General features: G+C 41.0%; 1 protein-coding gene across 1 annotated transcript; it reads left to right on the top strand.

Annotated features, from left to right (window-relative positions):
- The first annotated feature begins 15,111 nt into the window (after positions 1-15,111).
- Positions 15,112-69,767, top strand: BASP1 (brain abundant membrane attached signal protein 1). Its single transcript, XM_060007100.1, has 2 exons — positions 15,112-15,345; positions 68,182-69,767. The coding sequence occupies exon 2, from the start codon at positions 68,191-68,193 to the stop codon at positions 68,875-68,877; it is 687 nt and encodes a 228-aa protein (XP_059863083.1). The 5' UTR covers positions 15,112-15,345; positions 68,182-68,190; the 3' UTR covers positions 68,878-69,767.
- The last annotated feature ends 2,322 nt before the right edge of the window (positions 69,768-72,089 follow it).

Raw genomic sequence — 72,089 nt, 5'->3', positions numbered from 1 at the left:
GCTCAGTTATATAGTCATAACTATGTATGTATGTGAAAATAATTTCATACATTGTGCTTGGCACTCAGTGTGCCTTTTTTATTTGGAGACTTGTGATCCTCAGTTTTGGGGAAAATTTTTCTATAAACTCTTCGACAATTTCTTCCTTTCTGTTCTTTTTCTGGAATTTCAGAAATGTTGGACCTCTTGTTCCATACCTATCTTCCTTTTCTTTCCTAGTTTCTATTGCTTAATATTTTTGTTTTACTTTCTAGAATTTGCTCCATATTATATTTTAATCTTCTATTAAAATTTATATCTTGGGGGCTTCCCTGGTGGCGCAGTGGTTGAGAGTCCGCCTGCCAATGCAGGGGACGCAGGTTCTTGCCCCCCACATGCCGCGGAGCGGCTGGGCCCGTGAGCCATGGCCGCTGAGCCTGCATGCCCGGAGCCTGTGCTCCGCAACGGGAGAGGCCACAACAGTGAGAGGCCCGCGTACCACAAAAGAAAAAAAAAATTATATCTTGGCTATAATTTTTTTTTAATTCTCAGGAAATCTTTCTTGCTCTTTGATGCTTGTTTCATATCTTCCTGTTCTTATTTTATGAACAAACTCTGTTCTCTAATAGCTCTGATGGGGGAATTCCCTGGCAGTCCAGTGATTAGGTCACTTTCACTGCAGGGTGCCTGGGTTCAATCCCTGGTCTGGGAACTAAGATCCTGCAAGTTGTGCAGCGTGGCCAAGAACGAACAAACAAACAAACAAACAAACAAAAACAGCTCTGATGGTATACACACACACGCACACGCACACACACGCACATGCACACACACACGTACACGTGCACGTGCGCACACACATCTGTTTCCTGCATCATCTCTATTTCCCTTGGAGTCCTTCCTATCACTCTCCTCTAAGTTGTGTTACAAATTTTCTTAAATACCCGGTAATCCTTGGTTGTCCTTTTGTAATTTAGACTAAGAGACTTGAAAGCAATTTACAGCTCTCTGTGTGGGCAGAGCTGTGGGCAAGCGGCCTCATAATGGTGTCAAACTAAAATTTTGGCTAGAGAGCCTACTGGCCTTCTCATTAGGGAGCCATTTCTCCAGAGAAGACTCCTATCTCCTACTGAAGGGTATTTTATGGCTGCAGGAAAAGACAGGTAACACGTTCTGGAAAACGTTTCTGGCATCAGGTTGTGGGAAATGGGCTGGGTATTCTACTATCATTGGGCCGACTCTCAGCTAATTCCCCCATTTCAGGCCTGTTGCCTCATCCTCCTTCTGTGCTCATCAGTAACCACTAGGCTGGTGCTTCTTGGAGTCAGTTTCTCTAGAGCATGTTTCCAGTCCAGGCTCGGGGCAGGGAGCTTGGAGGTTGTTGCCTCTGTTGAATGCTTGGGAGGGAAGCTGGGGCTGCATTTGTTCTACGCAGAGACTGTCAACCACCCCCCTGCACTTCCCGTCTGCCTTTGGGTATCTCCCACCTCGAAGTTGTGGCTCTTTGAAGGTTCTATAAGGTAAGCTGGCTTTCCAATACTTCTGGAAAAGAATTACAGTGTAAACAACTTTCTTTTTCATTAAAGGGACCAGCTGAAGAATTATTGTTATGAATTGTGTGACGGGGTGGAATTGGTGATGCTTGATCTGGGCTGAAAGAATCAGCAGGAGCTGCAGGTCAGAATCTACATGACTCAGCAAGCTGGCTGTTAACAGGCACGCATTAAAAGCTGTATTAAGAACACTAAGTTGTCACCAGGTGGAAAGTACATTTGTATTCTTTGGGACATTAGAATGCATTCTTGCAGAAACATCAAGGGGATGTAAAAATAATTTTAATTTGGCACCAGACAGACATTGCTTTGTTACTGTGCCCCAGGACCAGTAGGGGAGTATGTACTTTCCCTTCCTTGATGCCGAGAACATAAGTGAAGAGCACAAAATTATTTAACGGAATGGCATTTTAAAATCAGAGTATCTCAGGTTAAGTAATTTGGTTTCATTGAAGGCACTTAGCAGTCAAAGAAATGTGCGCCTTCTGACTGACAGGCTGTAAAGGCAGAGTAGCAGCATCAAGGAGATTAACACTAGCTGTTCGAGAAATGACTCTCGAGCATGTGCGTCCCATGGACGGCACTTAACCATACTTTCCATCGCTCTCCGTGTAAAAGATGCCTTAGTCTCTTTATGAGACTCTAAATCTCATTTTAAACCTCTCTATGATGCTAACACTTTCTAATGCAAATTAGATAAAGCCTAAGTATGTTTTTATCATGAATACGGTAGGTAAAGTGGATGAATGGGAACGATCAATGATACTAATAACTTAACATTTATTCATTGCTTAATATACACCACACTTGAGGCTAAGCGTTTTATAGGTATTTGTTCACTTATTCTTACAACCACCATATAAGATATTGTGTCAGTCAATTTAGATTAAGTTATGCTGCAGTAGAAAAGAGCCCTCAGATCTCAGAGGATTATGACAACACTCGCTTATTTTTTATTCACATGACATGTCCATTGTGACATGTGCATCACTAGGGACCCAGAGATTAGAGCAGCATCTGGGTGGGTGTTGGTAGTCTCAGGTGATGAGAGAGGAGAGATGGTAAACCATGAGCTGGTTCTTAAAACTTCTATTCAGAAGCGATACATGTCACTTCTCCCCTCCATTCAATGGCCAAAGCGAGTCACGTGGTCACTCCTGACCTCTGTGTCAGGGAGGTTTTATTCTATTTCATGGAGACACAACTCAAATCACGTGGCCATGCCTGCTATCAGTGGGTAGGGAAGTCCAATCCCCCATCAGGAAGAGCAGCCCATATTTTGAGGAATACACCCTACCATAGACAAAACAAAACCAGCAAAACAAAACAAGAACACAATATCGAGGGCTTAATAATGCAGAAATGTTAGAATCAAACCCTGTATGCTACTTTTTTAAAAAGAGAAAGATTAAATTTCTCCCGTATGTTATTATTCTAGGAGGTAGTTGGGAAAGAAAAAGAAAATATTAAGATATTATCTATGAGGAATAACACCAAGAGCGTTCTTTACAAAAGGGCCAATCTAATGTTATTTCTACAAATTAAATTCAGGTTCTAAAACCTGCATTTCAGACAGCTTAGGTGGTCTCAAAGAGGATCCTGTTTCACCCTGGAGATTCTGTAGTGTTTTACATTCATCACGTGACTCTGAAACTTGCCAAATTTGAGAAATAGCTGAGGCAGTTCAGTGTTATTGTTTTAAAGGGAAATAATTTTATTTTATTTATTTATTTTTGTTTTAAAGGGAAAATGATTTTCAAAGGAAATAATTTCACATTGTCAGAAGCATATCTTAAACTCTTGGGTACCTAGCCAATCTTTGCCTTTTATTTCCTTTCTCGTGGTTACATAAAGTCTTATCTGTCAAGTGAGTGCTTTTCAAGACCAATAAGTTCATACACATCCCAATACTAGAAATTGTTTTCTAGTTTATTTGAATGTTCATTAAAAAGTCACCATTTCTCTGCGTTTAGCATTTATCACACCATAGCAATTAGCTAACCAGGTGACAGTGTTTTCTTGGTACGAGCCTGCCACCTTGTGGTCATTTGGAAAACCAGAGTTGGCAAAACAAGTGCTCTGCAGTACTTTTCCTTCAATAAGTATTTTTTTAACCTCCTAATGTGTACCAAGTGATGTCCTAGATACTCAGCTTGTGACAGTGAATGAAATGGACAAGAATCTCCACCCTCCTGGAGTTTATGTTTTGAAGCACAAAGATTTGCGTATATAAGTTAAAATTTGGAAATGTGACCCTCTTTCATAACCTGCTAACCTGATATCCTACCGGCATGTGTGCCCATCTTCTCTACGATTCTTCCTGCTGTATGTGAGCAAAATATCCCTATTGCTGTAAAGGTCAGCTCGTCCCCTTTTTATTCTCTGGATCCAAATACTTCTTGCCCTCCCAAGGACTCAAGGACTTTACATCTGTAATCAACCCCTTGTTCTCTTACTTTCTCAGTTTTCCTCCTTTCTACATTTCCCTCAACATACACATGCCCCAAAAACTGCCATTAAAAAAAAACCTTTCCCGAACTGCAAATTCTCTCTAGCTAATGCTGCATTTCTCTGCTTCCTATCTTAATAAAACTTCTCAAAATTTTGTTTCTATCTCTTGTGCCTGCAAGAACCTCACCCGCCTTGTTTATTGCTGAATTCTCAGCACTCTGGCAGAGCTCCTGGCATTTAGTAGTTTCTTGATAAGTGTTCAGTTTGCATATGAATTCATATTTCAAGAATGGCGACTCCACCTGACCCTGGTCTCTGGGTAATCTGGTATATGGAAAATAGAAGTAGAAAAGGCATTGAATTGATGAAGATCTTGCTTAGCACTTGGGAAGATGCTTTAACCTTATGGCTTCCCAATTTGTAAAATGAGGGACTGTAATACATTGCCGATGACAATTACATATCAGCCTTGGGTATGATCTAATTGGCAGTGGGATCTTGGGTATAGTATTGCAACGGATTTTTTGGCCAGGAAAAGAATGCTGTGATTCACTGATATTGATTGGTTAGCGATGCCCACCTGGACGCGGAAGGCGGTGTTGGCTGTGCATTCCTGGGGCACATGGTTTCCTTCAGCTCTAAAGGAAACCACGTGATTTTAAAAGACAGATTGTCAAAACATTGTTGTTTTAACTGCATTTTAGATCTGAACTAGACTTAAACCTTTGAGCAGTTCTCAACTTTTAATGATAGGGTAAGAATTCAATTCAGATGCAAAATGATAAACTACAATCTCCAGGAATAAATCTAAGATGAATGGAAAGGGATCTGCATCTATTTATTTAACCAGTGTTCATCTGATATCCTATATCTCGAAAGAAAAGCACTTTATTGTATATTAAAAATGTTCCTTTCAGAAAAATGTCCCACACTGTCTGGTATTTATTATGCCTATTATTTTATTTCCCCAGATGTGTTATCTTTTCTTCTATTTGGCTGGCTTCATTTGCTTTCTTTTCTTCCATTTTGCTTCTTTACAAGGAGATAATTCCAGATTAGACTGACAAATATTTCAAGCTATATTTCAATTATGCGAACAATAAATGTGAAATTAATGAGATTAAGATAAAATAAACCTTAGAAGGGAGTGTAACCCCCCTTTTAATGAAAATCAGGATTAAATGCAAATTTTCATCACTTTATAGGTCACTCAGGCAGTCATAAATGTTTTGAGTGGATGATAAAAACACCTGAATGGACATGGAGACTTAAAAGAATCTGTAGAGTTTATCTCAGTGAAAAGAAAATACAGTGACTGGTGATTTTAGCAGGAGGAAATTACTAATGATCTAGAGCAGGGGTGGGCAAACTGTAGCCCTTGTGTCAAAGCTGAGCTGCCAATGTGTTTTTTATTTTATTTTATTTTTTCAATAAATGGCTTACACGTCTCTTTTTTTATTTAATAAATTTACTTATTTAATTTTTAGCTGCATTGGGTCTTTGTTGCTGTGCACAGGCTTTCTTTAGTTGCGGCGAGTGGCGGCTACTCTTCCTTGCGGTGCGCAGGCTTCTCATTGTGGTGGTTTCTCTTGCTGCGGAGCATGGGCTCTAGGCGCACAGGCTCAGTAGTTGTGGCTCGCGGGCTCTAGAGCGCAGGCTCAGTAGTTGTGCCGCAGGGGCTTAGTTGCTCCGTGGCATGTGGGGTCTTCCTGGCCCAGGGCTCGAACCCGTGTCCCCTGCATTGTCAATGTGTTTTTGTAAATAAAGTTTTATTGAGACACAGCCATGTCCATTTGTCGTTATGGTCTATGTGGCTGCTTTGCTGTGAAATGGCAGAGTCCCAGTGGCAGACAGAAATCTCATGGCTTGCAAAACCTAAAGTATTTACTACCTGGCCCTTTCTAGATTATAAGCTTCTCCATTAGATTGTATATTTTTGAAGGCAGGGATTCTAGGTTTAACTTCAGTTTGTAATTTCTCTTTAAAAAAGTATCAATCCCTTTAAGATTATCAGTTAATACCAACTTTAAGAAACAGAGTATAAAATGCAAATTTATGCAGTGGGTGGTATTTTGTATCAGTAATTACTCTTGTCCTTTAGGCCAATTCTGATTTTTTTCAGCCATCAGAGAAAGGCTTGTGCCCTCTGCTTCTCCGCCCTCAGCTGGGTTTGTAGCAAGCCCCACCCGGAAGGGCGTTCTGCAGAGCAGGATATCAGGGCCGTCACCCTCCAGCCTGGATCTGCTCCCAACATTCCCCAGGAGCCACTTATGGCATCTTTGAGGCCATCCAGCTGGTTGGCAGGAAACAACTGCCCTAAAAAGTCTTCCCGGCCCAGGCCGCCTCTTCCATCCTCAGGCTTTCAGCCTCTGGAGCAATTTTCAGGCCCTTGAGCAGATTTTAAGCAGCTGGTAGCAAGATGTGGGGTGTCCATTGCCAGACTCCCATGGCACCCCTTCCGGCAGACATCGGGGAACTCTCTACCTGTGCCAAAATACAAGCTAGGGGCTTAAGTTGAAAAGAAGAAAAAGAAAACCTTAAAATACAGATATTTTCTTATTATTTTTCTGCCAAAACAATACTTGAGAAGTCAATTTTTGCACTGCAGTGTTTGCTTAAATTTCACATGAAAATACCTAGTAAGCACTTGGTAAGAAGAAGCTAAGGGAGAGGGGTGAAGAGTTTCCTGATGGCCACCCCTAAGTCCCTGGGGAGTCTGGAGTCCCAGGTTGAAAACTTCTGCCTGAGACTCAAGGGGAGAGGTGGCATCAGAGCCTGGGGGTGAGGGAGGACACATATCTTGAGTAGACCTTGCTCCCGCAATGGACATTCTGCCCAGTCCAACGAGAGGCTCCCTGTTTCCTCCCTGTACCCTCCATCCACATGGAGAATCTGTCTATGTGCTCCAACACAGAGTTGCTGGTCTGGACCACATAATGTTTACTCTTTTCATAAAAATGCTTTAGCAGAATTATACTGAGATAGTTTCTGCAGTTTGCAGGTGGATATAATAAATGGCCTTATGAGAAAATTGCCGCATCTCCAGTAAAAGTCATTATCGAAAAGTTGTCCTTTGTGAAATTCAGCATCTTTTTTTTTTTTTTTTTGGTACGCGGGCCTCTCACTGTTGTGGCCTCTCCCATTGCGGAGCACAGGCTCCGGACGCGCAGGCTCAGCGGCCATGGCCGCTCCGCAGCATGTGGGATCTTCCCCGACCAGGGCACGAACCCGTGTGCCCTGCATCGGCAGGCGGACTCTCAACCGCTGCACCACCAGGGAAGCCCAAATTCAGCATCTTTTACAGAAAGGGATAGAGTGATACATTCTTCTTAAAGTTGATTGCTAGGAAGAGTTGTCCCTTCTGACACACTTGAAATGTTTTCCCGTTTTAGAAAAATTAATAGCTTATAACATTTTGATTTTTTTCTCTTGGCTTCCAGGAAGCTTAGAGCTAAATTCTTTATGGAAACATAACGACATACTTCAGGTTTTCCGTTATAGCTATCTGAGCCCTCCCATCTTCCCTGATTCAGTACTTAACTCTTGTTATTTTATCCCTTCCTTGATGGTCCTGTTGGTGGTGCTGTAAAATTAGCTTCTTTAGGATACATTTTGTGAGTGTGTTTTATGAGTTGGCTAAGGGCTTTAAATCCATTTTCTTATATGATTTTCAGAACAACCCAATGAAGCTGGTAATTTTCCCATTTTTCAGATGAAAAGAGTAAGGCTAAAAGACAGGAAGGATTGTGTTCAAACTCATAAAGCTAGAAAGTGAAGGCAAAGTTAGGATTTGATACCATTATCATCTAAAAGCCAACCCTGTCAACCACTGAGATGGACAATCTCCCCTAGTCATACTCCAGTGGATTTCAACAGATGTCAAAGAGAATGGCTCTATAAAAATGGAATCAATTTTCCCATTGAACAATGATTAAAAGGATGAACAGTTGGAAGACTTTTATCCATAGAATTGATAGTAACATTTTCATAGGAGACTGTTACACCGAACGAAATGTAAGCAGTGAATCAACACTGGAAAAACAGAGTCTAATCTTGTCAGTAATTAAATATTGATATGTGCAGCTTAAAACCATTTTGCACCTATGAAAAGTTGTAAAAAGTTTTGGCATTGAATCTCTGGGGGGACGGGTTCTCTTAGGTTCTTTTGGTTGCACCAAATTTGTTTAATCTTATTGGAGAGCAAAAGTCAGAAAAATCAGCATAGCGTTGATTTATGGGTCCCATTTCCAGAAGCTGAAACTGAGGAAATATTTTATAAGATGAGGACTATGTGTTCAAAGCTGTCACAGCAGCATTATTAGGAGTAAAAAGAAAGAAAGGAGATAATTGATCTTCAATAGAAGGTAAAATGCTTAAGTGATGTTTGATTCAGCAGCAATGCTGTGTACTAGAAGTTCGCTGATATACTGAGGAAAACGTGAAGAGCAATGCTACATAGAAAACAGAACTTTGTGTTGATTATGAGTCCATCAATGCAAAAATTAAGTCAATACGAGGATGGAGTAGCAGGGCTGACTGTAGACTAAAACCTTCTTGTTCCTGCAATCACCTGAGAAGCTGGGGATGGGAGGCAGTCTTCTGCATTAGAAGTGGACTGGATTAGGGTACCCCAGAGACCCAGGCCCACAGCCAAAAGGGGAGTGACAGGGCTGTGGCCACATTCTTCATCCAAACTGAGCTACTCGTTCAGAGGTGAAGAAGCAGAGAGATGCAAGAAGCAGAAGTACGGTGTTAAAAGACAGAGTGTCAGGAAAGCTGATGAGAAAGCAGTTTCCAAGTAGTGATTTCTCAGCCTAGGTCTCCTGAGCAACGTACAAAATTATATATTCTGATTCTCAAAGTAATGAGCGTTCATTGCAGAAACATTCATTCAACATAGAACACAGTACTAGAAAGCTGAGCAACCCTCCGTCCCACCTCTGAAATGGCACCAATTCCCAGCGAGAGCTACGATTAACAGTTTGGGCTAAAATCCTGCAGATGCTTCCCATGTATTGATATTTATTTATAGCATAATATAGGGACAATAATACTCTCTATATTGTGCAGAAACTTCCTTTAGGCACCTAAGAAGTTGTTTTTGACATCTTTCCTTGTGTTTGATTTTGATCAGATGAATATTTTAATTACTACAATGAGATTGATTTTCTTTTTTGTCCCATGTCCTCCAGAAATGCTGATGCTTTAAGACGGGAACCATAATTTTCTTGTTGTGTCCAATACCCTGGTCCATCATTCATTTTCACAGATGGCTTTTGGGTGCCCTTAAAACTACTGACACAATAACTCTTTTCGTGGTTGGTTGGTTTGTTTCTGGATATCCTCAACTATTTATGCCAGCTCTTTCCTTACTACATTTTAAGTCTGGCTGTCTCATTTCTCACTATTTCATTTTTTTTTTTTGTTTGGGGAGAAATCATTCTTTCTGACATTGAGTTGAACTTAGCTGAGTAGGAGATTCCTGGGCTTGAGAAGCAAGAGGGTTAGGGCATCTGTTCAGGAGTCTTAGGGAGTGTATCCAAAGAGCAGAGTTAGGGAGATGTTGGAATTTGACAATATTTACACTTGGAGAAGCAGGCAAAGCAGCATCGTTTTATTAATTTACAGCAAAAAGTGCATCCTCTGCATTCTGTTTGGCAATGTGCTTTTGCAATTACCAATTGATTTTGGGTACCATTTCTTGCATTGGAGTTAAAGTAAAAATATTTTCATTACCAGTAGGGGCTGATCTGAGAGAGAAGCAGGTGGTAACAAGAAATGGGGCTAGACCTAAGGTTCACATATTTAACGTTGGAACCCCTGCAGTCTCATTTACTCAAAAAGGAAGCCATGTGAAAAAGTGTTCTACAACATTCTACATGCCATTGGAAAGTCACTTGTTACTTGAAGGGTTTAACTGGTGATTATGGGGGAAGGGAAGCCAAAGAATTAAGGACTATTCTCCCAAGACGAAGGTCTCCCTGTTCTAACCCTCTGCCCTGTGTCTGTAGAAACAGGTAAGCACTGCCTGAAAAAAAAGCCCTCCCTGGTTAGTGAGGCAAACACCCTTTGATCACTGGTTTTTTGTATTTTCTTTTATTTATTTATTTATTTATACTGAAGTATAGTTGATATACAATACTGTGTTAGTTTCAAGTATACAGCACAGTGATTCAGTCACACACACACACACATGCACACACATACGTATATATACATATATATATATATATATATTCTTTTTCAGTCTTTTCCTGTATAGGTTATTACAAAATATTGAGTATAATTCCCTGTGCTCTACAGTAGGTCCTTGTTGTTTATCTGTTTTATATATAGTAGTGTGTATCTGTTAACCCCAACCTCATAATTTATCCCTTCCCCCTTTTCCCCTTTGGTAACCATACGTTTGTTTTCCATGTCTAGTTGTATGTATTTCCTTAACAGAAAATGCTGGTGAGTAGAAACAGTGCTTTGGAATTGAAAGGATAGGTGGGGAAATTCTGGTCTATGAAAGGGAGGAGTTGGGAATGAGAACTATTCAGGTGGAGGATAAGATTATTTTTTATCCACCTTTTATCTTGGGCAAAAATGTTCCCAATGTGGTACCAAGGCCAGGTTGCTCCTTGCATTTCAAGTCCAATGCTTCGTGGTAAGCACACGTTGGCTCTGGTTTCCAACTATCCTCTTACAGGACATAAAGAGGAGTGTGAAAAAGGGGACCAGGTAAGCTGTTTTCTTCCAGTTACTCAGCGTATAGTAACAGAGTGGAATTCATAATCCCGGATGGTAACCTTTGTCATTGCTCTGGAAGCCACCGCCTAGATCTACGTTCTAGCCAAAGAAGGTGGCAATGAAGGGCTCGGGGCACAATGCAGCCCCTGCTAGAAGGAAAATCTGTTACATCTTTGCATCTCCAGACCTGCTGCCTGCTACTGATACCCTGAAACCACAGCAAGAGGTGGTTCCCCAGGCAGCATGTGCTCTTCAGAAAAATCAAGTTTTAAACCAAGGTTTCTCAACTCACCGTTATTGACATTTTGGGATGGATAATTGCCTGTTATGGGGCTGCTCTGTGTACATTGTAGGATGTTTAGAAGCAACACTGATCTTTATTCATTAGATGCCAGTAGCATGTCTCCCCTTACAGTCTTTTCCCCCAAAGCCTGGAGATATTGTCACATGTCCTCTGGGACGCAGAAGAGCCCCTGCTTGAGAACCACTGATGGAAACAAAGTCCTTTCACTTGGCTATGGGAAGGGTGAGGTTGTAACACCAGGGGGAGGGTAGAAAAGGAGAAAGATGAGGTAAATATACAGATTTAATCATTTTCCTTTGATTAAAAATTATTAACATATTTAAGAAAGAAAACCTATCTGCTTCCATATGTCATATTGGCTGTCTGGCCTTTAGCTTGCAATCTGTAGAAGAGATCTTGTGAACGAATGATAGCAGTTCAGTCCTTCACCCAATACTTAGCTGTCGAGGTGAATTGATCAAATTCTCTACATGGGTCTCTGCGGGTCTGCGTTAATGCAGTGGCCTTGAAAGGTGCTAGTCAAAAAGATGTCAAGCAAAGGTAGCTAGGGCAATACTGGGGTGACACTACTGTCACCATGCCTTTGCTTCACCCATGTTGGTCTACATGTTTTATTTGGGATCGCAATTCTCTTTTTACTGTTTAGGAGGAAAGGATGGGGAACTGGGAAGATGCTTAGCCTTGGTGGGTGATATGAGAGGTACCGAGAGTGGAGATGTGGGTGAGGTTTGGAGGTGAGATGAGGTCTATATAATAATCTATTATATATGTCTCAACTGACAATAGATACAATTTGAAAAGCTGAACACATATTGATGTTTTTGTAAACCTACTAATTTAGGTGGCAATGAGTCCATTACATTGCAAGCAATTCTACAGCAAATCATTTAGCAAAAATCAGTAGTCACTGAATCATTTATCTTTTTTTTCATTTATCTTTTTGATTAATATTTCCATAATGCAGGTTATGCCTCACTGAAGCAAAATATGTAGGCAATTGAAAATGACAGTGGAATTCATTTTACAACCCAGGAGGTCTAGCTTTATTTATTAAAAAATTATTCATTCCTTTAGGAGTATAAAGCAATCTTTATTTTCAGGAGTATAATGTTGAAAGGTAATTACATTTGTCATAAATTGCACCTTTAACATCTACCCCCAATTTCATTCGTCTATAATCTAAACAGCTAGTGACATCCACAGTAGTTAATGTTAAAAATTTTCTCAACTCCAGAGCTTTAAATGCTTATTCATTAATTTCCTAAGTGTGTGTTAAAAAAAAAAAAACTTTCAAAAGAATGCATCTTAAAAATGTAAGACGTTAGATGAACAACTAAAAAGGAGACTAAAAACATAATCAAATTGGATTTTATATAGTAATGTATTTGGATATAACATTTTGGGTACCATTTGATGTATGTCTATAAATTCTGGAAAAGCTTCCATTCTTAAGGTTAATAGCACTATCAGCCAGTTACATTATTTTATTAAAGAAGAATTCCTTTAAAAATCTTTTAAGTAAACAAATAAATCTGATGGAAGACAAAATTGATGGGACCCACAGTCTCACTGGTGTAAGCTTTTGCCTCCTGTTTCTATGATAACCTATGATCTATATTCTAATCACACCTTTGAAAGGCTTGTTTTCTCCATCATGAAAATTTAGCCAGTAGCACCGAAGACATTAAATTTTATGTCTCTTTTTGAAAAACTGAAAAAAGAGAAGATAGAAAGAAGATAACATCCAGAGGTTTATCATGCAAACACAATAGGAACATATATTTACTAATTTTGAGGTGAGTTTACATGCCTGGAAGATCACAGGGATAAAAACTGAATGCTAAACGAAATAACTACACAGATACACTAACAAGTACACTCAGTACAGGTTTTGAGCATAAAATTGTAAGTGCTCATTTAATTTAATAGGGAAAAACTTAGAGACTTACTCACGACAGTTAAAAAAAATTATAGCCCAGTAGTTTTCAACCTGGAGTGATTTTTACCTCCCAGGGGACATTTGACAATGTCTGGAGACATTTTTGTCATCACAACTGGTGTTATTGTTGGTGGTGGTGATATGTGTGTGTGTTACTGGTAACCAGTGGATGGATAGAGGCCAACAGTGATGCTGAACAGCCTATAGTACACTGGACAGGTTCACCCCCATCCCCATTGGAAAATTATCTGCCCAAAACAGGAGGTTGAGAAACCCTACATCTAGCTTCATAGATAATGTGCTGGAAAGAGGGACGTATATGTAACATATTAAATTATTGAACATTTACGTTCAAATAAATAAAATGCTTTGGAGGAAACCCTAGTTGTAATTTGCTTCCCTGTTTTTGTACCATATTTACTTCTTTGTTATTTCATTTAAATGGCAAACAGAAAAAGAAAAAATGAAAAAGACAGCAAAATTCCCCTGCCACTTTGGCTTTAATGTGTGAACTTCCAGCTTGCATGTCTTTGTCTAATTTGGTGTGGCCTGTATAAACTGTAAATACCTGCACAGCCGGGGAGCCTTGTTCCACTGCAAAACTTCCAGCCTAGTATGAGATTGACACTGCCACCCTGCTGAATTTAAATATAGTAATTAGATTCCAGTAAGTTTTCTCCCTGTTCATCGAAAATGGACTTACCCCAGTTGAAAGCGGATGCACTTGCCTTTGGCGTCTGCCTCCCTAAATACGGTTACATTTTGTCACCCCGATTTTGGAAAACATTTCTATCCTCGAATCCAGGCCCAGGTCTAGAGGGCAGAACCATCCTGGAGAGGAAACAGCAGCTCAATCATTTTTTTCTTTTCTTAGATGCGACGTAGGCGAGCTTGAAAGCAATTCAGACACGGCCAGAGGGCGCCCAAATGCCGCAAATGAAAGTTCCAACGTTCAGATGGGTTTTGCAGGAAGGAAAAATTCGCTTTTGTCTAGTGAAAGAGCTACCATTCTAAACGATGTCGTATTTGCTTCTTGCCAACAGATAAGCAAGGTGAGCATATCTCCCCACCCTGGTGGTTACTCTGTATTCCTGTGTTAAACAAAGTGGCAGCCCCCCGGGCCACGCCGACACACGGCAGTTGGCTACGGTTTTGACCTGTGCGTTTCTGAGCGGCACTGTGCAGGTTGCCTCGGCTATAACTCACTCTTCCTGAGAACCGGTGCCTCCATTAAAGCACAGGCATCAAAAAAAAAAAAAAAACCCGACGGCTCCTTGCCTAGGGCTCTTGTCTTCCCTCCTTCCTCTCCCAAGTCCTGAGAGCATCCTCGCAGGGGCTACGCCGCCCGCCCGGCCAGCTGAACCTTAGCGCCGCGCTTGCCCAAAGCCGCAGCCTTCCCGGCTCAGCCCAGCGTGTACGCCCGCCGCCCGCCGAGCGCAGTCAGTCGGCCGGGGCGCCGCCCAGACGCGCCTGCAGTTGGAGGTCACTGTCAACCGCGCGGGCATCTGTCCTGATGGGCTGGGGGCAGCCACCAGGTCACCCCCGACCTCACTGCCTGCCCGGGGATCAGAATCTCAGCCGGACGTCGCGAGCGGCCGGGTTGGGATGCTGAGAAGGGTAGCAGGTGGCAGGGGGCGTCATTCACCACCTCGAGGCAGCCCCTGGAGTCTGAACGAGAGCCCGAGCACTTCTTATCCAACCGTTCCAAATAGAGGGAGAGAAAGAAAGTGAGAGAGAGAGAGAGAGATTGAGAAAAACAGAGAGTAGTGCCCACGGACATCTCCGGCGCCGCGGGGAAGGGGAGGCGACAGAGGTGGGGAGCAGGGGACGGGAGAAGAGGGGAGGGGAGGTGAGGAGGGAGTGGGAAACCGGCGTTCAGATATGATGTAGAGAGGCAGGAGGGGCACAGGGATGGAGGGAAGGGGAGGAAAGGAGGGGATCAGCCGTTTAGAGGAGAAGGGAGTTGGGGGTAACCGGGATGGAGGGGATTTGAAGGGAGACGGGCGGGGCCCCAGCGCGGCGGGGAACTCAGGGGAGGCGGGAGGGGCACCGGGATGGAGGCGAAGGGAGGGGAGCGAGGTGGGCGGGGTGAGCGGGAGGAGGGAGGCTGGGCGGGCGGACGCGCCGGGGGAGGGCGCTGGGCAGGAAGGGGAGGGGGAGCGCGAGCGCGAGAAATGCAGAGGCTGCAGCGGCGGCGGCGGCAGCAGTAGCGGCAGCGGCGACGGCGGCGGCGGCAGCGCTCCAACTCGCTCCTCGCTCCGGGCTCCGCCGTCGAGCCGGGGAGAGAGCCACCGCCAGCGGCCAGGCACCTGGCCGGACGACGCCAGCGACCCGGGCCCCTCCGCGGCACCGCGCTCACCCAGGGGCGGCACAGGCACCCAGATCCGGTAAGGAGGCGCGCCCCGGTGGCCCAGCTGCCGCCGCGGACCCGGGTTGCAGGCCACCGGGGGCCTCCGTTCCCGACTCTGCCCCCGCCCCACCCCCGAGGCCCTTTGTTCTCTCTCGGCGCCGCAGCCCGGGGCGGGGAGGGAGTGGTGCGGTCCCCACTAGACGGCGCGGGTCGTGCGGTCCCCCTCCGTGAGGCCTCCGTCGCGCTTCGGGCATCTGGGGTGATGGGGGGCCCCGAGGTGGGTGGTTTCGACCGCTCGCAGGGCGGGGAGGATGGGGGGTTGGTGAGCCTGATAAACGGAGTTGGGGGTGGGCGGTGGGAGGGAAGCTGCTAGTTAAGGAGGAAATTGCCAAATGTGAAACCCTTTAAATGAATTGCGTCCCGAAGAGACGGTTTTGGGAGGCCGAGGGGAGAGTATCTGCCACTGGCCCTGTCCAGAGCCGGGAAGAAAGCGCTTGGTGCGAGGGGCGCAGCAGCAGAAGATGGAGGGTGGGGTGCGGTGGGGCGGGGGGGGAGGGAGGGGAGAAGGAATACGGGGAATCTGGTGTGATCCGAAGGGAGGAGGCGGCTTTTTGGTTCAGCAGATGGGTTTCCTTGACCTGTGGGGCTCCTGAATCTTGGCTTCGGGTGGCCAAGGAAACGCGAGGTTCACACGACAACGTGCCTCCAGAAGCACAGCTGAGCAGATCAGAGCCCCAGCCTCGGTCGTGGCTGAACTGCCTTCCCATGAACCCGTGGGCTACATCTGAGTATTTTATGTTTTCGAGTATTCGGTTCGGAGAATGCGCTGAGTGCCTCCTGTCGCGGGCCCGGCCGGGAGGGTGTGAGCTTGAACCTGACAGCGCGCGGCCCCTGACCGCCCAGCCCGGCTGTGAGCGAAGGTTTGGGGTTTAGCAGGTTTTGCTTAAAGCGCTAACACTGAAAGCCGACTCTCGGCCCTTGTTCGCCCTCCTCGCCCAATCGCCCCCGCCTACCCGCCCCCCACCCCAAGAATAAAAATTGCAGAATCCCTGGGTCCGCGCGCACACACACAAAGCGTGGCTACAAACCGCATTCTTTCATGAATATTCATCGAACGCTTGGCTGGCCTCCTGATCTGCTTCCTCGGAGACATGTCCGCCTTGAAACGGACTCAGTGAACAGTCTTTGCCTGTGTAATTTTCACTCTGCTTAAATTAGCACAGCGCACACGGGTGCATTTTTAGTACCTTGACCAGGATTGACACCACACCTCGGTCTGCCGCGAGGCCACTAGCACATCTGTGGCGGGTTAAAAATCAAACACTAGTCTAGAGGTGGTCTTCCTGCAATAGGGGTGTGGATCAGCCTCCCAGGGATTACAGCCGGGGCCAGCAGATCCTCAGTACTGCGGGCAAAATGAATGAATCGGGACTGTAATTACCTATTCCTTTGTCTTGGCCTGGCGCATGCGCCGGAGAACAGGGAGTGGAGGGCCCAGGCAGCCCTATCTGATCTTTCCATCACCCACCCCCCCACTCCCTTCCCAAGCCCAGGAACAAAGGCGTTTGCCCTAAACGTTGCGTGAAACCGCTGGATACAGATGACAGTTTTTTCTTTCCCCCCTTGTGTGTGTATTTCTTCTTTTCCAGGCTATCTCATCTCTTGCTTTCTTAGCGATTTCAATTGATGAAAAATAAGATTAGCCTTGACGATGAGGGCAAACTGGGGATTAAATATTTTTGTAACCGAACACTGCTGTTTTCCTTTCTCGTGCTGTTCATTATTCTCTTTCCTGTAACGTATTGCGCTGCAGTGATGGTGGCTGTCTTCATGTGCATCAATTAACCGTTTGTCTGACAGATTTTTGCTGCTGGCCATTTGATTAAGGGACCTTGGTCTCAGAAATGACAGTGGGCATTGCCCCTAGTGTCACTCCTTGGGAAAAATTAAGACATTTTGGCGTTTATACGAACAAGATGGCCTACAAAACCCAGAGCTGAGAAAAAGGGTTACCTTGTCAGGATCCTAACGCTGTCTGTTTTCTCTTGATTCCTAGTACCTCATTGTTTCATTAGGAATCCCAAAGAGGAACCCCATGGAGATGGAAATCCACTGTTAGGAGAGGAAGAAGCAGCTGGGGCTGCTGGGGTGAAGATGGTTGATTAAATTCTTCATTTTTCTGTGTCTAACAGAAACCATGAGCCATTCTTTCTCTCTCTCTCTCTCTCTCTCTCTCTCTCACACACACACACACACACACACACACACACACACACTTGATGGTTGATGACTGATTTTTTTCCCAGTGATGCAGTAACCAGATTATGGCCTCTTTTTGGGCTAGTTTGTTCTACCAACTAAAAGGAGACTTACTGTGTGTATAAAAAGGAGCTAAATATTAATAATATTTTCACAATGGTACGTCATGCTTGAGAGAATTTTATGCCTAAGTATTCTCGGTACACCCTGGCAAGACAACACGTGGCAGGAAAATGGAAATCGTCTCTTTTGTTCCTTTTTAATAAAACTTGATATTGATCAAGTTTACTGTATCAGGACCTTTATTTGGTAGGGTGACTGCCTGCTACCCTCTCTACTCCTTAGTATTGAGTGTTTTTTTTTTTTTTTATGGTTTAGAGGGCTAGATGTAGGGTTTTTTTGTTTGTTGTTTTTTTTCTTTTCCTTTAGGTTATGTTTTTGAGATGAGTCAATATAGACCACATGCAATAGCAAATATATGCCAATATGTCCTCAATTCAATGAATCTTAGGTTTTTGAGGAAGATAATTCTTAAATTGAATTATAAATGATCAGTTACCTTTTTCTTTTATCCAGCTAGCTTTCTGGCAAGCTTTAACAGGTAGAGAAAGGGAGTTGGGCCTTTTGACAAAATGCGCCAACCATGACTACACAGTATTATCAGTGGCGCCAGTGGCGCATCTCTCCTTAACTGGTGCTCACGCTGTGATTATGTGGGCACAGGAGGACCTTTCCTCCCCACAGACCACCCTAATTTGAACATCTAATTTGAACCGAAGAGCCCTATGGGCTTTGGCTCCCTCTCTTTGGAGGCATCGTTACATCTTCCTGGATTTACTAGACCAAACCATATTATAATCTAAGATGTGACATATTCTGTCTCTTTAATTTTTGTCTTTTTTAAAAAAAATTCACATTAACAACAATTTTAAACCATTTTCATTCCGTGGTCAAGATAAGTGGAGTATGAAAAACTTAGGTTTGGAGGAGATTCGGTCACTGTACAGTGGATGTCTGCAATAGTCACTGTAGTTTTGTAAAAAAATGGCAAAATCCAAAACCATTTTTAAAGCAAGTAAGGTGCCGTGTGTATACTCATGTTACGAAATAAAATTTTATTAATGATATGAAACTAAACTAGTCGGTGTAGGATATCATTTTACAGTGCTTCATAATGGTCTTCGGAAAGTAATCAATTTTCTGTTTTTCTCAGTATGTATATAGACGGGAGAACCTAGCTAGTCTACTGAGATGCTCATTTCCAATTTTTCCCCATGTACCCCTGAAACAAATGGGTTGCATTGAGCATCTGAAATTAACATGTTCATTTATGGGCTTAAACATTCACATAAAGCCCTTTAAAAGCTGTAATAAACAATGCTTCCTAAATAAAAGATTTATAATAAAGTTGCTTTGCCTTATTTTTGTTATCATTTGTAAAATTTTGTTCTGAAAAATATTCAGAAAAGGCGTGCTAACTATTTGTCCAAAGCAATTGCCTTTGGTGTCTGCTTCTGTTGCGAGCGATGCTCTGGTTTGCTTAGGTCTTTATCTTTCTAATAGGTAGTTTTTACCTACTCATTTTACACCCTGTTTATCAAAAGATTAACATCTTCTTAATGATTGTTTTAGCTGGTAAACTGGAAACCAGGTAACTGCTAAGGGAAAACCAAGCATGTGTATGGGTTGAAGTTCTGGGGGTGGGGGGAATGGGTGCAGAATCTGTCGTTTTATCAAGTTTTCTCAACTCACTGAATCCTTTGCATTTATTCTGCCTCTTAAGACTTTGGATAATACAATGCAGTGTGAACTTTACAGCTTAATTCTGGTGGATTAGTATCAGGAAATAACTGAGCTTGTGCACAGCCAGAATGTTTATTAAAGAGCAAATACTGTTGATGGAGAGGTTTCCTAGGATGTAGTTAGTGGAAAAGAGAGTCAGTTTGAAAAATCTCTAGGCACTGGCTCGGCCACTTTGGCCAAATTACTTCAAACCTCTTTGAATTTCACTTTATTCAATTGTATAATTGGAGTAATAATTCCTAATTTTAGGCTATAATGAGGACCACACATAATGTCTGAAAAGTGCATAAGTACAGTGGCTGGCTCTTAGGGGCCGGCCTAACCTCTCAGTCTGCATTTTCAGCACAGTCATCAGTGTGATTGACATCGGTAACTAATTTCTGTATATTGAGCTGTATTTTTGTTTCCACGCTGATTAAGACCTGAGGGTTTCGGTGTATTCAGTCAGAAATAGGATATTTCAAACCTCATGTAGATATTTGAAATTCTGTGAGATGCTGCATGGGAATTTGCCTCAAAGTGGATTGAATGAAGCTAGGATGGCCACCCTCACTGAATTTACCATGGCTGCTTATGTAACTCAAGAGATGGCATTTAAGTTCTTTTGAGAAAATACAGGGGTAGTCTTAAAACCACAGAAGTTCCCAGCCTGCCAAAGGAAGGTTTTTGTTAAATGCCATTCCCTCCGCTGCTATTAAGACAGACATCTAGGTAAGTGCCGTGTGAGGAAAAATGTCCAGGAAACCTTATCAAAAGTAAAAGGTAATCATTTAGGGAATCAAATTCTTACCAGGATATAGTGAAATTGTAATTTTGAAAAGACACAAGCCTAAGAAGCAATGAGGTTAGACCACAGCCTTTTTTTCTCTCTGGAACTCAGAAATGGGATGAGATGGATGCAGAGTCTCAGAGTGTGTTTTCCCTCTTCTGCACCCTGAGGGTTTAAGTAACTTTAAAAATCAAGCTTTCCAAAGGCAGTAGAAGTTTTGAACAAAAACAGGGAAAGCAGAGATTTTTTTGACTAGCGAAGGCAGTCAGTGAGGGAAGGTTGTGCTCGAGCATGCTTCGAAGTCTAGGAATAAATTCCTGAAAGCTTTAGAGACTAGAAATGGAAGTCATCTGCAAGCACAACAGGGAACCAGGTCATAAGGAAACGTTTCAAGATAATATAAGAAAATGGTGTTCAGTGAGGAAGGCAAAATATTTACACAACATTTCCTTCTTATCTCTTAAACACTTTCTGAACCGGTTTTTGACTTGATTTTTTATTTTCTTGTTCATTTTGGATGAGGGAGGAAGGACTGGACTTCGTGGGTTTGTTCCTTGAACTTCACCTTGAAATATAGGGCTCAGCCACTGTACATTGTGTAGGAAGTATGATATTTAGAAAGCGTGACTTGGCGGGCTGGGTGTGGAGCCAGATTCACTGGGTTAAGAATCTCGTCTCAACCATTTACTAGCTGTGTGACCTTTGGCAAATTGCTTAGCTTCTCTGTGCTTCAATTCTCATCTATAAAATGGGGGTTATAATATAGAGTTATTGTAAGGATTAAGTGAAATAGTCAGAGACCTAGGACAATGCCTCACACTTTTTAATGCACATACACTGTAAAGTTGTGAGAGGACCAGCTTTCTGTACTTCATCCTCTACATTTATAGCTGTTTATATGCTTATTTCAAAGATTATTATTGCAAGACAAGCTGGTGGTGGTACCCTGGACAGTTGGTAGAACATAGAAGTCTGTGGTTTGGAAAAATCCTCCAAGTATAGCTATGATACCTTGAATATGTTGCCAGGACACTTGTACTAGTTTTGAAAGTCCAAAATGGGTAGTCATAGAACCCCAGCCTCTGTATTGATTGGTATTACAGTATAACACAATAATATGAAAGTCCTTGGAAATTGAGAGACCTTCAGAGAAAGGCTCACTGGTTTGTTCTGTTGAGATGGATAACCTTGGGTGTAGACATAATTCATTCATATTCCTGAAGAGACTTGGCTTTGTTGTGCCCTGAATCTAGTGCATCATCAGCATATGAAAGGAGTGTTTTAGTCATTAGTGCAAAGATTGATATAAACCAGTTTAGATAAGTTTTCACTTTGCCACATCCCTACCACCCACACCAGGAGTAAAAACTAAAGCTTGTCTTACTCAGGAATGTTGAAGGTGTTGTCACCTGTTGACAAAATCTTTAGAAATAATTATCTCTCTGGCAGCCTTAGTCATCGTGGCCTCTTTGAAAAGAAAAAAAAAAAAAAAAGGGAAGTTCTTGGGAATTTCAGATATTTGAGGTGGTTCATCCTGGAATCCGTTTGACCTTTCAGGCATTTAATTCAGGGACCTGCCTGAGTGATTTGTGTTTGTCCTTCAGGACACTGGGCTTGGCTGCTGAGTGAAGGTAAAATCATTCTCATTTTGGCTAAATTTTTTTTTTAATAGTTTCTTTAAACAGGAGTTTGAATCTTAAGGACTCAGGAAGGAAATTATATTTTACTTTATCTGTCAGGTATTCAGTATAGGAAGGAGGTTTTGGATATAGTGATTTTATCATTTAAGACATTTCCTCCATCAAAGGTTTTTTTTTTTTTTCTTTTAAATCTGGAGAAGTTAAGGGACGAAATTGGACGCTTGTTGACTATTGATTGTATGTCATATGCTCTAATTGCAATTTATGCCCTCAAACAAATTGTAAGATGCATTTTACCTGTGAATAAAGGAAAAAATAGAGGGTTAAATAATGTACATAAGATCCTAGAGCTAACAGAAATTGATAGAATTTGAATCCATGTCTGATAGCCCTATTCCGCTGGCCCATGCTGCTGTCTTTCCCATAAGCCATGGCCATTTTATTTCACGTAATTACGGACACTTGATAAAATGGATAACATATTGTAACACATTAACTTCTTCAATATTCATTTAGAGGGAGTTGTACTAAGTTCTTCAATGAAAAATTATTTGTCTTAGAAGAGATACAGTGTCTAATAAATATTTAATCTGTAAATACATTAAGTGATCTCTAGATTAGAAATGCTTCCCGTCATAGTGAACATGGGCTGGCATCCTTAAATTATTTTTGGGATGATGACTGTGAGAATGAGGGCTGCTTTTCAGGACTGTAGAGAAATGTGGGTTTGGTTGCCGCCTTCACTTTCCTCGTGACACTTCCCAAGTGGAAGGAATCCTTCAAATGCCTTACCTGTCATTCTACCTTTGAAATACTAATCAGGGATACTGGTCAGCCCTCTTCCAGCTATGTAGTTAGGGTTGCCTGATTAGAAATAAACCAAGTCCTAAATTTGTGACCCCATTTTCCTTCTGCCCCCACACAAGATTCATTTACAGAAGGTTGGTGGCTGCTGGTAATACCATCCTAACTCAACCGCAGTCCTTTGTAAGTACTTGCCTCATTATAACAGAAGGTTTGAAAGCGCATGACTCAGACACTTCTTTTGGAACTCAAAAGGACCTTAGAAAAGTTAGTGGCTTATTCAAGGTCCCCTGAGCTGGTTAGTGGCTGAGTGGAAACCCAGGTTATTTCTCAATAAAGCCTCACTCCTATGGGCCCTCCCTTCTGTCTGATTGAGTCAAGCTCTTACTCACTGTCTATAACTTTAAAAAAAAGAAAAAAAACTTACCATTTTTTGACTCTGATACCAGTTTTTGAAAACCCAGTGCTGACCCTGTTTCTCTCCCTGATGCCCTGTCTCCCCCCTCCAGCAGAGAGAAGCCATTCTGCCTTTTGATAACACCCACTCGTGCTTACTGCCCGCTACTGCTTTATCTATGCGCCATCTTTCCCCCTCAACTTCTCTTTTTTTTTTCTTACATTATAGGCATGTGGTTTCCTTTAGATGCTGAAGAATTTATGGCATGCATTAAAACAACTTCGCCCAGAAAACTCAATTTTCATGTCATATCTTTGTTTTCCTCCTAGAATAAACAGCGTGGCAGGGTTTGGAGCCTGCACGTGGAGGGTAGGAGTTTGAAAAGAAAGCCAGTTGGTTTTAGACTAATTTGGGGCTGTAGAGTGAGCGGAGCAGTCGAGCATGGTACTCTCGAAATGCTCCGGAATCTCCTGGAAAAGCCAGCCTGCACAGTGCTGTGGAGAGGTGATGGACACAAGCTTTTACGCCGATTACTGGTGTCATCTGGCTTATTGGTTTGAGAGCTGCGTGAAACATGAGGTTTAATCTTTTTTCTTTAAAATTACCATTTATAGTATTTGGGCTGATTTAGAGGATTTAAAAGGGCTGTACGTTTCTGAAGTAGTCATTAAGATACGGAACTTAAGTACTTAAGGTGTTAAAACACTTCATAAAGCTTCATATTCAGACGTTTGAAACGGATTTTAGCAGTGTAAACTGTTTATGTGCATCTGTATTTGGAGAAGCTGTGATAAGTTTAGTTTTGGATAAGAGTTCTAATTTCATATTTAAAATAATATCTTTAGTCATTTCAGTAAGTGGAGAATAAGTTTTGGATAAATTTATATTGTTTCCCAGGGAAACCTGCAATAAGCAAGGGGGTCACAGTTTCTGTAATGCTTTTAATTATTATAATTTTTCAGGTTCAGAGATGGATATATTCCTAAAATAAACCGAAATTAAAAGTTTTTTGTAAATTTATGAAGAAAAAGATGTCAGAGAACAGCTTTTCCTGGTTAAGCTTTCTAAATTACAAGTTTCCTGGATTGCTTGGCCAAGTGATTTTGAAAAGACCCACATCATTTACCCACTGCCAGGCATTCAAAACGCAATTGCCACACAGACTAATACGATAGCCAAGTTAAACAGTAACAAGATCTAATTGGGAAAATAGTATATCGAAAGAGAAAATAATAGGAACCATCTAATAACTGAGGACATCCCAGTTTCTTAAGGTTATAGAGAAGAGTGTCTCCTTGGAATCGTTGCGTAGTCACAGAGTACTGTTTTAAGCTTCTCTGAGCTTGTCTTGGAAACTGTAGGAGCTATAGGAATATTTGCTGTCTCTGACCTTTACAAATGTTCTCAGCTGTTTCAATACAAGATAACATCATCTGTATTTGCTTTCGGCATATTTAAGACTATTGGGTAAAAGGAAAATTGAGAGAAATCAGTGACTTACAGGTGGAGAGATTTTGAGATGACTTTCTCTCCTCCTTTATCCTGCATTCCATCAAGAAGGTAGGGTGAGGTTATATGACCACTTGGGTATTCACTAAAGACTTAAATGATTAAATGAGGTGTTCTGGAATCTTTTCTGAATGACTCATTTTCCTAAGGAAGAAAGGAAGAGTCTCAGTTAACAGTTGGTGACAATAGCTCTCGGGGGGTCTCGTGATCACCCAGCCTCAGTGAATACTACCCTTATTGACCAGAGGTTATTGTGGCACTAGGGTTTCCTCAGTAGCCCTGGTGATCTTTTGTTGAGACCTCAAGCTTTGAATTCCTAGGGCTTACCCAACTGGACTTTTCCAGCACTTTCAGTGTGTGGTTTTCAGACAAATAGTAACAAGTGTTTGTAGCAATGTTCTCAAGAAGGTTGTTAATACAAGATTGATGGTTTCCCAGGTATGTGTTTCTTCATGTGGCTCACATGATTATCAGTCTTCTTCCTCACCTAATTTGGTGGTTGACTAAGGAAAAGTCTTACTGAAAGTTTCACTGGTGTAAGAGACAGAGCTAGTAGCTCACTCCATTTACCTCCACCCTTTCTATTCTTACTGGTTTTGTTTCCACTATCCGGAGAGCTTAGCTTCGATTTCATCCATAATAAAGTCTCCTGGGTAGGTGGCTGGGTGGGTAGTTGGGTATGAGGGTTGTCCTAGGAGAACTCAGCTGGCTACAATGCAGAGAGAAGCAACCACATGATGGGATTATAACGCGTGATTTCACAAAGGTAAGAGTTGTAGTTTTAAATGGGAAAGGAGTTCCATTAATATTTCTAAGCTATGATGTTTGATTTACTCCTAACTCTGAGTGCTGAGAATATAACCAAAAAATGAACTCCTGAAAAACTGAATTTGAATGTCAACAGGCTTCACATCCCTCTGCCTCATCAGCCATGTTAATTAGTCCTTCCTGCTTAAAAAAATATCACATTGTTGTACTTTAAGCTTTAATGTTGTCGATAGTAACACATTCTTTGACTGTATCCTTATTTCCCTGCAACAAATATTACCATGTTAAATGGAGAAGTGGTGATTAAAGGAAGCAGGTGGCAAATTAGGATTTGTCCCCAGTTAAATTAGGATTTGTACCCATGCTACCCCCTTTAACTTGCCTTCTGTAAGAGCAAGAGCTACTGCTTGCATATCTCTTTCCTGTTATTGATCCACTTTGCTAGGCATACTACCTAAGGAGTATCCTTTGTCATACCTGTCGTGAGATAGCGAAGAATCCCAGATAAAGAAGTCCAGAATGATGTAATACTGCAAAAAATGTTACTGCTGTTTCTAAGGGGAGTGAAAAAAACCCTCAAGCCAGTTTTGAGTTGAGCATGATTTCTGTTGGAAGAGGGTGTGACCTGAGGGAGATATATCTAAAAATCGACCCCCAAACCTCCCAAACCCTTAGGGTATTTAGACAGCATAATATAATACAATTAATGTTAGCAGCACAGAGCATGGCAAACCAGCAGGCCCTGACATGCTAGCAATTGTTTGCATAGTTTACCTAGTAGAGAAAATATCTAACTACTAGAATAGATGTTTTAGATCACTAATGTGCACCACGGTTAGTGTGAGATGTGAGTTGGCTGGGGATGAATTTCCATTGAAATCTGATTCTGATAACACATTTAACTACCACCCTAGCTAATTAAACCATCTCATCTTGAGAGAGGGAGAGACATTTGGATACAGTAGCATTTTTGTGAAATAGTGAGCTTTGTAAAATCCTTCTGAGAGGGAGCAGATGGCTACACTTGAGGGAAGTTTCAACGAGGTACTTTTGCAGCCATATTTCTGGATGGAGAGAGGGGAATGCCATTCCTTTCTGTTCTTAAGAGTGTCTGGATTCCCCTTGCGTGGGCAGGATTTCTGGTAAGTACGCTACAGGAAGCAAAACGGCATCGTTCTAGATCAGCGGTCAATGACCTCGTTTCCAAGCCCCGCACTGCCCCCTCCTTCTAGAGTTTTCTGGGGAGAAAAGGAGACTAGAGCACGTGAGGAGGAAGGCAAGGAACAGGAGGGTGGAGATGCTCTTGCAGGGATAGGAATGGCAGAGGCAGGGACGCTTTGTTCCTGTATTCATCTGCTAGGGCTGCCATAACACAATACCCCAGACTGGAGGCTAGAATTTCAAAGTCAAGGTGTGGATAGTCAGGGCGTTCGTTTTCCTCTGAGGTCTCCCTCCCTGGCTTACAGATGGCCTCCTTGCTGTGTCCTTACGGGGTCTTGCATCTGCGTGCGTGCACCCCTGGTGTCTCTTTCTGTATGTCCCAATCTCTTTTTATAAGGACACATCAGCCCTATTGGACTTCAAGGCCCTCTCTCCAAATACAGTCACATGTTGAGGCCCTGGAAGTTAGAGCTTCAACATATGAATCTGTGGGAGGAGGGGACACAGCTCATAACAATTCATGTTTCATATTAGGAAAGGTGGTTTACAGTGAGGAACATTCGAAGCCCCTGTGCAAAATGCCATTTTCCCTGCCCTCAAGATGAGCTACCCTGGAGCCTGTGGTTTAATCCTCACAAATCCATGTGAGGCAAACCTAAGTAGTGTTCTCTTTGGACAACATGAGATGCAGAGAAGTTAATTTCCCTGAGATTCACGTTGCTGGAAAAGGTAGATCCTGTGTGTGATTCAAAGCCTGTTTTTGTGGCTCCCTTGGACTGGGGTTGGCAAAGTATGTATGCAGGAACCGTTCCCTCTGTTTTACTCAGGATGGACTTGGGTCTATGGATGAGGCCTCAGAATCCTTCTCAACACAGTGCTCTAGGCAGTCGCCACCAATCAATAGGCATTAATACGTGGTGAAGCCTAGTTTTCATTCTAGCACTGTATGATCATGTTTTTCCTCTGCTTGAAGCATTTCCCATTGGTTATCCATATACCTAAAAATGACAAGAGTGAATAAAGGAAGAGAGAAGGATTTACCTAGTCCATGTCGTGTAAAGAACTAGCCAGTCTTGGGTAAATTAAAATAGAGGTATTCTGGGGGAAAAACCAACAACAAAAAACAAACAGACAAAAAACTCTTACCAATAGGGGCATTGGTAAAGAGCCCTTCCTACTCTAGATGGAAGAGTTGACCAGATGTGTAAGCCAGTTTAAAATCCCATTCTAGCATCCATGCTTGTTGGTAGGGATTCACCATACAGAGTATTACTACAGGGCAAGTTTTATTACATAGAGACTTGAAGACATTAGAAGATACAAGCTTTAACAGAAAGCAAATGTGGGAAGAATGGTTGGAGTTTTGATAGGTTTCTGCACAGAGGGACAGTAAACAGTGGGAAGTTAGTGTCAGGAGTCATGTGAAGTCTTTGATGATAACAGAAATCAAGGCTCATGAATGTTGGGGCCTTTCCAAGTACTAAAACAAGTAGTGATACTGAAGGGATTTTTTTTTTTTTTTTTTTTTTGTCCTGTACGCGGGCCTCTCACTGCTGTGGCCTCTCCCGTTGTGGAACACAAGCTCCGGACGCGCAGGCCCAGCGGCCATGACTCACGGGCCCAGCCGCTCTGCAGCATGTGGGATCCTCCCGGACCGGGGCACTAACCCGTGTCCCCTGCATCGGCAGGCGGACTCTCAACCACTGCGCTACCAGGGAAGCCCCTGAAGGGATTTTTTGAGGGGCATTCTCAACAAATGTGGATGTGGGTATGTCTTCACTGAACAGTTTGGAGATGCTCTTTTTCAAAAAGCAATTTACAGCTTTTGAAAGTGCCCTCTCAAGTGATTCAGCCGCTGCCTTTCTGTTTCAAGCTGCAGGTCACGTCATGTTGTGTTAACTACGGCAGTAAAAATATTACCTCACTAAGCCACAGTCTAATTGAATACAGTAATTCACTGTGATGATTCTAGATGAACCAGCAGCCCTAAACTAATTGAAAGTTGGTACTGTTTAATATCTTTTATAAAAAATTTCACTGGTAAATTATTTTCTGCATAAAACCTGCAATGTGAGTTACTGTTGATTTTTTTTTTTTTAAAGGCTCTTTTTTTTTTTAAGATGTTGGGGGTAGGAGTTTATTAATTTATTTATTTTTGCTGTGTTGGGTCTTCGTTTCTGTGCGAGGGCTTTCTCTAGTTGTGGCAAGCGGGAGCCACTCTTCATCGCGGTGCGTGGGCCTCTCACTATCATGGCCTCTTTTGTCGCGGAGCACAGGCTCCAGACGCACAGGCTCAGTAGTTGTGGCTCACGGGCCTAGTTGCTCTGCGGCATGTGGAATCTTCCCAGACCAGGGCTCGAACCCGTGTCCCCTGCATTAGCAGGCAGATTCTCAACCACTGCGCCACCAGGGAAGCCCTGAATTTTTTATTTTAACTGGTTTATGCCACATCTGTTTTCGAGCCAATGTCTGTGGTCTTCTTTCAGTGCTCGACTTCTGGTTATAGCACCTTCTTCCATTCACTCCAGAAAACTGGGCTCTTCCTGTTAACAAAGCTCTATGGCGTCTACCTTATATTAGCCCTCACATCCGTCCATTCCTCTCTACACTAAGCTAGGGACCTAGTCGAAGTTGGATCCCTCTCCTCGATTACTGCTGTCTTCCTCTGCTAAGTCTAATCATGGCATTCCTGTGCTGAAGACTTTTCTATCATGACTTTCTATTACACTTAGAATAAAATGTAAAAATCCTTTGCTGATCCGTCAGTTCCCACGTGTTCACCTTCTGTTTTCCTCTTCAGCCTCCTCTGGTCCTCGCCGTCACCCACCCTCTGTTCACGGCCTGCCTCTCAGTTCTCCCAAGGCTCCAAGCTCTTTCCCACCGTTCTTCTGCCGGGAGTGTTCTTTTTTCCCATTGTCCGAGTACTCCTCGGCTTAAAAATGCCACCTTCTCAGAGACGGCTTTCTTGATTATCCCCACACCTCTCAGAACACTTGGCAGTTTTATCCCCACAGTCATCAAAACTGATGGGATTATTTAACGTCTCCATTCCTCTAGGTGGAAAGACCTGGGAGGCAGGGGTGTGTCAGTTTGGTTGATCCGTTACAGTGCTGTGCAACAGTTCTGGGACTTAGCAAGCACTCCGTATTTGTTCAGTGTCAGAGGTTGCCTACAGGACATTATATTCATGGAGCGCACATGTCCTCTGAAAGGCTGAGGTTCTTTTGCAGCTGAGGTAACTTCCATTTATGGACAGGAAATTTCAGCTCCTCAGTTGTGCTTACTATGAAGATGAATATCTGATGAACTCCAATTAGTGTAAGGATTCTGTTTCCAAGCGGTAACCTTAGTGGTAATTGTACTAAAGCCCTGGGACATTATGGAGTGATTAGTACTAATGGCTCCTGCATCCGAGCTTCCTCCTAAGGTAGGGTGTCAAAGGAGGAATGAAATCGTATTGTTATTTGGGAAACAAATAGTATTACACTGTGAGGTCTTCTCGGGCATAAACCGCAGTGAGTGAAAGCTGGGGCTGGCTGTGGTTATATTTCTCATCCATCCTTGCAAGTCACTGAATGTCGGATCAATAGTATTGAGCACATTAACCAATGAGTGTTTGTAACAGTCTTTGTGAGGTCAGGAGTATTAGGCCTCCAGATGAGCGTATGATTTTAAATCTTAACACATTAATGGATTATAAACCTAATGAAGTAGATACGAATTTGGCCCTGGTTCTGTGCTGTGACCACTTACTCTAAATGGTGAGTTCATCCGTGCCAGGACTTTGCTTCCTTCAACTTTGGATGTCAGTTTCTAGCACAAAACCTGTGGTCCAGTAAGGGCTAAAGGCACAGAAGGGCGTCTTTTGTGGCCATGTGACATCATGCTATACAGATAAGGCATATTTCAGAGTGTTGGCCTTAGCTGTACTTTCACATCCGAGAACCAGCTTGTAATGAATCTTTAGCAAATATCACAGTGTTTTCTTTGGGGGTAGGGGGTTGAATACAGTTAAGACAACATTTGTGATTTAATCCTCACTCCCTCATTTACATGTCATCCTTGGCGGTCAGTATTCAACTTTTATTGTCTCATTCCTGAGTGTCTCTGGCCTTAGTGGGAAGTAAGATTCTTAGAGATAAGCGTTTCCATGTCAACCCTGGGGTCTCTCACAGGACAGTGCCTAGTGCTCTAAAGCTGATTCTTAATGATCAAATTTTTATTAAATAAAATAAGTTTGTAGGTTTTTACAGTGATAGGGAAATGATTTCTGAAATAACCTGTAGTTAAATAATAATGCAGGGTTCCAGTAGGCAGGTCTAATCTGGCAATACAACTTACTCATTCTAAAACATTTCTAGATATTGATACTTTATTTGCAAAATGTTTATTGTAATAAGCTTCCTTTTTAAGTATTCAAAGTGTAGTTGTAGTTGAGGTGATGGCTGGGTATTTATTGTCTATATCTGTGAGCTGCTTTGGGCTCTAGGACATTCTCATACCCTCTCCAAGATTTATACTATAAACATGTGCTACTTTTACTATTAAATCAATACTTTGTCTTAAAATGGTCTCATTTTAGACAAGACGGGACACATTCCGGTTGTATGTGGCTGATTACTCAGATGGGCTCATTTTATATGAATTCAATTTATGAGTTAGCCAATGGCGTTCTCTGCAGCTGCGGCTCCTTTATCTCCCCCTCTTCCCCTGGCGCCCTTCCCCACTAACATATTAGGATGGCACTTCCATATGAATCTAAAGGAGCCCTCAGGAGGGAGAGCATAGCTAGGGATCATCTACTCTGTAGGGTCAAGTCAGTTGGGTTTAAATTGGGTAGTAGAATAAAAAGGGCAGTGATAGCTCGTTTTGTTTTTTTTTCTTTTAACATCTTTATTGGAATATAATTGCTTTACAATGGTGTGTTAGTTTCTGCTGTATAACAAAGTGAATCAGCTATATGTATACATATATCCCCATATCTCTTCCTTCTTGCATCTCCCTCCCTTTCTCCCCTCTAGTTGGACACAAAGCACCGAGCTGATCTCCCTACGCTATGCGGCTGCTTCCCACTAGGTATCTATTTTACATTTGGTAGTGTATGTATGTCCATGCCACTCTCTCACTTCGTCCCAGCTTACCCTTCCCCCTACCCATATCCTCAAGTCCATTCTCTACGTCTGCGTCTTTATTCCTGTCCTGCCCCTAGGTTCTTCAGAACCATTTTTTTTTAGATTCCATGTATATGTGTTAGCATACGGAATTCGTTTTTCTCTTTCTGACTTCACTCTGTATGACAGTCTCTACGTCCATCCACCTCACTACAAATAACTCAGTTTCGTTTTTTTTTATGGCTGAGTGATATTCTATTGTACGTCTGTGCCACATCTTCTTTATCCATTCGTGATAGCTCTTTGCAGCTAACTTTTTATGTTATGCACCGTCGAGTATCCCTAACTCACCATATGGCTGGCTGATTACCAAACTTCATGTTTTGTTTTGAAGCCCTGAGGTTGTAGATTATGTACTTGGAATATGTAGTCAGCTGGCATGACATGGTATTGATGGTTGAGCAGCAATTTATGACAAATGAGTAACTGGACGACTGGTATACCTTTGGATGTGTATTTCCAAGCAGTTCACTAGATAATATTTTCCTTACTTTATTTTTTTAAAGAGTCCTCTCATGTGACTTGCTAGGGTAAAGGTGTCGTCTTGGTTTTGCGATTGAGGAATATAAACAGGAAAGTTGCTGTGGCTGCAGTAAGGAAGCCCAGGGCATGATTGGCTTAGATGTTTAAATTCCACCATCCCCCAACTCCAGGAAACATTGTCTGTGGGCCTCCATCTTCTGCTATTGTGAGTACCTACATAGCTCCCCTTCAGTTGTGTGAAGACAATTCTATTTCTGCTCTATAAATGCATTATTGGGTTGGATGCACAAGATGTAAGTTTAAAATTTTCTTTTATATAGTTAAAAGGTGCAAGTATTGCTTTGGTGATGACTTCATTCTTTATTTAGAGATCAGTGGTTTTCTAAAAAAAATTAAAAAAAGATCGGTTGTTTTGGTAAGCATGTTTTTAAGACTAAGCTTTTTAAAAGCAGTTCAAATGAGCAATGGACGTAGAATTTTCTACTCTGCTAAATGCAATGTAGGAAAATACAAACCACATTAAAATCTTGTAGAATTAATGTTTGTTTACTGAATGAGCTGAGAGATGCAAAGACCTGTTACCTTGTTTTTAAGAAGCTCACAGTTGGTGAAGACAAACAAGTACACCAGTAATTACAGTGAGACAAGCGTTGGTCTGTATAAACAGGGTCGAGATATTAGCAGATAATCATTGCATTAACAGCATGGATCAATGATTACCTCTGTCCTTTCTCTAGTCTGCTGTCAGTAGATCCATCTCTTCCACTTGACTAAGCCATGTGGGATATTCCAAGTTCAATTGGCTATTACTTAAAAAGAGTTTTATGTAACCCTCTCTTTTGAGAATATGGAATTCAGGATTGATTTCACTTAATTCAAAGGTTGTAACCACTCGGTAGAAAAGTCATTTACATATCTTACATTTTCATCAGAAACAAAGTACTTTAGGATTATGAATTGAAGGAAAAGCCTTCAAGAATAGTTCTTAAAACACAGTAAGGATATGCTTCAGATCTCGAGCGAGCAGCATCCTTACAGTACCTGAGGACCTTTTTGGGGAAACGTCCCCAGCTGCTGTTCCCTACTGCTGGCCTGACTGCCTTAAGACAGGCTACTCAGCTGGAGAAACAGTGAAGAATTTCTGTTGTTCTTTTTTCAAGAGTCTCAGAAAAGCACACAATAGTTTGCAGGATCCTTCAAGTCTTTATTCTCTGGAAGTTACTCCCTGAATCCAGGAATGAATGCTGCTGGTCCTTTGTTCCAGAGAGAGATGGAATCTCTAGGAACACAATGGGAGGTGCGTGGAAATGACTGACATGCGACTAAGGAGTGTCTCTATACAAAGAAAACATTTTATTTTGATAAAATGTGCTTTGAAAAATGTAAATTCAAGTTTCTTCTAGGATTGGGTAAGTTTGCAGTGCTAAGGTTGATAGCAGATCATCTTTCCATTAATGTTTTGTCACAGGAATTATATTTCCTTATGCGTCTAGTCCTTTTTGCTCTAAAGTGCTGGTTTCTCTTGACTCCTGAAATTTGCAATTCAGGAGCTTACAGAGACTCTTGAACATGACTTTAAAAAAAAAATCTCTCAATGAATTTACGGCAAGGTTGGTAACCAATTTCTTATTGTTCCTCTGGCCTTCACCTTCTAGTCTGATTTGTACTACCTGCCATCTATATCAGCTGACTGACAAACGATTATTTCTCAACCTCATGGGGAAACTCCTTGGACATAGGAGCCCTGTCTGCTTGACTGTTGTTCTCCTAGAATTAAAGGCAATAGTTGGCCCAGAATAATTGCTCAGCATAAATCAATGTATTAATTTTGGAGATTATTCTACCTTGAGGGAGAAAAGCAAAAATGATTACTTTTTACATTTTAAAAATGTATTACTACATGAGTTTAAACCAGTGATACATTTGTGGGTCTCTTGGGCAAATCACTCAGAGAGCTAGTTTCCTGGCTGATAAATGGGAATTAAAGTATTCATGCTCTGTTGATGTTCTCTCCTAAATAGTTAAATGGCTACTGAATATATCCTGAGACCATATCCTAAGAGTTTAGTTTTCATGTCATTGTTTAAAAAAACCCAAATATTTTAATAATACGAATGAAAGATTTATATCATCTTTGTGGCTCCTAATATCAAAAAGTTGAGTAGGTCAAATGTGGCAAGTAACGCACACTTCTAATTAGATCCATCTTAAGAAGAAATTCTTAAGAGGCGGTCTTGGTGTAAATAAATGATGTCTTCATATCAACAAGCTACTGTGTAATTCCTCTGAAATTTTCAAGAGCTGGAATTTTTGTGTATACCTTTGAAAGCTTGTTAATGGAATGTTCCAGCCCACCCTGCAGTAAACAGCCAAGAATTCTTCCTGGAGGTGTTGTAAGGAAGACCGATAAGGCTCTCTGGTAGGGAAGCAAAGAACCCTCCTTGAGCTCATCTGGAATTCTCTTCTGAATTAAAACACAGACTATAGGTCTGTTTTTAACGTTAGTGACTTGGATAATTTTCATTTTGAAGAAGGAAAACTGCCTAAACCTGGGGTTGAACTTGAAGGCATTACCGTGTAGACCTTGGATAATGAGGTGTTTAAATGAGGCTTGTGTAACCTGGCCTTTCCTGGGTGTTCCCTGATGTGACTTTCTGAAGTCAGAGTGCTTGTGGTGTCACCAAGCCAGCACAAAGTGGAATGTGTGTGAAGAGGCCATTTAATTATATAAATGCTTGTCTGGGGGAGTCTTGTGTTTGCCAGTTCTCAGTCATATTCTCTTGGATGGATCTGAGCAGTTTGACACTTCGACTAACACTTTATTTGGTTTGCAACTTGGAATATGTTTGTGAATTGTACCTATTCTATCGTCTAGGTGCCTTTCTGTTTTTTTCTCTATATCAAGCGCTTTCTCTTTTCAGAACAGCATTGCACTTCCCTTCTCCTTAAACCCAGTCCAGATTCCTTTGGTTCTCCTCAACATCTTACTCTTTTTTTTTTTTGCGGTATGCGGGCCTCTCACTGTTGTGGCCTCTCCCGCTGCGGAGCGCAGGCTCAGCGGCCATGGCTCACGGGCCCAGCCGCTCTGTGACATGTGGGATCTTCCCGGACCGGGGCACGAACCCGCGTCCCCTGCATCGGCAGGCGGACTCTCAACCACTGCGCCACCAGGGAAGCCCTATCTGAATTTTTATTGAAAGCAAAATAAAACTTCAAAGAAACTGAAGGAGCTTGAGCGTCCCCCTCTCTCCCTTTCAACTAACACCTACTGAGGTTCATCTTCGGAGTAATTCGACGTTTATTTGATGAAACATGTAGTTAAGTGTTAAAGGAGACTAATGTCAAGCTTCAGAACGGTGTGCAGAAACCTTGGATATTTTCTGTCGAGTGTTGGATGTCTTTGGCCATCGGTTTCTATGGACTCCATGAAAGCTAGGAGTGTAGATGCTTGCCTGACTCCCCAATAACCTCAACCAAAAGTGCTGAAGTGTAGCCACAGCCATTTCACATCTGAACTTGATCCACCTTTTCTTCATCTCCTGCTGTCTCTTGCTGCCTTGGGCCATCTCCAGTTTGCCATACCATTATCCAGCAGCACGAGCTGCTCCTAATTTCTGATAAATATCTGAAGTGTGGCATAAAGGCTATGACTCTTTAAATGTGACTCATTATGAATTGTATTTAAATATTGATATGGCGATGATTTCCCAAAGAACACGTGGAGACTTCTTTTTGAGTGTAAACCATTAATCACCTACTTTCCTGTTGAACTTTGGTTATCTTTGGTAAATTTTAAGGACCTTTCCACTCAGATGAAGACTGCCCAGCTCTCTGATAAACGCCTGGAAAACGAGGATTGGTTTAGTGCTTCCTCATTTCAGTCGGGTAAGAAGCCAATTTAGCTGGCTTGAGCTGAAGGAATGTGTAAAGAAGTGGGGGGAATAAAGCCACACAACTCCTTATTCTTACCTGAATAGTCAGTCAGCACTTGACTGAATATTACACACTACTCTAGCTCCTTCTGAAGGAGGTATGGTTGGTGTAGATGAAAAGTCCCCTCACTCTGTTTTTTCTTCGTAAATCATTTTCTTTCTTTCTTTCTTCCTTCCTCCCTCCCTCTCTGCTTCCTTCCTTTCTTTCCTTCTTTCTCTCTTTTCCTTCCCTCCTCCCTCCCTCCCTCCCTTCTTTCCTTCCTTCCTTATTGAAGTATAGTTGATTTACAGGTAAAGCATTTTTGAAGTTGCCAAACCCAGGGTCCAAATAAGGTCAATGTCGGTCCATATACAGAGGGCCGTATATTTGGCGATAACTGTTGGCCCCGTCCTCACTCTGGGACCTAGGCCTCACCTGAAGGATGTGTTTAGACAGCCTAGACCATCACCTTAATTACAGCTTTGGTTACCTTCCTTCCAGGACCTTGCAATGTAAGGCTGATCCTAGCCTGAACTCAGTTAGGGATTTAGATGTGTGTGGCATATTTGCATCTGCTAAATGTCCTCTAAGGGTTGAAGACAGGAGCTTCACTTAGTGAAGCAAAACCTCCCCAGTTTAGATTTCCCCTCCTCCACCACCCCCAATCTGTACAGTACTTATTCCAAGTCCTCTTTACTGGTAACCACCACGGTGGTGGTGGAGTCTTTGGAAAAGTAGTATGGTGGTATTTGCGTTTCCTTTTCCAACCTGTAGTCCTGTATTTGGCACTGTTCATAGAGATGCAGTTTCAAAGATTCTAATAAATAAAAGGCCCGGATTGTTATGATTTTGATTCTAAGTTGATAACATGAAACCATCATTACAGGAAAGGCAAAGCTATACAAATATCTAGTTTTTAAATGGCATTTCACAGCATTTTGTAATCTTTTAAAGTTATATTATTATAAAATAAAACCTTTTAGTCTACTGAATACAAGATTATCATGGGCCAGGCAGGCAGTGCACCAAGCTTTACAGAGACTGACAAGATACAGCAACCTGACGGGACTGTTGTCATCCCACTGTACAAATGAGGAGACTGAGACACAGAGAAATAAGTAACAGGTCACACAGCCTGTGTGACCAGCCGTTCTCGGGCCACATTCCATGCTCTTAACTTGCCAAAAGCATTGCGGTCAATAGAAAAACTTAATTTGTTGCTTCCAATCTGGGTCACTTCTCTTTGACCTCTTTAAATAACTGCCACGCATTAGCTGTATTTGTTGGAAATGAACAAGATTCTGAAGCTTTCCTATGTCTGTTCTGGGACTGGAGCGGAACCACTGTGCACAGCGGTCACTGTGCCTGCCTGTGAATCCCTGAGGGCCACCAGTGTCACAGACGCCCCTCCTCCAGTCTCTTTGGCTGCAGTGGGTGGGAATCGGTCCTGTGGGTCAATGTACCAAAACAAAACAGAGGTTTCAACGCCCCCCCCCCCGCCCCCCGCCACGACTGAACAGAAGCTGGGGATTTGGGGACCTGGCTGCAAAACTAGTACATGGAGTCAGGATGCAAACTTGGGATTTTCTGAGACTCAAACTTAAGCTTACAACATTAAATCAGAGGACTCTTAACTGAAGTATTGAACCATACTGTGGTCTCCCCACAAAATAGGAGATGTGCTGAGTTTTAAGGGAGAGTGGTTCTCTCTGAGAAGACACCTCATTCCCTCGCATTCTGTGCGCTTTCTTGAGTGGCAGAGAAAGGAGTACAATGACAGTAAGGCACTATTTTCTCATGCTGCTCTGTAGCGTGGAAGGCATTCTTGATGCACCCTTCATACTTCTGGCAATCACTATCAACCACACTGAATCACTGAATTTGTAGTTCTTTTTTTTTTTTTTAATTTTATCGATGACAGTTAATAAAAAAACAAGGAGAGGGAGAAGTTTAGGATACGTTGATACGTTCATATCAGCAGTGCATGGGGTTGAGAATGATCCTGTGGCTCTGTCTTTCTCTGTCTCTCTTTTAATACTTTCTAGAGCAGTTTTAGGTGCACAGCAAAATGCAGCAGAAGGCACAGAGATTTCCCTTGTGCCCCCTGTCCCCAGACATGCATAGCCTCCCTCATTATCAACATCTCGCCACGAGAGTGGCATGTTTGTTACAATCCATGAACCTACGTTGACCCATCATAATCACCCAAAGTCTGTAGTTTGGTGTCATACATTCTGTGGGTTTGGACTAATTTATGACATGTATCTACCACTACTGTGTCATAACTTTGTCTCTTAATAAATGTTCAAGTCAGGCCTCCTCATTTAAGTTAAGGGGGATTAAGTGATTGCCAGTGCATTTATTATGTCATTATGACTATTGATATGTTTTAAAATCTTTAAACAACAAAAAAATTAATGTTATTTATAATATTACATATTTGCTCAACTTATTAATATTCCAATGGAGTGGAAGTTTAGGGAAAAAAATTAACTTGGTTTAAAAAAAATGGTAAGCATCTTTTCCCTCCTAAAAGGAATTTTTTTGGGGGGAGGAGGGCATATCTTTAAGTGAACATGTGCTAGTAAAATTACTTTTTTAAAAAAAATAAATTTATTTTATTTAATTTATTTTTGGCTGCGTTGGGTCTTTGTTGCTGTGTGCGGGCTTTCTCTAGTTGCGGTGAGCAGGGGCTACTCTTCCTTGCAGTGTGTGGGTTTCTCATTGCGGTGGCTTCTCGTTGCAGAGCATGGGCTCTAGGCACGCAGGCTTCAGTAGTTGTGGCACACGGGCTCAGTAGTTGTGGCTCGTGGGCTCTAGAGCGCAGGCTCAGTAGTTGTGGTGCACGGGCTTAGTTGCTCTGTGGCATGCGGGATCTTCCTGGACCAGGGCTCGAACCTGTGTCCCCTGCATTGGCAGGCGGATTCTTAACCACTGTGCCACCAAGGAAGCCCTAAAATGACATTTTTATAAGCCCTTCCATCCCCAGAAATTTGCACTTTTCCTTAAAATCTGAGTATAAGAGTGTATCATGTGTGTAAAGGGGAAAGGAACATTCTGGAACACCTGTACCCTACTGTCTCCACCAGGCTCATGCGATAGATGGTGAAAGGGAATCATGATAGACCCATCCGGACTTAAAATCTTTGTTCTATGCCTTATTTATATCCAACTCCTCCATCCTTCTTAGCTTCAGATACTTTGTGTCTAATTTGACATGAATGGTATCTACCTCATGTTATTATAAGGATTTGCCAGGCACCGGAGTAATCGCTCAAGAAGGAGTGGTAGTTACTGTTATTCACCTCCCTGCTCTAATCCAGATCTTTGTTTCCTTATAGCACTTATAACACATAGTAATTATTTTGTTTGGGAATTTGTCTTGTTTGTGGACTATGTCTGATCATATGATCTTATTGTTGGTGGTCTTGTCTTGTATGTGCATGATGCTGTCTCCCTGCTAGCCGGTAATGTAAGCTCTCTGCTATCAGCCCAGGTCTATCTCCAGCACTCTTCACTTTGCATTTCTCAGTGCGTAATTATTCACTGCCAGCAGAAAACAAAGCACTGGAGTTCTTGCCAAAGTGTTTATCAGGCACAGTTTCTCCAGTGCAATACATGCTGGGTACTACGTGAAATCAGGTAAAGTCAGTTCCTTGCAAATATATCCTTACACAGAACTGTAACACAGAGTTGAAGATTTCTGTTTTGATATTTTAGATTCTCAAATATTGGTAGATAACTTTCTAGTCGGTGAGAATCTCTATATTAAATATTTCCAATGCATGCCTTCTTGATAAGAATATACACATTATACATTTGCAAGATTAGGTGAAAGATTGGTCCAACATCATGCTTTTTTTCCAAACAAGTAATTTAACTCATGCCAGTATAATTGGATTTATGTTTATAAGTGATCTGCTTTAACTTCAGGCTGAGTATTATATAGTGTCAGTTTTTGTTCGATTTGCTCTGTGTGTACAGGCAAAAATTATGTTGAATCACAAACATGAATAAAACATGTGTTGCCTGTTATCAGGAAAATACATAATGGCTTAGAAATTTGTTATCCATGGATATCTGGGGACCTACATTCTAGCCAGTGACTCCTGCTGAGTTGGGGTCTGACATTGAATCCTAGAAGCTATCTCTTCCAACTCTCCCTTTTGGGGGTGAGGAAACCGATGACGAAAGGGCCTATGAGTTACCCACAAGCACGCTGCTATTGTATACACTGTCAGATCCTAAAGTTATGTTTTAATGTAAAGGGGGCTTGATTGGTGTATAGGCATTGAATATATATTTACGTTTATGTGCAAAATACTCTAATTACAGTTTCTAAAAAGGTAGTTAAGACATGTTTTTCTAATAGTGGATGTCAAATAAACTATATAAAATTATCTTAAATTTTAATATTAAATTATTTAAAATTTAATTTTAAAAAAATTATTTTTTACTCTCATTTTGAAGATGGAGTTTATCATTATTTATACTATTTTGTCTCAGGTATTTGATTAACACTGTTTTGTTTCAGTATTTCAGTTGTTAACTAGACATTTATAAACACTAAATCTAAATGCCAGATATATTTATATATAAATCTATAAATACCACTTTGCCTCCTTTATTAATTTCATTTCTTTTATAAGCATTCTCACCTCAGCAATTTAATATATGAGATTCTGAGATGAAGGATAAATAAATTTATGATTTTATAGGCCTTTAAAATTTACTAGGTTTCTCATAGAAAGTTACATAATTTTTTTTTTTTTCCTCTAATCAGAGAATCTCTTCGGTCTTTACTGTTTGTCTCACTTAAAAAAATACAGAGAAAGCTTGCTGGGTGGGAAAAGGTGAAAATAGAAAAAGGGAAAAGGGAGGAAGACAAGAAAAGGAGAGACTGAGATCAGAGTGAATAAATACATTGCTTAGGATAACTCAGGTGTTAAATAGAGGTACCAGGATTCAGAAGTGTGTGTGTGTGTGTGTGTGTGTGTGTGTGTGTGTGTGTGTGTGTTGCTTAAGCTTGTGTGTTTGCTTTCATGGAGTCTAAACAAAACTGGGGGGCTGTAGTGGGTAACTGATAACGTTGAATAATATCAGTGGACTGTATGGATAGAGAAAAAAATGTGAAGAGGACGCTAGAAAAGGAAAGGAAATAGATGTTTTTCTAGAATTTTTCTGGAATTTTCTAGAATTATTGGAGAAGCTTTCATGGTAGAGCCACATCACATTCCAAGGTATTTGAAGAAGGTTTTTCAACAAGACTTGTCTCAGCTTTGAGGACGGGCTTCGCCTCTTCAGAGGACAGTCTCAACTGTACTGACAAGAACAAAAGACTCCCTGTAAAAGACCTTTGGAGGGGAGAGATTCTAGACCAGAGGGACCAGAAGACAACCCTGAAAACTAGGTTGGAACTTGGGCTCACAAGATGGCAGTGGGGAGTTAGACTGGTCACTAATGGAGCAGCAGCAAGGTTCCGAATCCACAGCTCTCCAGTGCACAACGTTGTCACATGGGAGGGTGAGAAAGAAACTCGTGTGCCAGGAGCTAACCTACAGGCAAACTAGTAAACTTGAGAGAGGATTTTTGGGTTTAGAATCGAGCCCTGGTTATTATTTCAGTTGTTGCTGTTCAGTTCAAACTTTGTTAAATACAACTCATTATGAGAGAAACGGTGCTGTGCTTTGGGTCGACTCACATCTCTGTGTCTAGGTATAAGCTTGTACAGATATTTGTAACTTGGCAAAATCTAAAGGAGGGGTCTTCTTCAAAATTGCATGTTTCTACCTCTGAGCCTCTGGGGATTTGAACTCTGGCTGTCACCACAGAGGTGAATTGCCCTGCCTTCTATCCGTCCTTTTATATCACCTTGTAAACGTCATCTGGATTTCTGAATGTTGGATTCTTACTTGGATTAGAGTCCTGAGCATAGAAAGTACTGGTCGCTGGATCTGAGAGGCCCTTGATCCAGGGGCCCTCGGCATGGAAAAGGGCTCCATGGGCTCTAAAGGATGTGGATCCTGACTTCATACCTACAACTATGTTATTGCGATGTTTCTATGTGGTTCAGAGGATGGGAAAACATAAATGTTACCATGTCTTCATTCAACTATGGAAGAAATCATTTGAATACCAGACTGCCCAGTGGGTGTGTGTTCCCATTTATTGTCCAGCTTTTGAGACTGATCCAAAGCTATAACTGTATCATGGATACTGCTTCTTCAAAAGGTACCCATGGTTGGGAATCAGCTTTGATGTGGTTTATAAAGTTCATGGACCGGCACTTAAGCCTGCCTTTGATGGAATCACGCCTCAGTCACATTTAAGCAATATGACTGAAATTGTATCTCTTTCAGCATATAAGACAGTGGCAGGAATGAAGTACACGAGTGTGTCTGAATAAATCTTCTAGCCCTTCACATGTCCCAGATTTAGCTTAAAAGAATCAGTAGGGTTTGTGTTATGAGAATCAGGGGATAAATGTATTGCAGAGGATTTGGAAAATAGTTAGCATTTTTGTGGTCTCTTCAGCAGTGCCCCACTGTTTCCTGGAAAAGCAACATTAGTGATCAGAGAAATCGTGAATTTCTTTGCATCTGGGCCACCACGAAGCTGTCTTAGGCATAGGCTGGCCAGTAGCCCCACAGTCATGAGGTTTTCTCTGTCTTGGTCTCAGTTGCTTATGATTATTTCAGTTCAAACATTTAAATATTCCAGATCTGGGATAGTGAACAGATGGTTTCATGCTGGTCAGTATTCTAGTAAATACATTTGAGATGGTTGCCTATCAGAAATTCTCACTTCAGCTATAAATGCAACAGTTTCTCTGGCACACACTTAAATGTAGCCATTGTTTATAAACTATTGCAATGAAAGGACCAAGTTCACATCCAGCATCTATTACCTGGAGAAAGTGACCAACAAGTGTGCATTTCAGAGCAGCCTCTGTTGTGACCTTAACCTATTGATTTGGTGTGAAAACAGTTGCATCATACTTTAAAATAAGAGGTGTTTTCATCATATGCTGTTGCTGTGTGTGCCGGGTAAGGATTTTGTAACTAAAATTTACTTCTGAACGGCAGTGCATATTGATGCTGTAGTTGACTAGGTGAATTTAAATGGGAGATCACTTCAGCAGGCTGTTGAAAAGATCTGCCTCAGCCTGAGTTGGACATTACTCTGTCCAATGTCTATTCTATGATGGAACATTCTCATTGCATAAACTAGAGGATTAATAAAACCAAGTTCAGTCACGGAAGTGTTCTTTTGAACTCAGAAGAAGGGAGCGATGTGTTGCCCTATAGGATGTGAGTAGCTTGCGGCCTGTGGTAGGGCATGATGTCCTAAAACAAGCATGTCTGGGACCCCCATCAAACAGGAGGGCACTGGATGACTCTGACACCATAATATCTTGCTATAAATACACTTCAAACATTACAATTGTGCTTTTTCGTAGCCTTTAAGCACTTTTACCTGTTGTTGCACTTTTTAGGCTCCTTGATTACCTTTCTCTACTCGCATACCATCATTCCACAAGTTCTAGCATCTCTTAATTATGGAAGACTTACTCCACATCATATTAAACATGAGAACGCTCTCATCCCAAATTAAACGTAATTTGCATAACTATAAATCTCTCTGTGTTGAGTTGTAGGAGCTCACTGGCATAAGTGTTACTGTAGACGCATTTGTCTGGGTCTATTTGGGCTGCTCGAACAAATAATGTAGAATGGCTTAAACAATAAATGTTAATTTCACTTAGCTTTGGAGGCTGGGAAGTCCAGGATCAAGACCCTAGCAGATGCAGTGTCTGGAAGGGGCAAGGGACTCTCTGGGACCTGTTTTATAAGAGCACTAATGCCATTCATAGGGCTCTGCCTACATGACTTTGCACCTCGAAAAGACCCGACCTCCAGACACCATCACGTCGGGGATTAGGTTTCAACATGTGGATTTTGGTGGGAGCGGGGAGGAAACAAACATTCAGTCTATAGCAACACTTAAACACTTACTAGTGAAAATCTGGAAGTCTTCTTTTTGCACTTTGGAGGCACTATTTTATTTCTTCGAGATCTCAAACTTTTAGACTTTCCAGAGCTCTTGTCAGCCCAGCCAGCCTTGCCCTGCACCTTCAGGGCCTGACGCACGAACCGTTCCTGCTGCTGGCCTGCACTACTTCACCTCTTGATGGGTGGGTCAGACCTGTATGGGGTCCAGTTTTTGCCAGTGTCCCTGAAGCCTTTTGTTTCTCACTCTGAAGAAAATTTGGTCATAGGTGAGAAGCTGTCTGCACCTGTCTTATGCAAGCCTGTAGCAACAAGTCAGAGCTGTCATCCTGAGTTGCAGCATTCAGGCCCTTCTTTATGGTAGCTCCCTCCTGAGCTGAGGGGCTGGCAGAAGTCTAAATGGGTGTGATTAACTGATGCAAAATTTGCAAAGCCAAATTCAGTGACTAGTTCCATAATACCTTCTTGGTCCTATTCAATCAATGCCAAGGGAGTTTCCCATCATATATTTTTTTAAACCCTACTTAAAACCACTTGCTAAACATAGCCTCTTTACCTTTTTAAAACTTCAATTTAGATCCTATCCTGTTTTCTATAAATCACTTTTTTCATACTAACACGTCTCTATCTTTCCTTGCTTTGCTCCTTCCTACTTAATGTTTTTCAACCCACAACTTTTTTTCTTGACCATCCTTAAGCCTTTTCATGCGAGTGTGTTTTTAGAGCTCCTTTTTGCTTTGACTTATTGCTAAGACTCACTGTTGCTCGTGCTGTTTGGTCCATCTTTACTCAAGGTACCCCTTCTGTTTCAATTTGATATATGGTCTGCTTGACTATAAAAAGTCACTTTGTTCTTTTTTATAAAATCTTTGCACTTTACAGAAAGTGTGTTCTTTGATTAGCTTGTCTATTCTTTTGTGAGATGAGCTGCACTGACTTTGTAGTAAGTATGACAAATCAACCTAATTTTCTGTTACTGTTTTATTTTTTTACAGCATCAGTAATATTTTCTGTGGCGAACTCATTGAGCAGACTTGCTATTTTCAGGTGATACCTAACTCAACACTGACTATGTAGAAATGTATGTATGCATTATTTGAGAGATGGTCCTGGGGAGGAGGGAGTCATCGGAATGATTTATTGCCAAATATGTTGAGATACTTCAACCTGAACTTTTGGTGCTTGAGGAGTGATTCTGAGAAATCTACTCTCTGTTAGGATTCGATTTTGCTGCACAGACAGAACAGAAAATCCAGAATTATAATGGCTTGAGTGAAAGAGAAATTGAATCCTCTCTTACGTAAAATTCCAGAGATGGGCCCCAGGGCTGATGTGGCAGTTCAGCAGTGCCCTCAAGATGCCAGGCGGTCTTTCTGTCCTCATGGCTCAAAATGGCTGCTGGAGCTCCAAGCTATCTTTCTTCAGAAGTACGTACAACACTTTAGATCATATTTTGTTTTCCAGCACTTAGCTGTGGAATGATGGACTGTTTTAAGCAATTGGATACAAAAGTGCTGGTCGTGGTGGTTCAAGTTGGTCCACAAAGACCCCTGTATTTCTGCCCAGGCGGTGGGATGGATGGTGGTTGTAGTTTCTTGGATGGGAACACAGGAAAAGGAGTAGGTTCGGGAAGGTGGGCAAGGTAGCAGTGAGCTCACCTGGGGAGATGTTGAGTTTGAAATACCCAAGGGACGTCCATGTTGGGTCAGTGGTATATACTGTGTGTGAGTCTGAAGCTCAGGAAATAACAGCGCTCTGTAGACACTCGGCAGAGGGAGCCTTAGCATCCCAGAAGGCTCTTGAAAGTGTGCAAGTGGTTGGATCTCCCGGGAAAAGCAAGACAGGTCCAGGGAGAATGAAAGGAGAGCAGCAGCTGTGCTTCCTTCAGCTTCACTTTCACCATTGTTTGATATTATGGAAGTATCACAAAGCTGAGCGTTTTCACTTCAGAGAAGTCCAGGCGGGATAGAATCCGGAGTGTCACAGACCACGCCCTCTGCTCAAGAGGAGCCTTGAAGTCTTTGTTGTCCGATGTGTTATAAATCCTCTCACGTGTAAAGGTATTATCCCCATTTTATGCTTTTGAAAAAACAGGCTCACAGAGGATAGGGAACTCAGTCTATGCCATGCCTCGGGAAGGAATGGAGCCCTAGCTTGGAAACTAAGCAAGTGTTTTGGTTCTCGTCTGGATTTTGTGCTGGGGCACCGTGCCTCCAGAGAGGTTCAGTGGCTTGTCCAGTTTTTGACCTGGAAGTGCTGTGTTGATACCAAACCTAAGTCTCCCTGCTCTCTGGCAGTCAGAATGCAGAGAGTAAGTGATAAGAGGTTAAAAAAACCCAAAAAAACACTATCTTGTTTCCCAATCTTAAAACATTCCCATGTGACATTCTTCTTTACTGATAATATTGTTGCAAACCCCAAAGAGCCTGATTAATCTTTGCAGCATCCTTTAGGCTTGAATCACACTTTCATCTGATAGTAGGAACTGAGTCACTGGTGAAGTATGTTCATCCAAGACTAGACAGGGGTCAGCAAACTTTTTCTTAAAGGACCAGATAGTAAATATTTGAGGCTTTGCCAGCCCCACAATTTCTATCGCAACTACTCAACTCTGCTTTTTCGGCATGAAAGCAGCTGCAATATGTAAATGAATGGGCATGGCTGTGTTCAAATTAAGCTTTATTTTCGAAAATGAGCAGGTGGCCCAGTTTACTGACCCCTGCCCTAGAAGAAAGCTAAGTTCTAGAATTTCCACGTTTAATCCTGAATGTAAAGTCATCCGACAAAATTGTGAAAAAAGGCAATTGTTCTCTTTCATTTCCAAAACTCAAAATATTTGACTAATTTTGTTTTTTAAAATTAACTTATCTCCGTAATGATCCTTTATAAGTGTAAGGACAGTTCTGGGAGAGCAGCTGCAAAGTATGAAACTGGATTTCCTTATTTTGTTCTCTATTTTGTTTTCTCCTGGGTAGTCTTGATGGAATTCTGAGTTGTCAGGGTGCCTCCACATCTCTCAAAATAATCCATATTTTTCAAGTCAACCCCTAAATCATGGAGATCCTTGATTACCAAGCTGAGACATTGAGCTGCTTTGATCCTCATCCATGTGTGTGTGGACCCCAGCATCTGTGGATTCGCAGACTGGAATCTTGTGAATGTGAGAAAGTTCCTATACGTGCATTATTAGCAAAGTTTCATGCATTTTACTCACCAATGATAAGACCACTAGCACATTCTGGGGGCTTTATAGAATAGAAAAGTCCTTCAACATCAGTTACTTTATCTCCTGTGTTTTATTTGTATTATGCAGATGTACATAGCTATCTTAGAAAAGCATTCTAAGTGGAATTCGCATGTTCATAGTTTTCTGATAGGTTCAAATTGCAAAGCTGCATTTGTTTTGTAGTTGAATGTTTTGGAAACATGAAGTAGATGGAATTTTTAAGGGAAATAATTTCTTTTCGCATGAAAGAACCAACTAGGAGGACTTTAACATCTTGGGTGCAAATAAGGGCTGATTATGACAGATGAGCATAATTAATTTGTAAAAGAATCATAAGCAGATTCTTGATTCTCTTTGCACTTCTCATTTATTTGTAATTGAAAAGGCAAATTTTTGCTAACATAATTGTCAGTCATCCTTTCTGTTCATTTCAAAGTGCCCTTCCCCTCCCAGGCAAGGCCGGCCGCATGCATTGTAGTAGTAATACAGGATGCACCTTTGGTGAATGTCCCCCTCACTGCTGCTGAGTTCTGCTTCTGTGTTTGGCCTTTGCCTCTCTTCGTGACTTACAGGAAATAAAATATTTCTCTTCCTCGTGCAGAAAGTCTTTGAAATTCGAGTGCCTGGGGGAACTGAGACATTGTGACTGTGTTTGGGGAATCCCGTGAGTCTGTTATAATCACCTGTGACAGTCAAGTTTCACTAATTCCAAGTAAAGAGAGACCTAAGAGGATGGTTTCGATTTTAGCGTCGTCTGCTTTCAAAGCTGCGTTATAAACAGAATAAATCTGTGTGAATAAATAAAGTGAGGTAGGTTGATAGAAATGTTTAATTTGCAATGGATCTACTGTATTTAATGAGGAATTCAATAAATTTTGAATAACTATATTCATTTCTCAGATGAGCATTCGGTAAGAATCGCAAAGCCCATGTTTGAGTCATCACAAAGTGTGAATCGTGATTTAGAGCAAGGACTTTTTACTGTACAGCATGCTTGGTAATGATCCCTAAGATATTTCAGGCTTAAATTTGTAAGAGGTCCAATACTAAAATGGAGGAAATAAATCTTAAAGCACTGTCTATGTTGAATGTCCTTAGTTCAGGAGATGGCACCTTGGACAGCCTATTTCAGTTGACACCAAAAGAAATAACAACGTTCTGACACTGACCTTTACCTTATTAGATGCTCCCTCTTTTATGGGTGGTCTTAGGTAATTTTAATTCACCTTCTGCTTCTTTTTAGCCTTCCAGCTGACTAAAGGTATAGCTTTGATTTTTCTTCATGTTACGTGATAATTTATTCTAACCAGCAACGTTTATTTATGTACTTATTTGCACCCATTTTTGCAAACAAGTAAACAGATTGGGACATGCAAGTTTTTCTATATTGGTATTTATTGTAATAGTGTTTTACACACATGACATTTTAGAGATGAAATAGCTCAAGCCCTTTATTTTTTTAATTAATTAATTAATTTTTTTTTTGCGGTACGTGGGCCTGTCACTGTTGTGGCCTCTCCCGTTGCGGAGCACAGGCTCCGGATGCACAGGCTCAGCGGCCATGGCTCACGGGCCCAGCCGCTCCGCGGCATGTGGGATCTTCCCGGACCGGGGCACGAACCCGTGTCCCCTGCATCGGCAGGCGGACTCTCAACCACTGCGCCACCAGGGAAGCCCCAAGCCCTTTCTTTCAAGGAAAACCTTGTAGGCCCAGAAATGGCAGGGACATTGGACAGTCTCAAGGGCTAGAGGATGCTGTTCTGACAAAGATTTTCCTTCCCTTTTGTTCAAGTTAATCTATTTTAGGTCTCCTGGTAATGATATAGTAGAATAATTTACCCACTTAATACTATAATAGGTTCACTAGGATTTTCCCATTAAAAGACTCATGAGTCATAGCCTAGTGTTACCTTCCAAGCTTTGATTCTATACTCTCTGTACACCTGAAGAGTTGTAGGGCATCTGTGGTACCTGTGCCAGTCTAAGGCTGGTGTGTGTTTTGAAATCTCTTGCCCCACACTGATGCCTAGCGTCAATCAGGAAATGCTGTAATTTGTTACCCACTACCCTGAAGGTATTACAGGGTAGGAAGTTGTGGGAGTGCAAGGTTGGTGGTGGGAATGAGTACTAGAACCCTCGGGATCTTTCCTGAGGCTTAGATTTTCCTGCCTGTATAAGTCAGATAAACTTTGTCACGTTAAATACATCTTCTCTATCACCTCCACCTTCTGTTTTCAGTGGACGCTATGTTTGCCTCTGACTTTTTTATTAAGACAGTACACCCCTCATCAAATGTATGTGTCACAACTCCAGGATTGCTTAAGACTCACGCTGTCACTGGTACATTCCATTTAGCAATGTCCTCAGATCAGAGTACATTTACAGACAGTGAACTGCAGACACTCACACACAGGAGACATGGGTTGAGTGCACAGGTAGGACCCTTGGTCTACTGGTCAGAAGAAATTTATGACTGACTGAGTCACTCCTGAGGTGTTCCTTGCCTCTCGTTTGTCTGGTAGCAGCATGCCTTTCCACCCGTTTCAGCACTCCTCTTTCAGCAGCTCCAACCTTGGTCCGCATCTCGGTGCAGAACAAAATTTGAAGGACATCCCAAAGAAAGCCTAATGAGATATGGGCCCCTGCCTGTGTATTTTCTGCTCTAACTTTTGCAAAATAAATTGACTTTCTGTTGTAGTGTACTTGTTAAAATAGTTTAAGCCATACCGTCAGAATCCAGCCCACGAGCTAGCATTTGCTGTTACCTTAGATCTTTTTAAGAGGCATAATTTTCCTATGACCTAGACTTGAAAGATCTATGGGCTGTCTGAGTTGACCTTGTTTTCCCCTTGGGCATCCAGCACAGAGCTTGGACGTTAGTGACATTTCTAAAATAAATGCATTAGTGGATTTGAGTGCTCGGCATAATCTAATTAAATATGTGCATTATTACAGCACATTTACGTAAAGATAAAAAATTATAGACTTAAGGTATATAGTTCTAGTCATTTATATGACAACTGAAATAACCAAGCCCTGGGGAATTAAAAGTGGCTTGTTTAACATAAGCAGCCAGTAGTGGCTGTGGTGAGACTCAAAAGCTCAAGTTTAACAGATATTTGTAAAGATTCAGGTTCACAAAACATGTGCAAGGAATGGCGTTAGCTCCTTTTCAAAGGAGAGTGCCTTAGATGAGTTACTGTGTGGCTTGAGCAGCTCGAGGGACTCCACTGAGGCATGAAATGGGTGCCCTGTTTTAAGGTCCACATGTTGGGATGGTATTTAGCACTTGGTCAGCAAGCTGAGTACCAGCGTGATGTTGGTGTGGCTCAGAATGCAATGCCACCTTCCCTAGTGCCCCCTGAATTCCAAGAAAAATGCTCGTGGATTCGGGCAATTGGCTTTTCTTAACTTGCTTTTCTAAGCCTATAGGAAAAAATAGAGAAGTGGCTGGCTTCTTGCCTGAATTCTTTTTTTTGCTAAAATTGAGGAAGGATATCTGGTCATTCTTTTCTTACTTTAAAATGTTTAAGTGTAATATTTTATAGCTGTAGATGAAGAATAAAATATTCCTAGGGAGAAGGTTTATTGATATTTCCATCTTAAAACTATTATGAACTCCAAACAGGTGAAATTGGTGAAACAGAATATTGAGCATGGCTCTTCCCCACAGCCTCTCAATCGAAAGCAAATAGGATGGAAATAGATTTGGAAAAAAACCCTCCCTTTCAGAAGGTTGCTTTAAAGCACATTTTAAGGCCCATTGTCCCTTTTTGATTTTCCCTGGGGCATTTTCTTGTGTATGCTGGGCTCACTCAGTCCTTTTGGCGTTCCTGGTTGGCATTCATCTTTTCCCAGTGTTACCAACTCAGGTTCAGCTGCCCACTGCTTGAAAGCCCACAGTGGAGAGTGTTGGTTTGAAAGGAAAGATTGCTTTATTTAGGAGGCCGGCAACCTGGGGAGAAGATGGACTCGTGTCCCAAACCAACCTCTGTTCTCATCGTTGTAAGATTTTGCCCCTTAGGTAACACTGCTTTTAAAATCTACAGATTATATAATGGATATTGCAGACTTTAATCTAGAATTTAAATGTTAATGAAAGTGATTATTATTATTATTATTATTATTATTTTGCGGTACGCGGGCCTCACTGCTGTGGCCTCTCCCGTTGCGGAGCACAGGCTCCGGACACTCAGGCTCAGCAGCCATGGCTCACGGGCGCAGCCGCTCTGTGGCATGTGGGATCTTCCCGGACCGGGGCACGAACCCGTGTCCCCTGCATCGGCAGGCGGACTCAACCACTGCGCCACCAGGGAAGCCCGTGATTATTATTTTGATTATAATTGTATCAATTTCCATTTGTTTGCCTGTTTTGAACACAGTAATTTTTTCCACCTCTGTTTTACTTAATCTTGAAATTCAAGATTACTCCCTATTACATATTAACAGAACTGAGAAATGGTATTAGGTAAAGGAGTAAACAAAAATTTACTGAATACCTACTGTGTGTCTTTAGCTGAACTATGTTCTTTCCTGCAAATACTCCATTTAAATGCTATTGATAACCTCCTCTCCCTCTTTTTTCTTTTTTTTTTAAGGGTGAGGTTGAGTGTGCTGAGGTTCACATTCCTGCCTAAGTTCACATAGCTGAACTTGGCCTGCTGACCCCATTGCCCATAGGCTTTCTCCTATACTGGATCAGGGCTCAAAACTCATGGCAAGCCATCAAAGTTCCATTTGAAATGAAAGGAGGAAAACCCGTTTTCTGAAACGTAAACTCTAATTACATTAAATGTATGCTTCTGAAAACAGTATTGTCTCAACAGGGTGGACTGTAAACGTTGAACAACAATTGAGGCCTCACATTATGTAAGAAAGGAGTTTACAGAGCTGAACATGCACCGTGCTGTGTTTCCCCCACCGGCGACAGAAGTTGCTGGGGTAACAAAGGACTGCACACAGCCTGGTGTAGGCACAGGGGCTTCTCTGCAGCTGATAAAACTGCTCTTCGGTCAGGAACCTTGCTCTTCTAGGTGGGCTGCTTGTGCGGTGCCCCTTCTGCAGCTGAACAATGGCATTAAGGAGGGGCTTAGGTGGGAGAGTGCTGGAGAGGAGGGTAGACGGGTGGTGGGGCAATTGGATGCTGGGGAGCTTGGGGGAAGGAGAATAAGCCCTGGTAATTCTAACTTATTTGTGATTCTGGTAGCAAAGAGCACCCAGAGACAAAATGGCTCAGTAGTTGATGAGATTTCATTGGGGCTGACACCACCTCATTCTGTCCACCCCTATCTGCAGGTTAGACCCAGCTAGGTCTTCTGCCATGCTTGTTTTTAGCTTTGTAACCACCAGTAATCACACTGGTTTGGGAGATTTTCATGTTTCAGTTTTTACAGATGATGAAAAATCATTAACGGACTCAATGTCACTTCAAATTCCATGTATCTGTATTTCTCAACCAGTGGCTCTGAGCCACCAGCTCTGGCTATACCTGGTCAGCTTGCTGAAAAATAGATTCTTAGGATGCACTCTGGACCCTCTAATTAACCTCTGTAATGAGACCTCAGATCTAGATTTTTAACAGGCTCCTCGGGTGATTCCTATACACATACATCTCACTACTTCTGTTTGACACATTACATTGAAACATCAACAAAAGAGAAAATTTGAGTGACTTTGCTCCAAATGACATAATGAATAAGGAACAAATTGGTATTGAATTCCGGTAGCTTCAGTTAGAATTCATTCCCATTCAGTCATTATTTGAAAAGCTATGTATTGTGTTTTTGCCACATGCCAGGTCTGGGGATGAAAGGCAGTCTTTTTTCTTCAGGAGTTCCACGGCTGGGAAGAAATACCCCTCAGTTATGTTTTTAAATCCCACAGCTCTCTGGGACTCAAACCTTCAATGTCTCTTCATTGCTCAATGCTTCATTAAGTAGCTAAGATGCTCAAATTTGAAGAAGGCAAAAGTGTGGCAGGGAGTGTGAACATGGACAGCTCGGGACAGAGTGTTTGGTTGAGAAGTTTTGAGAGATAAACTTGATTTGTAAGGAGAGGCTGGATGACAAAGGACATTAAATGTTACACTGTGTTGCTTAAACTCAACATTGTAGGAGCCTCTTGAAGATAGGCATAGCACCTACTTTCTGCCTGTGGATTTAACGCATTGTTTCTTAATTCAGCTACATTTACTGAATCCTTATTTGTGCTAAGCACAGCACCAAGAAAAAAAGCAAATTCTTTGTTTAAAAATCAAGGACACGTATGAAGAATTTTGGAAAGGTTGTCATCAAAAATGATTAAAATATGCAATAGTTTTAGGACTGGAAATGCTACATTTGCTTTTGGTGCCAGGGAGGGGTGGGGGGCAGGAAAGACACATTAAAATGTCAATATATCACGATTTTAGACAGTCATAGAAAGTGTGAACCTCCCTTGATGATTGGATATAGAAATTACTAGAAGTAAAATTGCAACTCCTCTTGGTGTAGGTGGGCCGCCTCCCCATCTCCTTGGCCACCAGCCTGTCTTTGTCGAGGGAGCTACACTGAGCAAGCCTGTTGTGGCTCCAAAGCCCATGATGGTCTGTCTAGTCCATTAATAAGCAGCAAAAATATCTCAGCTCCTGTAAGTTTTTTTCCCCTGTGGTTTATTTTAACTCTGTTTCGAGAATTCAAAATTAGTTGTGGTGATAAGACATGATAGTTTCCTGACTCTGTGGAAGAGAGAAAAGGTTCAGAAGTGATATCAGGGGCTTGAATTTCCTGGGCTGGTTGTGGTTCACTTAGTAGCTTTATTGAATAAAAGACCAGGTGATTCATATAAAGTCATATGTTAGGATGCTGTAACCAGGGCTTTGGAAAGGGCCACCTTACCCGTTAAGTGCAAATAAATAACGGTGTGAATGTACAGCAGACTCTAAAAGCATAGTAGACTATTGATGAGAATGAATAATACATGTTTTCTGATAGTGTTTGCTGCATGTGGCAGGATATTTTAAAAGCGGGGAAAAAAACCCTCTGTGTGAGGTCTGCATTTAGTTAATCTTTATATTCCAAGACAGGCTTAACTGTCATCTGTCATATTTATAACAGCAGCGTCAATTCAGAGTTTTATGCTCAAAACTTGTGGACTCAATTAGGAGATACACTTTGAAGAATTGGTCCCTACGATATACACATAGTAACCTAAAAGAAAAATGTCTTGTCAATATTATTGTAGTGATTTCTGTGTATTCTTGTGTTAATTATGTGATGGGTTCTAGTGCTTTAGACTTTGCCATCATGGATGATCCCTGGAACTTGGCCATGTCTCATTGACTGGAATGGACATTTCAGTTCTAATTTAGCATACTTATTTCTACTGCTAAGTGAAAGCAGAGTTTACATAACTCAATGTATATGGTTGTATAGACTTTCATCTTCTGAGTTTTATAACTCTTTCAAGTTATAAAGCTTGAAAATTGCATGTTTCAGTGGATAGTGAGTCCGTAGTACTTACCAGGTACCCATTGTGCTTTACCAATATTAAAAACAAAATCTTTGTTCTGAGGTCATTATATTTACGTTGAATAAATCTGAAGTTAGACTTCAGGTCGATGTTGAAGTGGGGTCAGATCTATTTTACTGCTAAAACTTCCAGCACAATCACAGTATAAAAGGGTTAAGCAAGGATGATACGGGTAAATAACCAAAGATGGAGGCTTATCTAAAACCAAGACTAGATTGCATAATAAGGAAAGGATAAGGGTAGTAATGAAGTTCTTAAGAATTAATGTCCCTTGTATACACTGTTCTATTTAAAATAGATAACCAACAAGGTCTTACTGTATAGCACAGGGAATTCTGCTTAATACTCTGTAATAACCTAAATGGGAAAAGAATTTGAAAAATTCACACATGAATACTGTATGAATACAGGTCTAGATATCAGCTATGCATTTCTTATCTAAGAAACTCTTAAACCCCTTCATAATGCACTAAGCCTATTTGCTTTACTTTGCACATTAAATTCTTTCACAATAAGACCTCTCCTGGTTTAGTGGTCACTATGTTAATTCTGTAGCATTTTAAAGCATTTTGGTTGATGAAATGTCTGTCCTTTTCCTCCCAGTACTTGAGAAATCCTCATTGTTATATGAAAGAACTGAGAAGATAAAGTACCAAAAGGTAAATGACTGTTTCAAAGACACATGATCAAACATTTACTCTAGAGAGACCTTATTCAGTCTTTGGTCTGGAATCATTCAGATTTGACTGCATGCACTTGAAAGACAGAGATGCCAGTGGCCAGGCTGGGAAAACCACTGGATTTGGAATTCATTTCACTCCTCTCTTGCCCCCTGTATAGTTAAGGGTCCTTCCTTACCAAGCTTAATCTTGACTGACCTTTCTGAGTCTTCTGGAACCTTGCCTTATCAATTATTTCTCCTTTGTCTTTCCACTTTCGTTTCTCTCTTTATTCTTAGTCTCATCCCATCTTCCTGTATATATTTTCAGTCTTCCAACTGCTTATAAACAAATAGACAAAACTCAGTCTTGACAAAGTTGCAAATTCTTGCCTTGACATTGCTTTTACTTCACTCACGCTCTTCAGTGTGGGCCTTTGTGGCTATCTTTTCTGGCTCCTCATGTGTTCTTTGAGCCTTTCCAAGGAGGCATGTGTCTTCACTCCTCAACCTGAGTCACTCCAGGGTCAGTAGTTAACAACTCATCACAAGATCAAGTCTCACAATTCCTGTTCTTGTTTCTTTTTTCATCTTTTTGTAGCAGAATATAACTCCTCCAAGCTGCTTCCTAAAATTCTCTGTTGATTTCTGAAACATATTTATTTTTTTCCCCTTTCTGGAAGAAAGCTGGTTTTCTGCTTTCTGCCACCTAAATTCAAACATTCGATTAGGCAACCTTGATAGATTATATTCCATCATACCTCCCTCCAGGTAGATGAGTTCTTCCTCACTGAGCTCCTAAATATAAATAAGGTTTTTCTCATACTCTTCCTGTTGGTTTGCTCTAACATAAATACTTCCTACTTCCCTATCTTGATCTAAAGGTAGCTTAGTCATCTTTCAAGACAGTTTATCACGATGGTTAAGAGACCTCACTCCAGAGCCAGAGTGCGTGGGTTCACACCACATCTCCAGACTACTAGTATATGATCTTGGGTAAGTTATTTGGCTCCAACATGCCTTAGTTTCCTCATGGTAAAGTGGAAGTAGTAATAATTTCTTCTTTCCTAGGATTGATGAGACAGTTAATGGATTAATATATGTAAAGATTAAATAGTAAGACAGTTCTCGACAGAGTAAGTTCTATGTGTATAAGTACTTTTGATATTTCTACTCTCTCAAACTCCACCTTGTCTATAAAACTTTTCTCATCTCCTGAGTCCAACTAAAGGTCATCTCTTCTGGGAAAACTGTTATTTTTTGCTCTCTTATGAGGCTTAACTTACTCTAATTTTAATTGTCTCTGTCTTAACCTAGATTAGAGTAGGCTTTTTGCTCTCATATGTTCTCATATCTTACTTTACTTCAAAAAAATTTTCTTTTCCTACTAAAGATCAAGTCGATTTTTTTCCTAAAATAATTTCTGAAGATTTGAAGGTCTTGAGACTATTCTGTGTTTTGAACTTTTGATGAGAGATCCCCAAAGATACTTTGAGGTTGCTCGTAGGGCTGGCCTGAACTTCATGAAGGAGAATAATGGAAGTGTCACTTGTGATTAATTTCCTTTTCTATAGGAGGGCTTTCTGACTGTGTAGCTCTAACTCATCCTAACCACCTCTTTGGGAAAATTGGGTTGTAGCAGTGTATGTGTATCTGTGTGTTTTTCTAATATTTCTTGCACATTTTACAGTACATTTTTACAAAGTTGAACATATTTATTGTGACAAGGAAATAAATTCTCTTGAAAATGTTTTCTTTAAAATTTTACTCTTGTATTTAATAGGTTGGCGTTAGAAATTTCAACATGGGTTAACAGCTCTTACTATAGTACCCTCTCCCCAGAGGACATTCCGATACCCTAAATGTTGGTGATGTTACAATTGCTGAATGGAAGCTTTCGCTGAATCAGATACTGACAACAGTAATTCCAACAATAGAAATTATCACCAGGCATTGATAAAAGCTGAGAGCAAATCATTATGACAAAGTACATCCTGATGGGAATACCAAAAATACACATAGGCTACATTATCTTTATTTCATTTTCCTCTTTTAGAATAAAAGTTTTGGTATTTGAAAGAAAAGGGACAGTTGTTTGTTGAAAATGAAATTGTTGGGCATAACCAACCATATGTTTTAGATTTTTTCCCCCTGTATTCTTACTGAAAATGTATTTTGAATTTGTTGTGTTTCTCCATACTTTGTAAATTCTTTCCTTAAGGTAAAAAAAAAATTTTTTTCCTTTCTCTTTTCCCAACATTTGCTTCAGCTAGGTTTGACCAACAAGTTGGATTCTTTCAGCCTGTGTCATTGTAAAGCCAACATGTCTGGTGATGTTTGTCTGCAGATGCAACTTATGAGTCAGTTCTAACTTTGTATGTTACTTTAAAAAAATCAGTAATGGATTATCTTGTATTTAAACGTGTTGAACCTTTGCAGCCTTGAATTTGCAGAGTGACACAGTTAATGTGCTATGGTCACATGTTTAACTTTGTCAGGAAACATTGATTCGTTTTCATATGTTATCAAGACAAGAAACAGTCTCTTTTTGATTCTGCATCCATCTTATAATCAGAAGAAGATATATCTGCCTCACAGATGGAAACAGAATCAGAAGGAGACTGTTTCTTGTCTTGATCACACCGTGAAGCAGCAATCAAACCAGAAATAACACTTCAGTCTCTGACACATACTGTTGCATATTCATGTTGGGTTTTGCAATAGACTTGGAGTCTATAGACTTGTAATCTGTTTGACATCATCCCTAAGAACTTTAGTCTCCTGGTTCTAGATGACATGGTTAATTAATCCAAATTTGTATTTTCAAAATAGAAACTTGGCAATGGATGGGACCTTTGTATGATTCAAACTGTCCTATATAGAAAATGCCTAGATATTAGTGTAGCGAGAGAAGATATAAATAGGAATAGCATTGGAAGTCATAATATAGTAACTTTCAGACCATATGGAGAAATACTATTATCAGTCATTTTCTTGTTTTGTTTTATACACCAGTTAACGTATGCCAATGATTTTCATTGTCACAGAATTGCATTATTGTTCATTGCCAGAGTAGCAAAAATGTAGAAGTATGCAAATGAGAAATGGAATTGGGAGATGTCATGGAATACGTACTAATTGTAGGAAGAATACAGCACATGTAATCCCCGTGGTTTTGGGGTAGTTAATGCCTGGAAACTGTGTCATTATGCAAGGTTGCATTTTCTGAAGAGGGTCAGTGCTATAATTGGGGCTTGCATTTTTTTATCTGAAGATGTGGGAAGCTTTAACTGATGGATATAACCAACAAAGTGCTACCTAAATGAAAATTCAGCAGTCACAAACGGTGGTCATCTGCACATCAAAACATCTAAAATTCAGTACATGGGCTGAGATAAACACTAACATTTAATTACCAGTAATTTTGCTTGCTAGCAGAATGCAGAACGGTTCTTGAAAGCTCTTTGGATGATGCAGCTCTCTAGAGGGACTCTTCTAGGATGCCTGGTGGTGTGCTATTACTTAGACCTCCCTCAAAGGACTGAAATTTTAAAGTTGGTGATGACAGTTCTCTTATTGTTTCTCCTACTCAAAACTCCTTTTGATCCAACACTTCCCCCTTCTCCCTCACTTGCACTCAACCAGACTACTTAGCACGTATTTTATTTCAAAGACTAAAGAAAGGAAACAGTAAATGATAGCTCCCAGAAACCTCACATTTTATTGGAAAGCCATAAGAACAACTTCCAGAACAGCTAAAATTTTGATTAGATTCTATCCTGGTAGGTAGGGTTGTGCCTATGTCTTAAAACACTGGCAGCTGTCTTAACCGAAACCAAAGGAATATATGGGGAGAGGGACTGAGCTGTCTGTTTTCACTTGGTAGCCGGAGAGCCTCAGTCACTGAAAGGGACAGAACTGTCTTCTATAGAGACTACTGAGGACCAGATCAGCTCCATGGGTCCACTCACCACAGTCTGCTAATTGGCTCCTTTCTTAACACTGGGGAACAGGAAAGCTGTTCCAATAGGCTTCTATTCCTAATACCATTGCTTTACCTTTAGTGCAGAATGGAGTCAAGGTTTAAATCCTTTACTGCTGGATACTTTTGTCTTGCCTCTGAAGGTGTCCTGCTAGAGAAGCTTATGGGATCGAATATTTGGCTTCAGTTTCTATAAGTTAAAATGCAGAAAAAGATAGGTTCCAGTGGAGGAGTAGATATTCAGAAGCAGAATAGGGAAGGTGAAGAGAGACTATTCAAAAAGAGAAACTTTCTCTTTCTCCAGACTCTCTCCCTCTCTCTTGTATGTGTGGGTAATGCATCTTTGCCCTTACTGTGTTAAAAGTCACCGTGACCTCATGCTGATATTCCCGGAGCAAAGCTGTTGGTATTAAAAACCTATAGCTGGCCTGGAACTCTTTCCCAGCGTGTGATAAACTCCAAACAAAATCTTCTATGTTGCATTCTAACAGCTCTGTAAAAATGGTTCTATGTCCTAGTTTTGTTTGGTGTAGCTTTCCAATACAATCGATGTAGAAATGAATTACCCCTTGACTTTGGAAATAAGCAATTCATGAGCGATTTCTTAGATAAAACTATTTAATCAGGTTCTGAACATACAAGAGAATCCATGAAAAGATACAAGCCTTTATGAACAAGTGAACATTTTTTTTCTCAAGAAATATTCCATTTTCTGGGCTCAATTCAAAACAAAACAAAAATGGTTCCTTCCAAAGTAAATGGTATAAATGATTGGTGATAATAGTGTTTGCTTATGTGTTCACCTCTTCAGATTTGTTGAAGGAAGGAAAAGGGAATGGCTCCACAGCTAAAACCTTCAACTTTGGCAAAATTGAGACCATTTTTGTGGTATCGGACAATCTTAACACTTATTCTTGCTCAGGAATTTAATCCACTTTCTTCGTAAAATTCAAGATACTTTATCATATTTTTTTTCCACGAGAAGATTAACCTAGGTGTAAATAAAATTACCCTTCATACTTTAAAGATCCTTTGTGAACTTTGGAGGACAAAGGAGTCTCTAGTTAGGAACTTGAGAATTTTAGCATTGATTGAGGAGCAAGTGAATCCAGCCTCTACTTAGATAATTTTTCTCACCAGTAGCAAGGGGCTGAAAGCTGGTTTCTGGCAGACAGAATACACCCTGTTGGGAGGTCACACATGGCTAAGTGCTCCGTGTTAGTGTCCTATGAAACAGCAAATCTTGCTTTAGAAAAAAGTCAAGCCTTGCATTTGCATTGAACGTGTGTTCCCGAAAGATTTGCAAACACTGTTCACAATATCAACTAATTCTGGATGAGGTAGTGGAGATGGTGAGGGCAAGAAAATAATATCTACATTGCACCAGTTTATGTTTCATAACTGGTTTTTATATATAGGAAACAGAAAATTTGGGCATAGAGCAAATCTTGCCAAGCAGAACCACCAGTGGTTGGTAGGTTACCCATCAAAAGGAAGTAAAGTGGAAACAACTGAGCATCTTCTATAAACACAATTACTTAGTCTTAGATTACTGAATTTATATATTTAAATGGTTCTCACATGATACAGGGTGGGAAAAGGAAATTGTTTTAATTTGGCTTTCCAGGCTTGGTAATCATCTTATGTTACTGTTTTCTATTTAAGTTAGAAGTCCCTGACTTTTTTTTTTTTTTTTTTAAGAGGGTTAGGTGGATATATTGTAGAAATTTAGACCTAAAAACTCTTCCTACTTGATTTTTCTCAACATTTCCATACACTAAACGCCATGTTAGTTTGTGAAAATTGTGATGGGCCCTCCATAGATTGACTTCAACTGCATTTGAAATAATAGTTGAAAAATACTTTAAGCATTGCATAAAAAGGAAAATGGTTAGCATTTGATTGTTTTGAGGAAGCACTCAAAAAATTTGAGCATAGAGCAAATCTTGCCAAGCAGAACCACCAGTGGTTGGTAGGTTACCCATCAAAAGGAAGTGAAGTGGAAACAACTGAGCATCTTCTATAAACACAATGCTATGAAGTAGTTCTGCATAAGCAAAGCTAATGAAACAGAATTTTTCTAGCACTGATATCTTCATCTAAGACGTCTTCAGTGTTCAGTTCCATTCCCATTCATTACTTACCGAACTGACACATTATCCTGAAAACATTTCCTAAACGTAATTGAAAACATTAAAAAGTCTGGTATTTGATAAACATTTGGATGTTGTTTTACAAATTTTTATTTCTGATTTTTAACAAGCTTCACACATGTTAAAATTATGTATAAAGAAATCCAATCATAACAATAAACCAACTGGTTGTCAATTTGATTTTCAGGGTGAAAGATGGTGTAAGTGTTTATGGTAATAATTAACAGGAGTATAGAACTTTATTGATTGTCTTCATCCATTTGGGCTGCTCTAAAAAAGTATTATACCCTGGTGGCTTATAAACAATAGAAATTTATTTCTCATAATTCTGGAGGCTGTAGAATTTCAAGATCAGGGTGCCAGTGTGGTTGGGTTCTGGTGAAGGCCCTTTTCTGTGTTGTAGACTGCCATCTTCTTGCTGTATCCTCATATACTGTAAGGGACCAGAAAGCTCTATGGGGGTCCCTTTTATAAGGGCACTAATCCCATTCATGAGGCGTCCACCTCATGACCTAATCACCTTCCAAAGGTCCCAGTTCCTAATACCATAACCTTGGAGGTTAGGTTTCAGGATATGAATTCTGGGGAGACACAAACATTCAGACCATAGCATTGATCACAGCACATTTTCTCACACATACCTTATTGTTTAGTGCTATAAGCATCCATAATATATACTTTTTTTTTTTGTCAGAAAAGGAATAAACTAAATATCTTCATTTTACGGAATGGGAAATTTGAGACCCAGAGGGGGAAGTGACTTGCTCAGAGTTTTATAGCAAATTATTGACAGCTGGGACCAGCACTCAACGTGCATGCTGTGTTCAGCAAACTTCATACTGAGCGAGTGTTAGGTGGCTTGTTTTTGACATGAGTCGTAAAGAAAATATTTATAATTTATTTTTTTCTAAATGACGTTTTGTCCTCTGCCTGTCTACCTTTATTTTCTCAAAATGAAAGACTAAGCTTTAATTCAGTAGGCTCTGCTGATAGATAGGTTTATTTCAAGGTGAGCAAAACAATCAGGTGCGTATTAGAAAAGTTCTGGCTGAGTTGATCATATTAGAATTTGCAAGAATGGTGGTTGTTTAGTGAAACCCCATCATAATTCAGCTTCTACAGAGGTGATTTTGCCCAGTGTGTCCTGGGATTGTGTGTACAAAATAAACACAACTTAGCTGATTTGAATGGCTAAGGACCATCTTCCGTGTTCCCTGACAGGCTTCCTGGAGTGAAAGGAACAAAGAATTTGAAGAGCTCCATAGAGGTGATTATCTTGTCTATTAAAGCATCTTTATTACAGCATAGCATTTCAAATTATTTCTTGCCCAGAACCCCCCAAAGAAAATTTTTTTTAATTTTAGTTTTGCTAGGGTGGCAATATGTAGGATCATATATATTTTTTCTTATAGATCTATAATTGTATTCAACTTGGTAGTTGAACATTAGCTTGTAAACAGGATTTCCTTTTACAAGAAAAGAAATACTTGTTAGCTCTAAGATCCAACAAAATCCTCCAAGTATTTGCTTTGGAGAAAAAATTAAAATCTAATATTTAGGGCACTTATTATTTACTTCATTTACTTATTTCCGAGGACAAAAAAATTCCTCCCCTTACCTAGCCTGTCTAACTAGGAATTTATCACGCGGATGCCATCTCTTTCTGGGACCCTGACGAGAGGTGTAGGCAAAGGAGAACTGGGCTTGGGGGCCCCATAACTGCCACTGATCTTCTCTCTAACTTTCACACTTTCACTTTCACTTTCTCCTGTTTTCCCGCCTACCATCCCAGGTTGCTTTGATCACATAACAGTGCTAGAATGTCACTTTCTCTCTTCACCAAAAAGCAGAATTTTAATTCTTCTGGACTATTTGTTTATAGCCAAGTGGGATTAATTAACTAGATAGAGGCTCACTTTTATAAGATGGGGGGAATAAGTCACAAGACAGCTGTGGGAAATTTAGAACACTGTTAGTGCCTAAAAAATATTAAATGATTTGGGACTTTATACAAGAAAAATGTCATCTGTGGAAAATTAAAAAAAAAAAAAAAGGTGGTGACATTTGACTGTTACTTTCCCTCATAGACATTCTATGTTTAGCTTATTAGCCAAGATAAAATGTAGATCAATTTTTTTTTGTCTTTCACGTATGTATATAATATGAGTCAGTAAGTGAGTCTTAATTGAAGAATTTGGGCTCTCTTTTCATCCTGATGACTGAAAGGGAATTTTTCTCTTGTTTCCTTGGACCAGGTGATGGAGAGGTAGTGGGAAGATGAAATGATATTTCTTCTATGATCACTCCAGTATCAGATCAAATTGGGAGGAGTTAGATTTGATGACTGAGCTATAATTTTTACTTCTGTCTGGAAAATGATTTCTTGGTATAAGAGACTTTTTATATTTTTTAAAGACTTGTGTAACCTCGAGAATCTTAAGTACATAAAAGATTCATATCTAAGAAGTAGACTGATTTTAGTATTAGCAGTATGGGGGTAGTATGGTGACAACAGATAACTGTACAAACTTCTTTTCCACATATATCCAGTCAGCAGGAGCATGCTTGGAACACAATTACCAAAAATCTTCTTGATGCCATTTAAAAATAGTTTTTAAATGTTTTAATTACAGTGCTTCTAATTCCTGATTCCAGAACTTGTGTGTGTTTGTGGGTGTGGAACCTGTGTTCTACTTTTCTCTTGGGGTTTAGAAGCACAGAATTATCTCAATGATGGGGAAAGGAACTAACATTTATTGCAAGCCCATGAAATGTCAAACGTTGTACTGATGGCTCACATAAAATTTTCCTAAGATTGACCTTTCTTATCGTACAGGAAATGAAAGGACAATGAGGTTAAGTAACTTGCCCAAGGATTCAGGGCCAGTGTGCTGTGGAGATGGGATTCATAACAACATCTACCATGATGCAATGTGCAAAGATTCCATGAAATAATTCCTGTCCAACATTTTCCAGATTAAACACAGTGAAGTTCTTCTCTCTTGCTGTTGGTTGTTAGTTGTTTTCTGTGCCGATTTGAAGCCATCAGTCTTCAAATAGTTTTGGCCCTTGTAAATTAGAATTCTTCTGTAATTTCAAAGGACAGCTCCGGAGTTTGCTTTCCTTTGAGATGCTGTAACTAATAAATCAACTTTACTGTTTGGTTATTGTATCAACATGGAGAGCTTAGTTCCAGTGCATCAGCTTGGGTGTGAGTTTTCTTGCTGTGTCACTCTATGGCTAGTGAATGTCCCAAATGTGGAGAAATGCAAAGGTAGTCCCAGCCCTTTCATTGTAGCTTAGATTTGGGTTTAAGTGCCTTCCAGCATGAATTACTAGTTGCCGTGTTGTTTTTGTTTTGTTTGTTTAACTGCCCTTTTTTTAAACTTAGAAGTTCCAGCTTCTGAATTTCTATACCAACTCATTTCTTTCAAAATTAGAAGTAATAGAAATGCGAAATAATGAAAATAATATGCCCACCACTCTCCTTATTTTTTAAGGATTTGATACAAATCTCCATTGGCAAATGGGGTGATAAAAAGTTTAGGGGCAAAGTGTACCTGAAATTCTGAATTTCATCCTTATCTTGTCGACATCTTGAGTTTTGAATCACCGTAGATCTGCACCAACCTTGTGACCCAAGGTGGGTACCATTCCTGAGACAAGAGCTCTGCCCGTTTGCCAGCTTCTTGGTGGGGTTCCCTGTAACCTCCTAGACAGTGCCCTCCTGCCTTACCTAATTTTGTTGGCTTGGCCTTTTGCTTATGACACTGCTGCATGAACTCAGCTAGTTAGAATTTCCATATGGGTAAAAGGAGGACACTAATGGTATACTTACGACCTCATGGTCCTGTTGAGAAGATTAAATAAAATAGTTTAGTAATGTGTTTGGAATTAGGATTGTGCTGGACCCCTGGAAACAGTTAATAGATTTTAAGTTATAATTTTAATCTATCCCTGGCTGTTGGCAAGGTTTTCACCCACACTGTCTAGGGAAATAACCAGACTGCCCTGCTTTTCCAGGGTTCTAGTGGATTCTATAAACCTCCCTCTGATACCTCACTATAACTAACATGAGAAAATTTGCAAAAGTAGGAGTGTTTATTAACGTTGAAAGACAAACAGGAATGGAGACACTCTTACTTAGAATTTGATTATGTACATTCATTTCCTACCCAGAAATAAAGAATAGAAAGTGGCCCTAACTGTGTTTCAGAACACCAATTTTAGTAAAGTAGATTTTAGGTTTGTAAACCAACATGACTTTAAGCCTCTGGGAATAGCTGTATAGAATTTCATGCCTTGTGGGTGAGAAAGGGGCACTCGTGTTATGTTCATACACACACTGCATTTATCCTTTGTTTTCTATTCTATAATTTCTAAGTTGGTGTATGGGTTTCTATTATAGAATTGGGAGAAGATCCTAAAGGCAGGCCTGTCAGGTTTTCTCTTTCTTAGCTCTAAACTAACGTACCAAAATATCTTGAAATATCAGAGCTGACATTTTGATGTGCACCATTCATGCATACTGGGTAATTAAGAATTCAATGGAAGAGTTATAAACTATAATTTAAAATACTGCTTCAGTTTATTTCTTCAGATTTTCATCTATTGTTTTGTGATTGCTTACAGGATAAAGGTGCATTTAAAGTATTTTTACCATCTATGTTTGCTCCCACTTCTGGGGGAGAAATAACCAAAAATTAAGTCAAATAGAGCCTGTTGGGTGTCTGAAGTAGGTTATGACCAAAAGCCACTCTCTCTTTAGAAAGAAATGTGTAAGAGGAATTCTTACTTTGATAACGTAATAAAGGCCTTCCTTGAGAACTGGAGCAGTATTTTCATCATCCTTCGGTTTGTTCCTTTTTTTTTTCTTCCCCAGTTTTGGACAGGAGATTCACGTATAGAGTGGTGAGACAAATGTTGACTGAAGAATAGCACTCTTCTACCTAACACCTGGTTTCTAAATAAGATAAATGTCGGTTATCACTGTCCTGAGTCATGATTCCAAGGAATGGAATGTATAAGCAGCAAATTTTCTGTTCTAAATGGAAAATACTTTAAAAAAAACCCAAAAAGATTGGTCCAAGAGTACAGTATAATTCTGCCAGGAGACAGCCCTGAACTAGAACAGAACCAGAGGTCTCACCTGTACACCGGCACATGGGGCACAGGGCAAGGCGTGTGTCCTCTCTCTTTTTCTCTCTCTTTCTCTCCTGGACTTACTTGTGTGGACTAAAGAGGATATTGCCATAGAATTTCTGCCATGATTCATCAAGGAAAAGCAACAGATTTTCCTCTAAAGAGCAACATTTCGGTGGATTCCCACTGATATATATGATGCCGTTAAAATACACTTGAAGAAAAAGCAATGGAGTGCCTGTTTAGCTCCGACAACGGTTCTGGATTGAATTTATTATTTTTAAATTTATAATTGATTACTGATTTGGATTAATGCTTTAGTACCAGAGAAGAAAAATTCAGGATCCAAATATATTCATAGAATAAAAGTGTCAACCTCCAGGAAGTTGGAGACTTAACTTTGAGTGAAATAGGCTGTTAATGACCATTGAAGTTGCATATCTAGTTTGACTTCTCATCAAGAAATTGATAATGAAGGACACTTTTATATTATTATGGAACTGTTTTCTTTTAAGCCAAAAATACCTTGAAAAGCAATGAATACAAGTAGGACACAACTAACAAACTAAATGTAACTGGCAACACCATGCTTTTCATTTTCTGAGTGATAGTTTTCCTTTAATGGGTCCTTCTTAATAATGAGATAGACTAAATCCTCCTTGCATTTGGTCTTTCAAGATGTGTGTGCATATATGTACATATATATGAATAATGGAGTTTGAAAGGAGTTTGTAGTTCGAGATTATTTTCTTGAAATTTGTGATTTTCCAGCTGTGCCATTTCTTTGCAAAGTGTTTTCAAGTTATGACACCTTTTACTAGCTTTACTATAGACCTAAAATGGCTGTCACTGCCATTTTGTTCAAGACTTGGTGTTTAGCCGGACGTGGGAAAGCGGATGAAACAAATACTGCACCACTTCTCTTTACAATTGACAAGCTTAGTCTTTTAATCACTGATTCTTTGATCTCAGGTTGGTATGTCCTTGGCTTACTATGATGAGACACTTTACCTTTTTTTTATGACTCTTTTTTTAATTGTGGCAAAATACATGTAGCATAAGATTTACCGTGTTTTCCATTCTAAAGTGTACAGTTCAGTAGTGTTCTGAACTGTTTACTCTGTAAACAGAGCAAGCATCTTCCTCCACTGGGGCTGCTATAAAAAAGTACCATAGAACAACAGAAATTTCTTTCTCACACTTCTGCAGGCTGGGAAGCCCCAGACCAAGGTGCAGGCAGATTTGGTGTCTGGTAGGGCCTGCTTTGTGATTGTAGACGGCTGCTTTCTGGTTGCGTGGGCACGTGGGGAAAGGGGCCAGAGAGCTCTGTGGTGGGGTATCTTCTGTGAGGCCAATGATCCCATCCATGAGGTCTCCACCCACAACTCCCAAAGGCCCCTCCTGCTAATACGGTCACACTGGGGGTTAGGATTTCAGCCTATGAATTTGGGAGGACACAGACATTTGGTCTAGAGCCACGAGTAACTGTTTCTCGTTTTGTGTTATGTTTCGTTACAGAACTCCAAGATGGGAGGCAAGCTGAGCAAGAAGAAGAAGGGGTACAATGTGAATGATGAGAAGGCCAAGGACAAAGACAAGAAGGCAGAAGGAGCCGGGACGGAAGAGGAGGGAACCCCGAAGGAGAATGAGACCCAGGCGGCTGCGGAGACCGCAGAGGTGAAGGACGGCAAGGAGGAGAAGCCAGAGAAGGATGCCCAGGACGCTGCCAACAAGCCCGAAGACAAGGAAGGCGAGAAAGACACAGAGGCGGCCAAGGAAGACGCCCCGAAGGCAGAGCCCGAGCAGATGGAGGGAGCCGAGGGGAAGCCCGAGCCCCCGAAGGATGTTGCGCAGGAGCCGGCGGCCGCCGCGGCCCCCGCTGCAGGCGGCGACGCCCCCAGAGCTTCGGAGCCCGAGGCGGCGGAGCCCGCGGCCCCCAGCAAGGATGACAAGAGCAAGGAGGGTGGGGAACCCACAAAGACTGAGGCTTCCGCAGCGCCTGCCGCGCAGGAGACGAAAAGTGACGGGGCCCCAGCTTCAGACTCAAAACCCAGCAGCACTGAGGCTGCCCCATCCTCCAAGGAGACCCCGGCAGCCACGGAAGCACCCAGTTCCACGCCCAAGGCCCAGGCCCCCGCAGCCCCCGCAGACGAGGTCAAACCCGCCGAGACCCCGGCAGCTAATTCTGATCAAACCGTAGCAGTGAAAGAGTAACAAGGACAGCCTATGGAAAAAAAAGAATACCGCTTAACGACGACCTGTCTCTCTGTCTCTCTCTGTCTCTCTCTCTCTCTCTCTGTCTCTCTCTCTCCTATACTAACTTGTTTCAGATTGGAAGTAATGATACGTATTGCCCAAGAATAAGGATGTGTTCCCATCAAGGGAGGGGGGGGGGGAGAATCCAAATAGTATTTTTGTGGGGAAATATCTAATATACCTTCGGTCAACTCTACCAATCAGTCCTGGATTTGAAAGATCAATGTCTGAAAGTACAGTACATCTTTTGTACCTGAACTGCTGTTACATGCACTCCGCCACTAAGATCTGAGCATCTTGTCTTCTGCAAGGGGAGTTGGGAGTGATGCGTTCGATTCTGCCCGCAGGGCCTGTGCCGAGGCAATCAGATCTTTATGAAAGCAGTATTTTCTGTGTGTTCTTTTTCATTTACAGCCTTTCTTATTTTGATATTTTTTTAATGTTGTGGATGAATGCCAACTTTCAGACAGCCCACGTAGCCTGTCCACATGTATCTCAATGCCAATTCTCCATTCTTCCTTCCCAGGTCTTTTTGGGAGTAACAAACATTCTCTCATCCTACTTAGCCTCCCTAGATTTCTCATGACGAGTTAATGCATGTCCGTGGTTGGGTGCACCTGTAGTTCTGTTTATTGGTCAGTGGAAATGAAAAAAAAAAAAAAAGTCTGCGTTCATTGAAGTTCCAGTTTTCTCTTCCATTCTGTGTCACAGACACCAACACACCACTCATTGGAAAATGGAAAAAAATAAAAATAAAAAAAACAAAAAAAATGTACAATGGATGCATTGAAATTATATGTAATTGTATAAATGGTGCAACAGTAATAAAGTTAAACAATTAAACTGAAGTCACAAGGATTACTGGTTTCTTTTCCCACCAGCACGCTGTCCCCTCCTCTGTAATTGCCTCAGTAGAGAACAGAACAATGTATTGGGCATTTTCATGGGTATATTTGGATAGAAGTATAAAGCAGGATCCTCAGTGTTATCTTTTTAAAAAATTAGCAGGATGGGCTTCCCTGGTGGCGCAGTGGTTGAGAGTCTGCCTGCCGATGCAGGGGATACGGGTTCGTGCCCCGGTCTGGGAGGATCGCACATGCCGCGGAGCGGCTGGACCCGTGAGCCATGGTCGCTGGGCCTGCGCGTCCAGAGCCTGTGCTCCGCGACGGGAGAGGCCAAAAGAGTGAGAGGCCCAAGTACCGCAAAAAACAAACAAACAAAAATTAGCTGGATCTGTGTCAGTAAGTCTTGGAAGAAGGTAAACTGAAGACTTACTATGTCTATGGAGGTACACCCTATTAAAAAATGTGGGTGTTTTAATTTAATTTAAAATTTACTTAAAAGTCACAAATATTTTGAATAAAATACATTAAAGACAATAAATAGATTTGAACTTGAAGGCTGGGTAGAAGAGAATTAATAAGGTCTTATAAAAACATCACATGTATGTAAGTTGTGAAGCCACTGAAGATTGTTTTGTTTTATCTGTTAATGGACCGTAGTCATGATAGAGCCCAGAAAGGGGACCTGAGTGTTGTGAGCAGGCCATGAGATAGCAGTGGAGTGAAAGCAAGCATGGAACTGGCCTTTACAGTGACCGGATTCCTGTTCAGATTTTGCCTTGACTAATGACTCATGGCTCTTAAGTCACATCCAACCTGCAGGCTCTACCTACAGGAGGGTTAAGGCAAAGCCCCTTTTACTTCTGAAATATTTAATAGTTTGTATATATGTCTGATGACAGTTTTATAGGATGGACAGGTATATACCAACAGATGTGATGTCACCTCTGTCCCTTGGTTTCTCCCCCAGAGCTGGAATAGTGACCCTCAGTTTGCTCATATTCTCTGTAGATGGGGAAGGGGTTGGAGAGCTGGTGTCAGCAGTGGCTTTTACAGAGCAGCCAGGCATGCGTATCAATTCTATAATGTAAGAAAAGAAGGAATTGTCTCTAATCTCTTGGTAGTGATTTTGGTCTTTCCGATTGGATATTAGAAACCAAATCTCAACTATAAAACACTTAAAAATGAATTTAATAGTAGCCACTACAAAGATTTCTTATGATTGAATCAGTTAAATGGCAGGTTTTGGGGAAAGTGGGATTGGGTGGTAATTACCTAGAGTAATAAATACAGTTTCACCCTGTAACCTAGAAAATTTTCTTTAGAATTTGTGAAGGGCCAATATACTGGAATTAATTCTTAGATGGACACTAGTGATATAGTGGATGCGGATGAACCTTATTCGGTTCTTAACGGGTTACATTACACATGGTTAAATAAAAAAGGAGAAAAAAGTCCCCTCCAATTATCGTCTCAGTAGTCTAGTATGTACCACACCTGAGATGTTGCCAGTGGGTAATACTGTAGAAGAAGAAATGGTAAAACTGGATACTAGGCTAATATACCTGTTGGGTTTAATTCATATCTATGGTCAACTTTTGGCACTTTTGGTTCTTGTTTCTTGAAATAAATTTGAACTCTTAATGCTTGAAAGCACAACAAACAAGAAATATGTAAACACATGAACCACCAAGCAACTGTTTTAGGTAAGAAAATTAGCAGAGGAATGTCCAGATTATTACTGGTGTGTCCTAGCAGGTGTAAAATAGCTCAGGGGTGGGTTGGTCGTGGTGGTGGGGAGATAACAGATTCTATGAACCATGGAAGACATTTAAATAGTTACTCATATTAAATACCACGCATTTTTTGCAGACAGATGTGCTTGATGGAGGTCATATAAATTCACTCTTCATCTTTTAATAAAAAATTCACTAGGATTTTGGGTAATTAGAACAATCAAATCAGCCTCCTGGATTAGCGTTTATCCCTATAAATTGCCGTTTAGGGATAAACGAAACTAAGGAGGCATTTTTCCTAGTTTATTTACACTTAACAGTAGTTTTGTGGGAGAATTAAAATCTGAGCTGTTTTTCTTTTTTCTAACTCTAGTAGGTGTTCCAGCAATGAAAAAGTATCAGAAATGTGATCCCCCAAATATTGAAATCAGAATTTTAACCTAACTGTGGCTCATGACATCTAATTTTACCACAGTTAAGAAAAACTTAAGTTTGACATTGTATATTCAGCAGAACGTGTTTTGCGTGTGGGAGTGATGGGCTCAGTCAGGAAGGAACAATGTTGAGCATCCATTTTAACTTTGGAGGAACC

The sequence above is a fragment of the Delphinus delphis genome, chromosome 3 (genome assembly GCF_949987515.2).
Source record: "Delphinus delphis chromosome 3, mDelDel1.2, whole genome shotgun sequence".
NCBI classification, from domain to species: Eukaryota; Metazoa; Chordata; class Mammalia; order Artiodactyla; family Delphinidae; genus Delphinus; species Delphinus delphis.
Note: the sequence above shows the minus strand (reverse complement) of the source record. Positions and strands in the feature narration are given on the sequence as shown.

Excerpts from the sequence above, each read along its gene's own strand:
- BASP1 (XM_060007100.1), top strand. The coding sequence starts at position 68,191 with ATGGGAGGCAAGCTGAGCAAGAAGAAGAAGGGGTACAATGTGAATGAT.